The sequence below is a fragment of the Myxocyprinus asiaticus genome, chromosome 29 (genome assembly GCF_019703515.2).
Source record: "Myxocyprinus asiaticus isolate MX2 ecotype Aquarium Trade chromosome 29, UBuf_Myxa_2, whole genome shotgun sequence".
NCBI lineage: Eukaryota > Metazoa > Chordata > Actinopteri > Cypriniformes > Catostomidae > Myxocyprinus > Myxocyprinus asiaticus.
In genome coordinates, this window is record NC_059372.1 from 35,932,282 (window position 1) to 35,996,561 (window position 64,280).

Genomic DNA, 64,280 nt, shown 5'->3' on the forward strand with positions numbered 1-64,280 from the left:
AAGTTTAAATCAATTCCACAGATATCCCCTCAAACACAGATTCCGTCTGAGCCTGGTAAGAAGGCATTCTTTTTGAACACAAGTAAATAGAGATTATCAGTTTTTAGATTTTGCCTTGAAGTCTGTTAGAGCTGTGACTGTGCATATCTATTAGCAATAATGCAAGTTTATCACCTCTTCGAAGTAACTGTCCATGTGATGAATCTATTACTGGAGTCCTCATAAATAAGCCTGAGAAAATAAAGCTGGTTTATGGGAAAATGTGCCTTGATTAAATAAACGCTGCTAAAGATTAACAATTACAGACCTGTGGTGATTGATATGCAGTTTATTGTTTCATCTCTGTAGCCACAGGGTTTCTTTGAAATTGTCCACATATTTAATGACCATAAGTCCCTTGTTCCAGGCTTCTGTTTCCTTCTAACCTCCCTGAGGACTGAGTGTGTCTACAAATGCAAGAGTCCTCAGGTCAACAAGGTCTCAGTGCTCTCCTCAGCCAATTACTTCCTGTAAATGTCAGTGCAAAGTAGAAGACCACTAAATAGTGATAAGGTCACATGCCCCTGTTATAAAATTCCCTCACTGCAAATGGGTGTATGTCAGGCTATCTCACTTCTCACTACAGTTTGTGTGTTTGGACATGCTACTTTTTATTTACTTATTTATACTTATCTTTTAATTAGTTAATTAATTGTATTTATTTATCACACATTATACATTTGCACATAAAGAGTGAAATTATTTTTTTTTTCCACATATTCCAGCTAAGAGTGCAGGGTCAGCTATGTTACAGCACCCCTGGAGCAGATAGGGTCAAGGGCCTTGCTCAAGGGCCCAACAGTGGCATCTTGGCAACCTTCTGATCAGTAACCCAGAGCCTTAACTGCTGAGCCACCACTGCCCCACCATCTACTTATTTATATGCATCATTTATTTCATGACATGCTACTTTTTAGTACTTGGCTCGAAGTCTGGATGTATATTGTTTTTCCATGCTTTCCCACACATTACACTATGGGTATCTTTGTAAAGGCATACAAACATACCAGTCCTACTATAAATGCTGCATGTTTACTGTACACAGTATGCACATTTTCTGCAGGCAAGGAATACTCAAATGACCTCCTACATTTACCAAAATGTGCAATATACAACCAGAGCACACTGTGTGAGAAACTGTTTCCCTCAATATAAAGCACTTAACTTGACCATCCATTACATGATTGAACAAGAAACAATATAAACTGCAATCTTAACATGTACGTCATTTGCAAATGCTTTAAGTTTGGCAAAACTAAATGTATATACAAAAGTAAAGGAATAATTTGCCTCTAATGCATCATAGTGAGGTTATGTGTCAATAATGTAGCATTTTACTGTTTAATACCTTTAATGTTACATTGTATTTATTTTATTTTATTTTATTTTTTTTAAATAGTATGCAGTATTTGTGTCATTCTCAGGAAATTGTATTTTTGCCTAAAAGTTTCAGTATTTAAACATGATCACACAGGAAATCGACATGTTGCTTCCCAAAGTTTATGTACCCTGAAATCAACCCTTTTCAGCAGAATTACTAGTGCTACTGATGAGACATGGGTTGAGACATGGGTCTGGTCCCGTGGGAACCAGGAAGTAATCGTGTTCACATAAACAATGGTGAGGGCAATTTGGAGGTTGCATTTTCGAGGTTGCATTTTCGCTCTAAAATTAAATTTTTACTCCACTGATGGTAAGGTTTAGGGTTGGGGTTAGGGAGTGGAGTTAGTAAAATATGCATTCTTTTTCACTGTATTACATCATTTACAACTAAAAATACAACTAGGTTTTGGCGCCACTGTGTGGACATTGTGCCCATACGTTCAGCAACACTTCCAGCTTCAGCCACTGGGGGCAGTGATTTAAATTTCGGCAAAGCACAGACCGTTTACAGCTGCAAAACTTTCACAGCATAACAAGGTTGAACAGAATGTTAAGGACAAATTTTGAAAAAAAAAAAAAAAAAAAAAAAAAGCTACATAGATGACAAAAGTGCAATATTTTACATTCAACAGCACACATAGCAAACAAATGTAACCATTTTCCATGAATGTCCCTCATACAATGTAGTACGCATGCTGTACGTTCCAAAGATTCCCTGTGACTGGGTACATTTCCTGAATGTTTCATGTTCCACAGATGAAGGGTTGAACAAAAGGCCTGATGACTTAATTTATTGCACCAAACACAACACCCTGACAATGGTCCTCTGTAAGCATTTCAACTCACTCACCGTAATTATGTCACTTTTGATATTAAAAGACTGCTGCTGGCCTCCACTGCCACTCACCACAACAGGGAAAGAGCCAACTGCCATTTACTGCTGTGCTTTAGCCTCAGATTCATTTAAAACTCCATTTAAAAAGCAGTGAGTGGAATTCTAAAGAATGGATAGTGACAAGAAAAAGCGGAGAAAGCATTTCACTGCACAAAACCCTGTCACCAAAACCATTATGCGGCACTGTGTGGAGACCCTTCCCACAATGCATTTCTCCAACTATCATGACACTTTAAAAGAGTCATTTTTGATTAAGACAATTCTGTTAAGTGCTCAGGATTGCTAAACAGAAGCGAAATAGCATGTGGGTTCAATGGCTTGTGAACTGTGCATGAAGTTAATCTTGAATTTTTAAAAGACATTCCTCTGAAAGGACTAACATTGTAAACTAATCTCTTCTCTCAGTGTGGACTGTAGCTGATATTCAACCACTGAAATATCAAAAACCAACAGTCACCTTTTTTTTAAAAGAACGAAAGCGTGAGAAAGACCAGACCAGTGGCTTGGTATTACCTTTAAGCCAATACACTAGTGACCCCTTGTGGCTGTATTGTGTCTAACTCCACCACAGGTTCTCCACAAATACCAGTACTAGGCCCCTGACGACCCAGACCAATAGCCAAACCTAATACTCACACATCTTGACCAAGACCTGTTGGTTCATGAACCAGACTGTTCATAGAGCACATTCATTTCAAACACTCAATAATTAAATTTTCACCTTATTTTCAATTTAAAAAAAGAAAATTCCACATAAATGATAAAGAAATATTTTTGAGTAGTGCTTGCCCGTGTAAAATGATGTTGCCTCTGTAAATGCCCCAAGTCAAAAGAGCTCACCCCCCCTATTACTATTTTACTATTTTGTTGTTAAAATGGTAACATAGTAATAGTGATGCCTTAGCAAGCACCGATAATTGGTATTTACATGATAATTTAATGCATAAAAGAGATATGGAAGTAGTAGACAGGTCTGCAATGAATGGCTTTGAGCTAAGATTTTACTTTGAGCTTTACTGTGCCTCATGGGCATAACTAGTGAAAAAGGTTTTGGTTGTAGAGGGGATACTGATAATACAGGTAGGACAGAGATAAGTGGCAGTATGTATAGCTGTAGTGTTGTTATGAGTTTGGGTGTCTAGTAATGGAGTATGTTTAAAAAAAAAGAAAAGAAAAAGAAAAAAAGACTAGTCTACCAAATAAATTGGAACTATGGTAAAATAATTTTGTCTAACAAGAGATGACAGAATATTTTATATTAAGAGAGGAATATTTACATTATAGCCTATGTACCACTTCACCAGGGTCCTGGCGTGTTTGTATTTATGATGAGAAATATGGTTTACCATCACATATTGGTTTCTACAAGGATATCATAAACAGATTGATCTAATTATTATTATTATTATTATTATTATTATGTCCCAGAAATTTGAATCATGGGCCTTTCTCTCGAAATCTCAGTTATATATCCTGTGTACTGTGTGTACTGTTGCTGTGTCATGACTGTTTAATTAGCCTGTTAGTTTTAGCTTGGTGTGTTTACCTCCATCAGTTGTATTACAATAAATATTGTTTGGGGCATTAAAATAAATTAATATTTTTTGGAATGTTTATAAATTGGCCTCAGAATCACTACATATTTTACATGCCCTTTACAGAGACAAGTCTAGTTTATTAAACTATATATAAAGTAGAATGATGCATATATTCTGTGTACAGAAACCTGTAAAGTTTTTTAAGGATGGTCATTTGAATTTACCAAGAAGCATTTCACATCTGACGTTGAGTAATGAGATGCATCTGAATTCCTGTGATGCATGTACTGAATGTGATGAAAAAAGTATTCTCAGGCCTTAAAGGAATAGTTCACCCAAAAGTAAACAAATTCTCATAACAAATTCGCATTATTCGTGCATATCATCACGTACTGGGCAGGGATGAGAAAAAAAGGGAGGGATAAAGGAAAGGAAAAGAATAAATAAATCATATTTGCGCAACAGCCCAGTAAGTGCCGATTTGAACGAAGAATGCAAATCACCAAAAAACAAAAGAAGACCTTTCGTAAACGCACATAGGAGGGATGGTGAAAGTGTAGATTGATAGTAAAAAAGGTCTTAATTATCTTTTTCTCACCCACAACTATCATATCGCTTCTGAAGAAATGTATTAAACAACTGGAATCATATGGATTAATTTTATACTGCTTTTATGTGCTTTTTGGAGCTTCAAAGTTTCCTTTGACCAAACAGAGCAGAGATGTTTTTATTACGATCTTTGTGTTTAGAAGAAGAAAGTAAGTCATACACATTTGGGATGGCATGAGGGTGAGTAAATGATGATAGAATTTTCATTTTGTGGTGAACGTTTCCTTTACTAAAGTACTGTATGTTTTTTAAGTATACAGGTGAGGACTCGTCTGGTGCTCATTTCTTGGTGTCTTGGTATAGGTCCCAAAATGTAAAATTCTAGTTTGAGAGTAGACTATGTGGACCACAAAAGAAATGAATGGCAATGCCAGTTGTAGAAGACATAAGAAATGTTTTCTCTTCTCTCTCAGACACAATAAACACACAATTAAAGCATATTTAACTTACAAACTCAGAGCTTTGTTGATATTTTATTTATTTATCAGTTGTTACAGCTATTAGGGTCAGAATTCAGGCCTTATGATAAAAACCTGACAGGCAGAGGAGACAAGTGGTACTTTGGATTGATTAGCCCCTAATCAAAGCTCATTTATAAACAATACAAAACTTCTAGCAGCTGTTTATTTACTTTGTATATCTCAATCATTATCATTATCTTGGTCAAAGTGTGGCATTCATTCACACAAACACACTTTAATTTCTTCCCTTTTCAAATGTACACCACATCCACACACACACACACACACTAATGAACAATACCAGTTACATTCTTTTAATAGATGCCGTGCATATTTCAAGACACAACATGTGTATCAGTCTGATATCATGAAGGAATATACAGTGCAACCAATCAAAATATGATAATTAATATCAGTACTTCATTATTACCTTGAGTCCATCAAAGTCCAGCAGTTGCATCCAGTGAGTAATATATTTCAAGCACATGGGGGAGCAGACTGAGCATGCCCAGATGAAAGTGGGGGCATTTGATTGGCTAAGTGAGCTGGACGGGCCTGAGGTGAAAAGGTAACTTCATTTGCCAGCTTTTTGAGCTTTCTGGGCCGATTTGGTGACTTTCCCGCTGCCACCGATCTTCTTGTCCACGTTTTTGATGACACCGACTGCAACTGTTTGTCTCATATCTCTGACAGCAAAACGTCCTAAGAAAACACAAAAACACACATATTTGAATATGAGCAGAATAAAGTCATTTCTGATTACTGCTAGCTTGGTTGGACTAGTCTTCATATATGGGATGTTCTCTATTGTCCAGTAGAGGGCACTAGATTTATAGTGTTTCTTTTATTTTGAAGTCCTCCCCTTGTTTCCTGTTTTCCTTGTTGATTTGTGCTAGGTGTGTCTTGTTACTAGTCTCATTAACCTTGTTAGACTTTCGCTGCATCTGAATAGTCATGCTTCTCTACTATATACTTCTCACCGACCTCTCCCCCGATGAAAATCTGCATGGAACGCTCTGTGCACAGCAGGGGAACAGAGTTTCAAAGAAATGCCCATGATTTCCGCTGGGTCCAGTTGTGGCAAGTTTTTTTTTTTTCACAGAAATGGAGGTAGGACCCAAATGGAGGTAGGATGGGCTTTTATTTAAAAATAAAAGTAGATCGTGCCTGGGTAGCTCAGCGAGTAAAGACGATGACTACCACCCCTGGAGTCGCAAGTTCAAATCCAGGTTCTCGCTCTCGGTGGGGTGCATGGTGAGTTGTGCGTGGATGCCACGGAGAATAGTGTGAAGCCTTCACACAAGCTATGTCTCCATGGTAATGCGCTCAACAAGCCACATGATAAGATGAGCAGACTGACGGCCTCAGATGCGGAGGCAACTGAGATGCGTCCTCCGCCACCCGGATTGAGGCAAGTCACTACGCCACCACGAGGACTTGGAGCGCATTGAGAATTAGGCATTCCAAATTGGGGAGAAAAGGGGAGAGAAAAATAAATAAATAAAAGTAGATCTGCAGCAGGTGCTGCAGCAAAAACAGGTGCAGATTCGGGTGCCTTCTGGCAGTCAGCAACAGACACAGGTGTTGGGATCTATTTCCTACTCATCCTCCTCTTGAGAGTGGTGGGAAGAACTGCAGTGGACTTGGGCACCACCTGGCAGTTAATAGCAGACTCAAGCACCTCCTAGTGGTCAGCAACAGACTCAGGCACCAGGACCTGTTTCTTCTGTGGTGATCACTTCTTGTGTGGGAATATCATTGTCCTCAGACCGGGGCGAAGAGGGAGAGTCATCCAAGGCACATACTGAGATGAACTCACACAAGTTGATGGCCAGGTCTATTTCTGAAAGACACCTCCAAGCCCATCTAGAAAAACATGACCTGAAAGGCTCTTGATAGGAATTCCATGGCATACTCCCTTACCGAAAAGTTTACATTCCATGGCATACTGCCCTTACCGGACAGCAGGGGAACAGGATTTCAAAAAATGCCCATGATTTCTGCTGGGTCCAGTTGTGGCCAGATTGTTCTGTCATAGAACTGGAGGTAGGACCCAAACACAGAAATGAATCAATGGACTTTTATTTGAAAATAAAAGAAGATCTGCAGGAGACTCAGGCCCCTTCTGGGAAGCTGCAGCAAGCACAGGCACAGGATCCATTTCTTCCACCTCCTCTCAAGAGTGGTGAGAAAAACTGCAGTGGACTCGGGCACCTTCTGGTTGTCAGAAACAGACTCGGGTGCCTTCTGGAGCAAGCACAGGCATCTCCTGGGGAGCTTCAACAGACTCTGGTGCCTTCTGGCAGTCAGCAAAAGACACATCTCACAAAAAACAATTTAACAGTGTGGACTGATATGGATTGTGACAGTTTCAACAACTGGCCCAAAACTCTCTTACTGAAACTTCCTTTTTTTGAGCCCTGCTACTATAATCACCTGGGTCCTTGCACAAAACAATACATGATTTGGTTGATGACTGAGAGACAAAGGCTGCGTCTGAAAGCTAAAAAATGCTGCCTTCGCAGGCTGTATATGGAGGAAGGCATCAAGGCATGTTCCAATATTAGCATCACATCCTGTTTGCTGAGATGTCTTCATCTGTTTAGTTTTTAAAGGCATTAAAGATTCAGCCTTCGCTGCCTTTGATATCCCAAAATCCTATACATGTGATTTGCTAGATGGTTGAAAGAATAAAAATGGAATCTCAAGGAGCAGAAGAAAGCAATAAATTGTTTTTAAATGCCCTGTTTTTTTTTTTTGTTTGTTTGTTTTGTTTTTTTTACTTATGTTTGAAAAGTGTAACTTGTATTTACTAAATAGTTGGTTATTTGATAGCTCACTTGAATTAGTTTCAGTTGATTATACATGATGTTATAGTGGCTTGGCTGTTTGAAACCAGTGTCCTTAGAAGGTCTATTTTATACACAAAATGCTGCCTGTGAAATCATTGACTGACTGGCAGTGAGGCACCAAGGCAGCTGCCTTAGCTTTCAGACAAACATCCTGGTTACTTTCATAACCTCCGTTCCCTGATGGAGGGAACGAGACGTTGTGTCGATGTAGTGACACTAGGGGTCACTCTTGGGAGCCCCAAACACCTCTGCTTTTTTGAAAAAAGGCCAATGGGAATTGGCGAGTGGAATTTGCATTCCACTCCCCCGGATATACGGGTATAAAAGGAGCTGGTATGCAACCACTCATTCAGGTTTTGTGCTGAGGAGCCGAGACAAGGTCCCGGCCATTTCAGCAGGTAGTTCAGTGTTGTGGCAAGAGGGACACAACATCTTGTTCACTCCATCAGGGAATGGAGGTTACGAAAGTAACCAGGACGTTCCCTATCTGTCACCCACTCGACGTTGTGTCAATGTAGTGACACTAGGGGTCCCTATACAAAATGCCGCAACTAGCTGAAATGTGTTATGTGGACTGGCAGTGTGAGACAGGCAGACCGCTGTGTGCCTCGTAGCCAGCGCACCAGGCCGTCACGTAACCTCCCCCAACACTCTTATGAGCGACGAATGGTCCTTTGGGAACAAGTCGACTGCCCAAAAAATAGGGACAGGCTAGCCCAGCCGTGGCCTCTTTTCCTCTTTTTTCTCCCCAAAAAGAGTGGAATTTGTTAACCGACTGGGGGCCATAAATGTCTAGGAACCTCTGCCCAAGGAAGATGCAGTTTACCGACATGGAAACGATTTAGCGGAAGATATCACATGGGGTCACCTACGGGGAACCAGCACATGTGGAGCACCTACCCCAGTACAGGGCCTAATTAATACAAGTACTGGGCCGGCAGCGAGTTTCCCGCAAACTCATCTGCCACAGGGCTAAGGAGGAAAGTCATCCAGTGATCACAACTTGTGAACACAACTGGGAGTCAAAAGTGCACGTCTTCACCTCATGGGAGGGGAAAGGCACTATGCGCAAGCGGTACACCCGGCCAGCTGTCCCAGAACTTACCTGACAACACACGGGATGAAAGCGGAGATTGTAGAACCTCGCAAAGGTGTTGGGTGTTGCCCAGCCCGCTGCTCTGCAGATGTCTGCCAAAGAGGCGCCACTGGTCAGTGCCCAGGAGGCCGCTACACTCCTACTAGAGTGGGCTCATAACCCCACAGGGGGCGGCACGACCCAGTGGGCGATCCTCTGTTTGGAGACAGCGCTTCCTTTCTGCTGTCCACCAAAGCAGACAAAGAGCTGCTCGGAGCTTCTAAAGCTCTGCGTGCGATTCAAAGCATGCACCGGACACAGCAATGCTAAAGCTGGGTCTGCCTCCTCCTGGGGCAGCGCTTGCAGGTTCACCACCTGATCCATAAAAGGGGTCGTGGGAACCTTGGGCACATAGCCCGGTCGGGGTCTCAGGATTACGTGAGAGTAACCCAGACCGAACTAAGGCACGATTCGCTGACAGAGAACGCCTGCAGGTCCCCTACACTCTTGATGGAAGTGAGCGCAGTCAGGAGGGCAGTCTTCAAAGAGAGTGCCTTAAGCTCAAAGGGAGCACCCCGTAGACCCCGAAGGACTACAGAGAGGTCCCACGAGGGGATGAGGCATGGTCTGGAGGGATTCAACCTCCTAGTGCCTCTCAGGAACCTGATGATCAAGTTGTGCTTCCCCAAATACTTACCATCCACTGCATCGTGATGTGTCAAAATGGAGGCTACATACACCTTCAAGGTGGAGGGTCTCTGAGGGTCTTCACGTTGGGAAGAACACCACTTAGCGAACAGACGCCACTTCAAAGCATACAGGTGCCTCGTAGAGGGAGCCTTAGCCTGAGTGACCGTGTCTACCACCACAGGTGGTAGGCCATTTAGGTCTTCCACGTCCCGTCCAAGGGCCAGATGTGGAGATTCCAGAGGTCTGGTCGTGGGTGCCAGATGGTGCCCTGTCCCTGAGAAAGAAGGTCCTGCCTCAGGGGAATTCGCCGGGGGGGGGCTTTCGCGAGGAGCGTGAGGTCCAAGAACCATGTCTGGGTGGGCCAGTAAGGTGCTACTAGTACGACCTGCTCCTCGTCCTCCCTGGCCTTGCACAGGGTCTGTGCAAGTAGGCTCACTGGGGGAAACGCGTATTTGTGTAGTCCAGGGGGCCAGCTGTGTGCCAGCGTGTCTATACCGAGAGGTGCCTCAGTCAGGGCTTACCAAAGCGGGCAGTGGGAGGATTCCCGGGAAGCAAACAGATCTACCTGTACTTGACCTAATCGAATCCAAATCAGCTGGACCACCTGGGGGTGGAGTCTCCACTCTCCCCTGAGCATAACCTGTCATGACAGTGCGTCCGCTGCGGTGTTGAGGTCACCCGGGATGTGAGTGGCTCTTAGCGACTTGAGGCGCTGCTGACTCCAGAGGAGGAGACGGCAAGCGAGTTGTGACATGCAACGGTAGCGTATACCGCCTTGACGGTTGATGTAAGCTACCATCGCCATGTTGTCTGTCTAGACCAACATGTGCTTGCCCTGGATCAACAGTCGGAACCTCCGCAGGGCGAGCAGTACAGCCAACAACTTGAGGCAGTTGATGTGCCAACGCAGCTGCGGGCCAGTCCAGGAGCCGACGGCTGTGTGCCTGTTGCATACTGCGCCCCAGCCCGTCTTGGAGGCATCCGTCATAACCATGACACGCCTGGAGACCTGCTCTAGGGGAACCCCTGCCTGTAGAAATGCAAGGTCGGTCCAAGGGCTGAAGAGGCGGCGACAGATCGGTGTGATGACCACGCGATGTGTCCCTTGGCGCCATGCCCATCTCAGGACTTGAGTCTGAAGCCGGTGCTGAAGTGGTCTTATATGCATCAACCCGAGCGGTGTGGCAACCGCTGAGGATGCCATATGTCCCAGGAGCCTCTGAAAAATTTCAGTGGAACCACTGTCTTCTGTCCGAATGCCTTCAGACAGTTCAGCACTGACTGTGCACGCTCGTTCGTGAGGCGTGCCGTCATCGAGACAAAGAGATGCTCTGAACTGGGGAGATCTTGCTCTTTTCCCAGTTGACCCGAAGCCCAAGTTGGCTGAGGTGCATGAGCACCAGGTCCCTGTGCGCACACAACACATCCCGAGAGTGAGCTAGGATTAGCCAGTCGTCAAGATAATTGAGGATACGGACGCCCACTTCCCTTAGCGGGGCAAGGGCTGCCTCTGCGACCTTTGTGAAGACGTGAGGGGACAAGGACAGGCCAAAAGGGGGGACCTTGTACTGGTACGCCCGGCCCTCGAAAGAAAACCTCAGGAAGGGTCTGTGTTGAGGTAAGACCGAGATGTGGGGGTCCGCCGCTGGAGCGCCAAATCTGCCAAAATGGGACGGTGGACGGCGGTCATGACAACGGCCATGCGCACCTGACATGTGACCCAGAGAACAAGGAAACCACTCTTTTGTTGAAGTTTTGGGTACTGCAGCCTCTTGGGCATACGGCAAAAAAATTAAACAAAAGATTCTCCTCCCGGCCCTCCACTGGGGGATGGAGTGGTCTGTCTACCAGCTCAATAGAAGCGGATCTCCTCATCCCAGGAGGTGCTTCGAAGCTTTCCTAATGTTCTTGGCGGCCGGCCGTGAGACGGGTGGTGTCTGCTTCCTGTGGTGGGCTCCACGCCGTGCTGTTGCTGCAGGAGGACGCCCTTGGCGATGAGCAGACGGGATGCGGGGTCTTGAGCCGCAACGGGGCAGGATGTGTTGAATGGCCTCCATCTGCTGCTTCACCACCAAGAACTGCTGGGCAAAGTCCTCGACAGTGTCGCCGAAAAGGCCAACCTGGGAGAGTGGGACATCAAGGAACTGTGCCTTGTCAGCCTCTCTCATGTCGACCAGGTTGAGTCAAAGGTGGCGTTCCTGGACCACCAGGGTGGACATCGCCTGCCCAAGAGACCGCGCCATGACCTTCGTTGCCTGGAGAGTGAGGTCGGTCACCGAGCGCAGTTCCTGCATCAATCCCGGGTCAGAACTACCCTCATGCAGCACTTTTAGCACCTTGGCTTGGTGTACCTGCAGGAGAGCCAGGTGGCTTGTCAAGCGGCACCATTGGCCTTAGCCGTCAGAGATAACGTAAACCTACAGGCTCTGGATGGGAGCTTAGGATGCCCGCGCCAGGTGGTGGCGCTCTGCGGGCACAAGTGCACCGCGAGCGCCTTATCCACCTGGGGGATCGCCGATTACCCCTTGGCCACCCCACCATCGAGGGTGGTGAGAGCGGGGGAGCTGACAGATCAGGACTGGGTAGTAAAAGGTGCCCCCAACGATCTTGTGCATGTCTGTCATCTCCGCGTCGGCCTGAGACTGGGCGACCACACCCGAAGGGGGAAGCCCAGCCGAAGCCTCCGCATCAGAGTGGACGAGCCCGCTCTCTAATGCTGCACTCGATAGCTCATCATCTTCCCGGGCCCCGAATAAGAGGTCGAACTCGCCCTGAGATGAGCCGGCGGTCTCATCAGAGAGCCCGACCGGGGCAAGTGAGCGTGCTGAGGAATGGGAGGTCCGTGTGGGGTTACCCGGCAGAGGTGGTCCCATTGGAGTCCCCAAATTGCCCCCAGTGATAACCGACACAACCTCGTACCCGTAGGTAAAAGGACCGAGGTGGGGAGCCGCTGGGGTGGCTTGCTTTCTTACGAAGGCAAGCCGCGACCGCAGCGTTGCCATGGTCATGTTCTCGCAATGAGGACAAGACCCATCCACGAAAGAAGTCTCCGCATGGGCAGCGCCCAGACACGTAAGACTGCGATCGTGGCCATCAGAAGCAGAGAGATAACAACCGCAACAAGGAATAACACACAAACGGAAAGGCATCTGTAAAAAGACGCTCTGTGTGTGCTCTTTTAGAATTGAAAATATACTTTTTTAGAATATACTCTTTTTGTTGTTCTGCCGAAGCGCCCAGGGGCGTTCTCTGCACTCCACGGGTGCAGAGGGGGAGAAGCCGCTGAAATGTGCCGTAAATACAGCAGATGAGGTGAATGAACTCGGCGGATGAATTCAGCTCAATGAATAGAACCGCTCGGTTCTGAAGAAAAAAATCTGAATGAGTGGTTGCATACCAGCTCCTTTTATACCCGTATATCCGGGGGAGTGGCATGCAAATTCCACTCGGCAATTCCCATTGGCCTTTTTTCAAAAAAGCAGAGGTGTTTGGGGCTCCCAAGAGTGACCCCTAGTGTCACTACATTGACACAACGTCGAGTGAGTGACAGATAGGGAACCCCTAGTATCTTTATCTGTGGCGTGTAAGTGTATGAAGCGGTCTATGGACTTCAACCTAATCACAGTCATCTTTTTAGCCAGATTCAGCTCAGTGAATATGACTTATAAATGAGATATTTTGGAAAATATATAGAACAAGATGGAATAAAAATGATATGTTGCAGGAAAATAGCAGTTAAAAATTATGAGAGGTAATCAAACACGCCTTATAACCAATTTAATCTGAATTGCATGTTAGAAGAGATGTAATCAGGAGAGAAAGGGGAGACCACAGCACTGCCAGTAAAATTTTAGAATGAACTTGTGTTGAAGGGGAAGATTTGGAAATGTACAGTATGAGTCAGACCAAAAACTTGAGAAGGATTTTAACAAGATTTTCTGTTATCTCATCTTGATTATGTGTAGACTGAGAATTCATTACATGTTGCTTTGCTATAACACTATAAATTGTTTTTATGACTAATGCAATTGCAACTCTGGCATCAACCATTTGGTCTTTTTTATAGCTTTGTTAGCTTCCTCTGTTGTGGCCTTTACTCTGTTAGGACACTTACCCAGTGGAGGGTACTGAGAGAAGCTCTCCACACACATTGGTTTCCCTGGGATCATGTCCACAATGGCGGCATCTCCAGATTTCAGGCTTTTGGGGTTGTCCTCCAGCTTCTTGCCTGAGCGACGGTCAATCTTCTCCTTTAGCTCAGCAAACTTGCAGGCAATATGAGCTGTATGACAGTCTATCACAGGAGAGTAACCTGCACTGATCTGCCCAGGGTGATTCAAAATAATCACCTGATGGAAAAAAGAGAGAAAGAACAGAAATTCAGATAGAGAGAACAAAAAATAATGATAATAAACAAGCTGAAAAAGAGTATTAATCCACCTGTGCAGTAAAACCTGATGCTTCTTGGGGCGGGTCTGACTTGCTGTCCCCACACACGTTACCTCTTCTTATGTCCTTCACTGACACATTCTTTACATTAAAGCCCACATTGTCACCTGGCATTGCTTCACTCAAAGACTCGTGGTGCATCTCCACAGACTTCACCTCTGTAGTGATGTTGACTGGGGCAAAGGTCACCACCATGCTGGGCCGCAGGATACCAGTCTCCACCCTGCCCACCGGTACTGTGCCTATACCTGAAGACAAAGACGTGACATCACGTGACATTTATCAGTATTCCATATGCATGTACGTACACATATTATACATGCTATTTCTTCCTCAATGTGGTGCTGTTTTTTAGTTATTGACTTGATTTACATTTGACATTGCTATTTGACGAAGAAACAACATAGAAGTAAGCTTTAGCAAGTACAACACATGAACAATATGATATAACTTGTCATTTGGGTTTACTACTGAATCTATGTAAGTTGTGCATCTATTTAGACTCAATGAGTGCCTGAGAAAACTTATGTGTAGCTTATGTGTGATTTATGTGTAGCTCAATATGTGTTTGACTGCCAGTTGTGTCTCATGAAATTGCAGTGTGAAAGTAATGAATCCTGTCCTAGATTTGTGCTGATTTGTTGCATTATCTCAGAATCAGAATGAGCTTTATTGCCAAGTATGCTTCCACATAAAATGATTTTTCTTGGTGACAGAAGCTTCCAGTGCACAAACAATACAACAAAAAGATAGAGATAATAAAAGAAAAATAGAATAAAAATAAAAAGTGAATAGAAATATTAAAAATAGAAGTATATATAGAAATACACAATAAGACAAAAAATATACATATAGTATGTACAAATACAAATCTGTTACATACAGTGCAAGGGAATGTAATGCAGAAGAGGTATGATATGTTAAATAATATAATTTACTAGGCTGTGTATTGCACGTAATTATAGTATAGTTTTAACTGTTCATGAGATGGATAGCTTTGGGAAAAAACTGTTCTTATGCCTGACGGTTCTGGTGCTCAGTGCTCTGTAGCGTCGGCCAGAAGGCAACAGTTCAAGAAGGTAGTGGGCTGGGTGAGTGGGGTCCAGAGTGATTTTACCAGCCCTTTTCCTTACTCTGGAAGTGTACAGTTTTTGAAGGGAGGGCAAGGGGCAACCAGTAATCCTCTCAGCAGTCCGAACTGTCCTTTGTAGTCTTCTGATGTCCGATTTTGTAGCTGAACCAAACCAGACAGTTACTGAAGTTCAGAGGACTGGCGAAGAAAGTACAACCTCTGCTGGGCCTTTTTTTTTCATTGATATATGAAAAATAAAACACCAAAATATATTTTATTCTATTATTTTCTAACTCTCTTGAAAATATTTTGAAAATGTTACACTATCTGGGCATTTTGTAGATCCATTTGTGATGGGTAGATATACATGCTCTAAAGACCAGAATATGTAAGAATGTTTGGTAAAATGCCCATGCATTTAAGGGTTAAGAGGGTTCCTTGGGAATAACATGTGATCAAGACATAAGAAATAATCTGACTCCAAGGCTTATATTGAAGTATAAATTTTTTTTGCGATTTATAATCTAATTAGAATATACACATGACACCCAAACTAATAAACCAATTAGCCACAAGAGGCCATGCATTACATAGCTACGGGGTGTTCTTGGACACAATACAAATGTTTTTATAAAATTGTGGCAACAGCAATATGATAAAAGACACAAATGTTCAATAAATAGCTACATTTTGTAATTATAATGACTATCAAAATAAATGATCCTTCCACAATACCCTAGGCTGTTTATGGTTGCCAAGCAATGTAGCACATTGGTGCATTAAAGAGGCCATATTATGCTAATTTACAGGTTCATAATTTAATTTTAGGGATCTACTAGAATAGGTTTACATGCTTTAATGTTCAAAAAGCACATTATTTTTCTCATACTGTACATTGCTGCAGCACCACTTTTCACCATCTGGCTGAAATGCTCTTTTGTAGCTCCTGTCTCTTTAAAGACCCCCTTTCCGATAAGCCCAGTCTGCTCTGATTGGTCAGCTGGCCCAGTCTGTTGTAATTGGTCAACCGCTTAGAGCGTGAGTCAGAAATGTAACACCCCTTACCATAACCGAGTTTCAGGCTTCCTGAGTAGCTGTAAACACTATTGTAACTACGGTAATAGTGGCATCAGTTCTTGCCATACCAGTTCGAGCCCGAGTGCGATAATGAAAGTTTGGAAGAACAAGCTGATCGACCCGAACCACCTTTGCTAGCACAACTTGAGCAGGATGTTTCACAATGGTAAGTTTTAATTTTGTAGCTTTCTTACAAGTACACTGTTGATTATTGTGAACCTAACAAAGCTTCAAGTAAAAGACACGTAGTGTATCTAAGTTAGTCATCTTTTGCTGGAATAGGTGTAGCCAAACTTTTTTCGCCAGAGCTATGAACGGAGAACAGAGGCTTACTCCCGGTTGGACATTACCATGGGTATTAGAGAGTTATTGAGCAAGTTAGCCATGGACTACCATGGATAGCTGCCGTAACATTACAGCTTGTAATTATAAGTAAACCTCCTCACTTTACCACTGATATAGACTCATGAGATCGACCATTTTGTTACACAGTTTTAGGTAAAAGCCGGCCCACAGCTGAATAGTTAACCCTTACCTAAACAATAACGTTACATAGCAAGTTAGCCGAGCACTACCGTGGATTACAGATATAAAATTACCATTTGTAAAAACAAATCCATCTCCACACTTTATCACTATTCATGATAGTAAGAACGACAAACAATCTGCATAATTCTACACAATTGTAGGTAAAAGTGGGCCCGCAGCTGATTAACAAATCTATTTCAACACAATAACATTAGCTAGCAGGTTAGCAGAGGCATACAGATGTGCACCAGTTGTACACCATAGCTACAACACAAAACTCCGCATTTGAACTCTCTGTAGCAGATAAATCCACAAATATTCAAGCCTACTTACAGGTTGTGATCCTGAAGCGCCAGTTTGTTCCAACAAAGTGGGAACTGCACCATCATTCAGGAGTAACTGTCTTGAAAATCCAGCATTGGTTGTGGTTGTACTGCTGAGGAATAGTGGTAAAAAATAAATTTTAACCACTGATTCTTCAATTCGTCTGCCTTTGGAAGTCCAAACAAAGATGTTTTTCTTTAGCAGTGAAGAAAACAGCGTCTTCTCAACATGGCGACAACACTAACCCAACTTTTCCTGGCCTCGGCTAAAACTGCCTTTGTTTGAGGGCGGGCCAAAGTTCATGTATGAATTCTACAGTATGCTGCTTTTATCCATAGAAAATAGCAGCCCCCGAGCATTCCCAAATTGGCTGCCAAGTGGACTGACAACTTTGAAAGGAACTTTGGGATTCTGGACTCCAAGTCTTACCATAGGTTAACAATTATTAATGAATAATCACCCCATAAAATCAGAATTCTATGTCCATATCGATCTACCACAAATCATGGTACTATCTATTTAGTTATGGTTAATCTCACCTCCAATCTTGTACACGTCTTGAAGAGGTAGACGTAAGGGTTTGTCAGTGGGACGTGTTGGAGGCATTATGGTATCTAGAGCTTCTAGTAGAGTAACTCCACTGGCGTGCTGCTCCTTCCTGTCCAGCTTCCAGCCTTTAAACCACGGCATCTGTATAGCACAAAGAGGATAATTTTATTCATCTGGTTTTTGCTTAAAAGGTAATTGCCAGTATTTTGACAGGTCTCATGTATTCAGTCCCTCCATGAAATACTGTCCCACTAGGACAGTAAACCGATTTCATTGAATGAAAGTTGATGTTTTAGGTATTCTATTCGCTACCTAATAGTAAATCATACAATCTCGCCTGAATTTATGACGAGTAAGCTATATACTGCATGACATATCACATGAAGTAACCAAAGCAACAAATTATCAAATTATACGTTTCTATTTGTATTTGCAGTTAGCACGCTAAGCAATTAGCCTATGACACCAAACATTTAGAGCAAGTACTTAACATAATTATATCAAAACGTTGAATATAGTGCTATATGGTATATGGATATGGTACTACTGTATGTACTGACTGTATATACATGATTAGGTGCAATTTATACACTATAATTGGTAGGGTATTGGTAGGGTCAAAGCACATACAAAAAAAAAAAAAAAACACATGCAAATGAGACTCACATTAGAGGATGGTTCCAGCATGTTGTCACCATGCCAGCCTGAAATAGGGACGAAAGGAACGGAGGCAGGGCTATAGCCAATCTTCTTAATGTAGGCGCTCACTTCTTTAACAATCTCATCATAGCGTTTATCACTGTATGGAGGCTCTGTGGAGTCCATCTTGTTGACGGCTACAATCAGCTGCTTGACACCCAGTGTGTAGGCCAACAGGGCGTGTTCCCTCGTTTGCCCATTTTTGGAGATGCCCGCCTCAAACTCACCCACCCCAGCCGCCACAATTAGAACGGCACAATCAGCCTGGGAAAGAACGGGAGCAGCATTGTTAAAAATACAGATAATAAAGTTTGGCATGGGGTAAGTAAGGTAAGGCAGGGAAGGGGATGACCTGAACTATGCCACCAATTCCTCCACAACTGAACTTTTTATAGATAACAGGAAGAGTGCTTGAGCACTGTTTTACCTGAGACGTTCCAGTGATCATGTTCTTTATGAAGTCTCTGTGTCCTGGAGCATCGATTATGGTTATGTAGTATTTGCTGGTCTCAAACTTCCAGAGGGATATGTCAATGGTGATTCCTCTCTCCCTTTCGGCCTTCAGCTTGTCCAGAACCCAGGCGTACTTAAAGGAACCCTTTCCCATCTGCCAAAACAAATGGAAATGAGGGTGCTGTGATCGTATAGTGGTTAGTACTCTGCTTTGGCCTTTTGAATATCAGCGAGAAGTCTGGTCCATATAGTACATTATTCTGGCTAACAAATGCCTTACTTAATGACTGACAAGTGTGAGACTAGTGAAACAGGTAAATTCAATTTATTAATTTGCAGTGTAGAGGAACATTAAGTTTAAATGCAATGTGTTATTATTGTGTTACTGATAATGAAAGTGACTAATTACATCAGTGATCCAGTTTAGATGCACAGCAATACACTGATAACTCTTGACAATCAGCTTATTTAACCCTATAAGCTCTGAAAGTATTTAAAAGATTTCCTGATTTAATGGCACATCCGAAAGTAAAGGCTTCTAACAAAAAAAAACAAAAGAAAAAAAAGAAAAAAAAGGGTCAAGTGTGTGGTATAATTTTAAAGAAAACTTTTCAATATTTTTAATGATATAGATTATGATAAATTCTGAGGCTCTCTTTCTGGTTTGGGTTGAGGAAATGGTAGGACTCAAATTCAGAGTAGCGATATGGGCTGTTATTGATCGAAAATTGTATAACAAAAACAAACAAAAACTACCCAGAAGCAGAAAAAAACACAGTCCAGGATGACAAACAAGACTAATAATCAGACAGATAACAAGGCAAATGAGAGGGCGGGGTTATCACTGAAGACAGATACGAATGCACAAGGGAATGAGAAAACACAAACCCAAGTGCATTCACACAGCACGAGACAAAAAGTGCCTGGATTCAGCCACAGAGTAAATAAATCAAACCAACCGAAGTGGCTGAATCCAGACACAAGACATAAAACAGACATAGAACACATACATGTCAGGGCTCTGCCGCAAACGGGAAAAAAAACAAAATGAAGGGCAGAACCCTGACACTCTCAGCCTAAGAAACTGCTGAAAAATCACAAATAAAAATTTGAGACAAAAATTTACTTTTTTCTTATTGTTCAAATTTGACATTATACAGGTGCATCTCAATAAATTAGAATGTCGTGGAAAAGTTCATTTATTTCAGTAATTCAACTCAAATTGTGAAACTCGTGTATTAAATAAATTCAATGCACACAGACTGAAGTAGTTTAAGTCTTTGGTTCTTTTAATTGTGATGATTTTGGCTCACATTTAACAAAAACCCACCAATTCACTATCTCAAAAAATTAGAATACATCATAAGACCAATAAAAAAAATTTTTTTAGTGAATTGTTGGCCTTCTAGAAAGTATGTTCATTTACTGTATATGTACTCAATACTTGGTAGGGGCTCCTTTTGCTTTAATTACTGCCTCAATTCGGCGTGGCATGGAGGTGATCAGTTTGTGGCACTGCTGAGGTGGTATGGAAGCCCAGGTTTCTTTGACAGTGGCCTTCAGCTCATCTGCATTTTTTGGTCTCTTGTTTCTCATTTTCCTCTTGACAATACCCCATAGATTCTCTATGGGGTTCAGGTCTGGTGAGTTTGCTGGCCAGTCAAGCACACCAACACCATGGTCATTTAACCAACTTTTGGTGCTTTTGGCAGTGTGGGCAGGTGCCAAATCCTGCTGGAAAATGAAATCAGCATCTTTAAAAAGCTGGTCAGCAGAAGGAAGCATGAAGTGCTCCAAACTTTCTTGGTAAACGGGTGCAGTGACTTTGGTTTTCAAAAAACACAATGGACCAACACCAGCAGATGACATTGCACCCCAAATCATCACAGACTGTGGAAACTTAACACTGGACTTCAAGCAACTTGGGCTATGAGCTTCTCCGCCCTTCCTTCAGACTCTAGGACCTTGGTTTCCAAATGAAATACAAAACTTGCTCTCATCTGAAAAGAGGACTTTGGAACACTGGGCAATAGTCCAGTTCTTCTTCTCCATAGCCCAGGTAAGACGCCTCTGACGTTGTCTGTGGTTCAGGAGTGGCTTAACAAGAGGAATACGACACTGTAACCAAATTCCTTGACATGTCTGTGTGTGGTGGCTCTTGATGCCTTGACCCCAGCCTCAGTCCATTCCTTGTGAAGTTCACCCAAATTCTTGAATCGATTTTGCTGGACAATCATAAGGCTGCGGTTCTCTCGGTTGGTTGTGCATCTTTTTCTTCCACACTTTTTCCTTCCACTCAACTTTCTGTTAACATGCTTGGATACAGCACTGTGTGAACAGCCAGCTTCTTTGGCAATGAATGTTTGTGGCTTACCCTCCTTGTGAAGGGTGTCAATGATTGTCTTCTGGACAACTGTCAGATCAGCAGTCTTCCCCATGATTGTGTAGCCTAGTGAACCAAACTGAGAGACCATTTTGAAGGCTCAGGAAACCTTTGCAGGTGTTTTGAGTTGATTAGCTGATTGGCATGTCAAACTATTCTAATTTTTTTAGATAGTGAATTGGTGGGTTTTTGTTAAATGTGAGCCAAAATCATCACAATTAAAAGAACCAAAGACTTAAACTACTTCAGTCTGTGTGCATTGAATTTATTTAATACACGAGTTTCACAATTTGAGCTGAGTTACTGAAATAAATGAACTTTTCCACGACATTCTAATTTATTGAGATGCACCTGTATATCTCAGGGTGTGAATAGCTCCAAAAAAATGGCTTTTGTTTCTTTCACAATCATGTCACCAGTAACTGATTAAAATTGTGTGTTGATACGACAAAGCAATCAAAAGTTATAGCATTAGAAAATAATTTATCCTAGTGTCCAAAAAAGTCTCCAAACAAATAAAACAATATATCTGCAAGCAGCAATTACGGAGCCAAGCACCAGCATAGCAACCACTGCACAACACTAAGCACAACCTAAAGGTCTCACAAATGAAAAACAAAACAAAAGAAAAATTAATGGGAAAGACCAGAGCACTTTTTTTTGTCTTTCAAATACAATCAATAAATCTGCCACAATGCAGAAAAAAACAGACAGAAATTAAAAGGGTGAGACTCTAAAACATCCTCAGTGCAAAATATACACACCCACTCACACACACACACACACACACACACACACACACACACATACTTACACAAAAACAAGAATGAACTGGTGAGACTTTAACACAATGCTTTTTTTCTTACATTTGTCAAAACCAATAAATCAGCCACAATGCTAAACATACACACTCAGAAATGAAGGGCTGAGACGATAACACACTCACAATGCAGAACACACACACACACACACACACAAACAAAGAGAACCAGAGCATCAATAAGTGGAGCTCTACAGTCATCTTTTGGTCATTATTAGCATTACAAGTCACCTGTTGTTTTCCTGCTGATGACAGCAATCTGACACACTCACACACATACACACACATTTGCTAAATACATTTTTACTATAGAAAGTTTGAAATTTCAAAATGTTTACTCTGATTCTTCTGTTTTATAATCTACTTGAATTTTCAGAATTTTGCAGTTCATTTTTGTTTCTTGATGTTCATTTTCTTGACATTATTATGCATTTACTTTGAGTTATTACATTTTTACGTTTGAAATAAATTACTGGTAGAAAAAATGATTATTCTGTGTCTTCTCTTTGTAACACCATGGTCAGGTTTGATGACAAGCATAATGAAATAAACTGCAATAACTGACACTTCAAAACAATTTTTAAATGCTAAACTTTGACAAATAATAGTTCGATAATGTCTAAATATATATCTAAATACATATCTTGTGATAAAATATAAACTTATGTTACAACAAGCCATCAGACTACACAGTAAGTGGCTCACAACAGTGAGATGGAAAGTGTCCACTGGGATGATTTCTGGTATATCTTATTGAGATTTTGTAAAAGTAAAATTATCAAATGAAATCCAGAATTACAGTGGAAGTATAATTTAGTGACCATGGGTGTACCAAATGTTGGACGCCAGGCACAGAACAATTTTAGGACCCCCTTAATAATATAGGTTTGTGATGAGGGTTATATACAAATGGTTTTATGTGGATATTTAACCATGCAATATTATTTATAAGTAATTAAATTAAATTAAAACACAAACATTATTTGAATCAACCAATAAATTAGTAAAAAAAATAAAATAAAATTAATCCCAAAAAATATTTATACATTTATAATTTATAAGTTCTTGCAGTGGCAATGTCATCATGAAATCTCTGTAATGGTAGGGGTGCCAGGTTGTTTAGTCTATCCTGAGGCTTTTCTGCTCTCAGGTGGTTTTATCAAATAATAACTTGCTAACTGAAAAATAATAGGGTCCAAAATACATTTTAAATATTATTAAACTAATTATAATATTTATAGTTGATTATCTTATTATTCTTAGAAGCCATGCAACTGAATTCAAATGTATTTTTTTTTTTTTTTTTTTTTTGTCACTGTGACATTGGAATTATTTAGTTAATTGTTTCCTTGCAAATCAGTGACAAACAACACAGGTTATAAATTCTGTCAAGAAAATGAAACTATACCACATAGAAATAATATTTAACGTCTGTTGTGGTTTTTGCTTGGGGACTTGCTATTGGTTGTTGTGTTTGCATAATTAATTAGGTAGGTCTGCGGAGGTTTTGGGGACTATTTGGGGGTGTTATTAATTAACATTTAAAAGTATTTGCGGGTTATAGTTATGTTTCAAGTTCCGTTTAATCTTAATAATGTTGTTTTATTTTATGACAAAGGGTTATTTTATTTTATTTAGTTACCATGGGTGAGAATTGTGTTCCCATGAGCTAGTTTTGATTCTGGTTAAAGTCTTTTAATGTTGGTTATTATGAATAATATATATCAATTGGCAACAACACGCAAATATATCAAGACTGTAGTTCTGATAATGCTGTCTGTAATTTAGTGGGAGTATTTTCAGAGTAATATCGTCTCAAAAGTAACTGCAGTCACACATGTGCACACAAGTATGAACGCAACAATGGGAATAGTTAATGCAGCGGTCATGGAGGAAAAACAGTTTTCTTTGCCATTCCATGGGCTCCCTTCAGGGGGGTGAGTCTGTGTGTATGTAAAAGTATTTCTTATAAAATGTTGATGCATCCTTTTGTGGCAGTATCTGCTCAACTTGTCAAAAAATTATTGCAATAGCTAAGCTTCCATATGAACTGCATATATTGCCATGATCAATGATTCTATGCACAATCACTTCTCACAATGTGTATAACCTGCTTTCTGCTAACTGTTTTCTCTGTTATCACTGTGCAGCTGAAAATGTTTTGTTGAATCATTATTGCACCATCTAAAAGAAACCATAATCATTAAAGAAGATTCAAGTACCTAACCAAAGAGAACACTAAATAAACAAAACATGTAATACAAAATCAGCAACATTAAATGGAGCTAAAGCTCTATTAACTTCCAATCTTTTGCACATGTATAAAAAAACAAAGTAACATAATAATAGTCAGGGTTGGGAGGGTTATCCACTACAGATTACAGAATACATGCTGTAAAATGTAATTTGTAACGTATTCTGTTAGATTACTCAAGGTCAGTAACATATTCTAAATACTTTGGATTACTTCTTCAGCACTGGTAGATTTTTTCACTTGTTTTGACTATAAAAACTCTGCCAGTACAGTAAGGGGCCGTTTACACGACAACGTTTTTGACTAAAAACGGAAAACTTTTTATGCGTTTTGGCTGTTCGTTTACACGACAACGGCGTTTGAAAACGATGCCGTTATCGTCTCCGTGTAAACATACAAAAATGAATTTGTGAAAACGATGACGTCATGGCAGGAGACGAAGTGATGGTAAAAATAAGCAGAGTTTATTGAATAATCTTGAGAGTTCAGACTATAGGCATGCACGTGAGTACTTCAAAACAACGTGCGAGATATTCAAAACTACAATGGCGGACTACAGGACTGTGTTTGTGCTGCTCAAGGTTTTGAGTTTATTGACGCTTCTTCAGCAAAGTGTAGGTTTACTGCATCACTTCTACGACCAGAGATCGCCATCTTCATTGTTTGTATTCTGTAGAAGAATGCTTATGTGCGCAGGCATGTAGTGTTTCTTTACAAAGTGACATCGCCAACTACTGGCCTGGCATGCATAATACAGCGTTTTTAGTCGTTTTCGCGGATCCATGTGAACGGGGATCGTTTTGACAACGTTGTCGTCTGTACGCGAAACTTTTCAAAAACGTAAAGGAAAATCTTTTCCGTTTTTTGTACATCGTTGTTGTGTAAACGTACCCTAAGACAAAATACACGTTAAAAACAAATTCTCTGAAAAACCTAAATATCTTATGCAGTGTTGTTTCTAAAACAAGATAAATCAAAATGATCTTGTTTTAAGGATTTTTAGATATTTTTACAGGAAAACAATGCAAAAATAATTATCAAGAATATGATTTTTTGCCCTAATATTATAGGTCTTAATAGAAAAAAGAAATTATGATTCAAAATGAATTTTCTTGATAAAAAATATGATCGTTCTGTAACAATTAAGACAATGTGCATTCTATTAGTATGCAGGGTACCTTTAAGACGCTGACCATTTCATTTGCATATGCGTGTGCTGTGTGATTAGTTACTACTCAGTCTGTGTGCAGGTGCAGGAGGATGATGATCGATCAGCTCTCCCTGACCTTTATTATACTTTTATGTTTTGTGACACTAATGGTTTGTTAATTTTCTCATGTATAAGAAGAGCGTGCAGCCTGTGTATCTGCCATTAAATGTGTGGAATACAGACGTTCGCTGTTTGGCTACGTGATTTGTCGGACTAAACCATTTATCTCCGGGGAAAAGCGTTATGGTGCCTGGTAACTTGTGCATGTAAAATGGCTAGAAATAGCATTTTAGCTTAGCATAAAGCTGACAATTTACACAAGGTTTATTTTTATTTCTCCTGCTCCAAACTTACTTCTCTGTCTGCTCATATGAATGTAACACATCATAAGAAAGTGTTTCACCGCTGTTCAAATGCACTTTGGATCACACAATTTATATGTATACATTTTTCCATTTGAAAGGACTAAATATTGAATGAAACAAATGACAATAAAATGCAAAGTAATCTCTTCAGTAATCAAAATACTTTTTGAAAGTAACTGTATTCTAATTACCAATGATTTAAATTGTAACTGTAGTGGAATACAGTTACTTATATTTTGTATTTTATATAAGTATTCCTGTTACATGTATTTCGTTATTCCCCAACACTGATAATAGAACATGCCAATGTTGTATTTTGTGTATTTTCAAGCATTCTCCTGTGAGATATTGAGACATATAATTTGTTTTTCAAGAGCATATTTTATTTGCAGTGGATGTACATCTAAGACTGTGTGACAGTAAGACAGTAAGAGTCAATTGTTGCAGTGTTTGCTGGTTTGATCTCTTTTTTTTTTTTATCTTGTTGTACCTCACCTCTTTCCTTCAGTAGACTCTGTGTGTTTGCACCAGGTGTCTTCACTGAAGGCCCAAACATAATCTACGCAAGTACGTGAACGCAGACGCACCTTGCTATGTAAGCTCGATACCATTCGTCGTTGCATTGTGAAATGTGTCAGCGCTCAATTCATAACCCAAAGCAAGTACGAGCTGCATTCTCAGCGTTGCCGCAAGGGGCACTACAGCGGATTTTCGTCTTTCAATCAACAACTGTCATGGCGGACTCGGGCAGCAATTTGAGATCTTTTCTAAAACTGATACGAATTTTGTCCCCAGTCCATTCAAATGAACTTGTTTTTCTCTGTGTCTCTCCCCACTCCTCAACTATGGACTCATCTACAAATCTGGTTTCGTGGTCACACCTAAAAAATCTATTGCCCCCTTGTGGTCTGAGGTTTGTATCCACCAGAGCAATGCAAGAGTGCACATAATGTAAGTACAACGGGACCACGAGTTGGCCATGCATTGGCCAAGCGCTCTCGTCTGTGTTTGCGTACTTGCGTGAAGTATGATTCACCTTGATGATTAGTCATCACCCAGAGAGTGTAACTTCTTTATTTGAATTATTTTTTTGGCAAATTCTATGTATTGTTACAGGTTATTACACAAAAAAGTACAGTCTGAATTGTAGTAAGCACAATGTGAAGACTTGGAGATCAACAGAAGTACTAATTTGAAAAATTGCTCTTTCCTGGACTCAAACTCACAACTTTTTGACTTGTGTTCCACTATATTAACCACTGGGCCATTTAGTTGACACAGCTTGAAGATATATTCCAAGCTGAAAGCAGCAGGTTTTAAAAATAAAATATAATAAATACATTTAAAAATGTATCTCTGCCAATTTCAGAAGACTTAGAATAAGGAAGCAATAATGCATTAAATGTTTGGTTTAAATTGACTAAGAATTTGACCACTATGTGGCACTGTCTGCAAACTACTTAGGTACCCTCAAGACATGATGTTGAAGACCCTTTCCAATTTTCCTTTAAATTGGACAAAGCATTTTAAGTATACTTTATTTTTTCATAAAATTCAAAATGGCGGAGAGGTTATATGGCTGAAGTTGGAAATTTTGACAGAATACTTGTTTTTTAATTGAAGCAGGAATTACGCAATAAAGTACAGTATGCACTGTAGTAAGCATAATATGAAGACTCAGAGATCAACAGAATTACAGATTTTAAAACTGCTCTTTCCTAGACTCAAACTCACAACATTTTGACCTGAATTCCAATGCATTAATCACTGAGCCATTCAGTTGTCACAGTTCAAAAGTGCCAAAGAGACACTCTAAGCTGGGAGCAGCAGGTTTTAAATAATACAAAATAATAAATACATTAAGACATTTTCTCTGCAAATTTCAGAAGACTTAGAAAGCAATAATACATTAAAAGTTTTGTTTAAATCGACTAAGCATTTTGACCACTATGTGGCGCTGTCTCCAAACTGCTCTTTTACCCTCAGGATATGATGTCAACCCTTTTCAATTTTCATTCAAATCAGACAAAGTGTTTAAATATACATTACTTTTTCATAAAATTAAAATGGCGAAGAGTTTATATGGCTGATGTTAGAAAATTATATAGTTGAAATCATCATGACCTAAGGGATCCAAAGACACCAAACTCATAATTTTAGGACAAACTGTTCAAAAGTTACAGGCAAAAATAGCCAATTTTGACATTTCTTGACCCATAGGATGTGCTGTCACCAAACTTTGCATGTTACCCTGGATCATGGCCGAGATACAGCCTCCAATCAGTTTTTACATTGACCTTGTTAACTTCACATTGGAATAATTTCTGAATGGTAACACAAATTAAAATGATTTCTGGTCAGTTCTATGTGGCTCTGTCTGGAGATTATTTTGAGCCACTGTTTGGACAAATTGGACAAAGTTTGAAGGATGTGAACAGTTTAAACTCTAAATGTCATAATGCAAGATGGCGGCCACTGTAATGGGCAGAGTTTTAATGTAAGTGTTCAGTTTGAATCATCAGGAGGAAAGTAATCAGACAAAAAAGAGTGGTGTTTCTAGGATAAATGGTTCAAAAGATACGTGCAAAAGAAAAGTGAATTTTTACTGAAACTATAAATCAGTGCTTTAACACACTGAGCCACTCAGTTGACATGTCAGGCTGATGGCAAAGAGACGTTGCAAGGTTAGAGTCAGCAAACAAGTGTGGATTATCTTTTGAACTATAGGTGTTGCCCTTGTATGTATATATATGCCATTCTGTTCCATAAGTCAATGCTCTATCCACTGCACCACAGAGCTACAACATTAACAGCAACCAAAGGGACATATCAATGAATAATTAAATAATTTGCCAAACACAACAGTCACCATGATCAACTTCATATTCATATAACTTTTCAACAGAGATCAAAATCAGAATTTGATTGTGGAAAACACCAGCAACCAGGTAAGCACAATACAAAATCACCAGAACTACATACTGCATGACTTGCAGAGGAAAGAATGGAACCCATAACCTTTGGAACTATTGTCAAGTGTTTAACACACTGAGCCACTTGGTTGCCATGGCTAAACAATAGCAAAGAGTCATCCAGAGTTTAGTCAGCACACAAGTGTAGGTTATCTTTTGAACTATAGGTGGGGCTGTCTCCAAACTGCTCAGTTACCTTCAGGACATAATGTCAATGATGCATACCAAATTTATTCTAAATCTGCCAGTGCTTTTAAAAGATATGTCACTTTTTAATAAAAGTCACTTTGGCTGAGGAACAGTATGGTTGATATGATCAAATTTGGTATCACTGAAATCCTCATGACCCACAAAATCCATAGACATGATTTTAGGACATTCATTTCAAAAGTTATGGGCAATATAGCACTTTTTACACATCGTTTGACCCATAGGTGGCATTGTCTCCAAACTTTGCATGTACCCTCAGGTAATGGTCCTGATGAAGCATACCAAGATTTGTTTTGATATGACAAACTGTTGCCGATATATAGCAGCATCAATACATCAATTTTTACTTTGACCTTGTTAACATTGTGTTAATGTAACTTTTCAACTGAGGTAAAAATCTAAATTCGGTATTATTTAATCTGTGCAGCTTTTTGAGCCATTGTTTGGGCAAATCAGATGGAATTTCAAGGAAGAGTAACGAACAAAATGATAAATGACAGAATTCAAGATGGTGGCCACTGTAATGGGTGGAGTTTTAATGTATGGGGTTCATTGGAATCATGAGGAGGAGTGTAATCAGATGCAAAATTTTATTTCTAGGACTAATGGTTCACAAGATGTGCACTAAAGAAAAGTTAATTTTTTACATGGTGGTGGCGCTATGGAGTATGTCCTAGAGACCCAAAATTTGGTATGGGGGCTATTCATGACCACCTCTATCATTGTGCCACATTTCATAATTTTCCTATGTACAGTTCATAGGGCTGCGATTGACTCCCAGCCTGAATAATAATAATACTAATGGATACAATGGGTGCCATAGCACCTTCGGTGCTTGGCCCCTAATAATACTAACGGATACAATAGGGGCTACGCACCTTCGGTGCTTGGCACCTAATAATAATAGTACTTAAGAACTAATTACACATGCAAACAAAACAATGACTAAAGGTATGCTATTTTTTCATAGCATGCTGGCATGAGTAGCGAGATCTTATTCAGTTCCATTCTGTGTCAAATTAAGTCATATTACTTGAAAGATATAACTTTATTAAAAGAAAAATAACATTTTGTCTCTGCTAAGTAAACAGCAGTATCACTCTGTCAAGTTTTTATAAATAGAAACAAAGATTTCACAAATATTTGCCACATCCCAAGCGCAGCACACTGAAGGTTATGGTCACAAATATGGTGGCGCGGTCACAGTGAAGTCACATGAAACAGGTCAAATCACATAATGCATATTTTCGCAATTGAAACGTATTTTTCAAACAGAATTTTGGCCCACCCACACCTTTTTCTGACCCACGAAAAATGTCAATCCTGGCACCACTACTGCTTTGAAATGACAAACCAAAGTTTTTTTTTTTTTTTAAATGATGCTTTAGGTCAAGTAAAAAAAAATGATTACTGGATACCACAATAATGGACAGGCATGCAACAAAGCAGCACCTCATTCAAATAATGGTGCATTAGTCTTTGTGAAAGGACGTACAGCCAACACCAAATAAATTACTTTAAAAATATGATGTGCTTGAGGATGTCTCATTTACTTGCTACTAACTGCCTCAAATCTTTTAAAAATGTTATGACATGGACCTGGCATACTTTGGCAAAACCTGTGACTGGCTCTTCCTCTGAAGTGTTATTGTACCAACGTGGTAACTTGTAAACAAATCTTTGTTTGACAGTAGACTTATAAAAACCTGTGCACCAAGAAGTTGCACAAAAAACACTCAATCAAATCAGAATCAGAATTAGCATTATTGCCAAGTGTTCTTACGTATACAAGGTTTTTGTTGTTGTTGTTGTTTTGTTTTTTTGAGGCAGTTTAATTGTTCATGAGGAAAATGGCCTGAGGGTAAAAACTGTTCTTGTGCTGGATGTCCTGGCGCTCAGTGCTCTGAAGCGCTGGCCAGAGGGCAACAGTTCAAAGAGGGAGTGGGCAGGGTGTGTGGGGTCCAGAGTGATTCTACCTGCACGTTTCCTCACTCTGGAGACATACAGGCCTTGGAGGGTGAGCATGGGGGCATCAATAATCCTCTAAGCAGTCCTGACTTTCCTTCTGTCTGATTTGGTGGCTGAACCAAACCAGACAGTTATAGATGTACAAAGGACAGACTCAGTGATGGCTGAGTAAAACTGTGTTAGCAGCTCCTGTGGCAGGTTGAACTTCCTCAGCTGGTGAAGGAAGCACAATCTCTGCTGAGCCTTCTTCACAATGGAGTCTATGTGGGTGTCCCACTTCAGGTCCTGAGAGATGGTAGATCCCAGGAACCTGAAATACTCCACTGCTGCCACAGTGCTGTTCAGGATGGTGAGGGGGAGGGGAGAGTGCGGGGTGATTTCTCCTGAAGTCCACTATCATCTCCACTCTTTTGAGCATGTTCAGTTCAAGGTTGTTGTGACTGTATCAGACAGCCAGTTGATCAACCTCCCATCTGTATGCAGACTTGTCACTGTCGCGGATGAGGGCACTGGCCGTGGTGTCATCTGCAAACATCAGGAGCTTGACAGTGGGGTCTTTTGTAGTGCAGTCATTCGTGTACAGGGAGAAGAGCAGTGGAGAGAGAACACATCCCTGAGGAGCACCAGTGCTAATAGTGAGGGTCCCGGATGTGAGTTTCCCCAGTCTCACTAGCTGCTGCCTATCAGTCAGAAAACGGATAATCCATCGACAGATTGGGGTGGGCATGGAGAGCTGGGTAAGTTTGGAGAGAAGATCGGACATGGTGGTATTAAAAGGATGAACTGAAGTCCACAAATAGAATCCTTGCATAAGTCCCAGGTCTGTCGAGGTGTTGCAGAATATAATGCAGTCCCATATTAACAGCATCATCCACAGACCTGTTTGCTCGGTAAGCAAACTGAAGGGGGTCCAGCAGGGGTCCAGTGATGTCCTTCAGGTAGGCCAAAGCCAGTCTCTCAAATGACTTCATGACCACAGACATGAAAGAGACAGGTCTGTAGTCATTAAGTCCTGTGATTTTTTGTTTTGTTTTTTGGGGGGACCGGAATGATGGTGGAGCATTTCAAGCAGCAGGGAATTTCACACTGCTCCAGTAATCTATTGAAGACCTGTGTGAAGATGGGGGCCAGTTGGTCAGTGCAGACTTTCAGATAGGCAGGTGAAACACCATCTGGGCCTGAAGCTTTCCTAGTCTTTTGTTTCCGAAAGACCCAGCACACATCCTTCTCACAGATCATAAGTGCAGATTGAGTAGCAGGAGGGGGAGGAGGGGGGTTCCAGGAGGTGTTGGGTGTGTGTGTGTGTGTGTGTGTGTGTGAAGTGAAGATCAAAGCGGGGGAGGGGTGTGAGACTGGGCTTTTCAAACCTGCAGTAAAACACATTCAGTTCATCAGCCATTAGTTGACTCTCTACAGAGTGAGGGGAGGTGTCTTGTACTTGGTGATGCTTTTTAGGCCTTTCCACACAGATGCAGGATCGTTGGCTGAAAACTTTTTTTTTTTTTTCTCAGCTTTTCAGAGTAGCTTCTTTTAGCCATTCTGATTTCTTTAGTAAATGTGTTCCTGGCCAGGCTGTACAATGTTTTAACCCGACTTCTGTAAGCATCCTCTTTGGCATGATGAAGCTGTCTGAGTTTTCCTGTAAACCATGGTTTATCATTATTGAATGATAAAAATGTCCTAGTAGGAATGCACATATCCTCACAGAAACTGATATATGATGTCAACAGTATCTGTGAGTTCATCCAGGTCTGTGGCTGCAGCCTCAAAAACACTCCAATCAGTGCAGTCAAAGCAGGCTTGTAGTTCCAGCTCTGCTTCATTGGTCCATCTTTTTACTGTCTCTTTACTTTACTACAGGCTTAGCTGATTTTATTTTCTGCTTGTAGGTTGGGAGAAGATGAACCAGACAGTGATCAGAGAGTCCTAAAGCTGCATGTGGGACAGAGTGATATGCATCCTTTACAGTGGTGAAGCAGTGGTCCAATATATTTCTTTCTCTGGTGGGGCATGTAATGAGTTGTTTGTATTTTGGCAGTTCACGGGTGAGGTTAGCTTTAATAAAATTTCCCAGAATAATAATAAGAGAATCCGGGTGTTGTTTCTCAGTGTCTGTGATGTGATCAGCCAACTGTTGCAACGCTGCATTCACACATGCTTGTGGCGGGATATAAACACTCACCAGATTAAATTAGGAAAACTCCCGCAGTAGAAAGGTTTACATTTGATGAAGAGTGCCTCTAAATTAGGACAGCACATCTTCTTCAATATCTTCTTCAGATCTGCCTATTTTAGCCAATCCTTACCATTTTTGTGTTTACAATGCATCATTCTGTCTATTAGTGAAAACAAACTGTGGACAGTCAGTGGGTGGGCCATCTAAGGCTGAGACTGTTCAAAAGAGCAACCTTGAGAAATCCATTTATCTTTTCTTTCATCTCAAATGGCGCCTCCCAAAGAGCAAATGTCTCAATATAATTACATAGCAATTCTCACTCCGCTCTCCAGTGCAAAACCGCAGAGAAAGGCACAGAGTGATGTACAATCAGACTCTTACATAATTAACTTACACAGTAAGTGGGCTGGAGTTGCCCATTATTCAACTCAGTCTACAACTCTCACAACGCATTAGGGAACTGGCTATGCCGATGAGGTAGTGTAAATCTACTCTCAGATTTTCTTTGGTCAATTTTTTATCAATCACTTTTTCAATTGCCATGCATCCAAAGAAAAGTTCATGCTACAAACTCCAAATATTAAGTCATCATACAGTCAAAATGCAAGAGTATTTTGACTCCAGCCCTCTTAAAGTAGAAAATTAAGCAAAAACAGTTTTGAGTAAACATGAAGTTCTTGAGATCCACTTCACTTACCTCTGCAGCTTCTTTTTCAAATTTCTCAATGGTTCTTTTGTCAATTCCTCCACACTTATAAATGAGATGGCCAGTGGTGGTGGACTTCCCAGAATCAACATGGCCGATGACCACAATGTTGATGTGAACCTTCGCTTTCCCCATGATCAAACAGGGCTGGAAGGGAAGATGGGAATGCCTGGAGTGTTCTCGTGCTCTAGATCAAGTATTATTAGGCAGAACAAAACATTCACTGTAAGGTTTGACTGTCATAAAAATATGTAGATATCAGGGCAAGCTATTCTTTAAAACAGAAAGCACAAGATGAGATTCACTGAACAAGCTTTGCAGAATGATACAACATAACTTAAGCTATTTGATCTCTTGAAACATCATCAGCAAGATTAAAGCAAAATTGCATAAGATATTAAAATGATAGTTCACCCAAAAATGAAATTTCTCCAATCATTTACTCACCTTCATGCCATCCCAGATAAGTATGACTTTCTCTCTTCTGCAGAACGCAAATGAAGATTTTTAGAAAAATATCTCAGCTCTGTACGTTCATTTAATGCAAGTGAACGCTGACCAGACTGTTCCAAAAACGGACCAAGTTCCAAAAATCACATAAAGGCAAAAAGTAATCCATACAACTCCAGTGGTTTAATATATGTTTTCTGAAGCAATATGATAGGTGTGGGTGAGAAACAGATCAATATTTAAGTCTTTTTTTTTACTTTTTTACTTAGGTCAGAAAGTGAAAATTGAGATTTATAGTAAAAAAAAGGATTGAAATATTGATTCGTTTCTCACCCAAAGTGATTGCATCACTTCTGAAGACATACCTGTAAATTAAACACTGGAGTCATATGGATTATTTTATGCTGCCTTTATGTGATTTTTAGAGCTTCAAAGTTCTGGCCACCATTCACTTGCATTGAGGACCTACAAAGCAAGCTGAAATATTTTTCTTAAAATATTTGTTTGTGTTCTGCAGAAGAAAGAAAGTCATACACATCTGGGATTGCATGAAAGTGAGTAACTAATGAGAGGATTTTCATTTTTGGGTGAACTATCCCTTTAAGACTCGCTTTCAGAGAATACAGTATATCTTGAATTAAGTTTATTTTTCTTACCCCATTGGCAAATAGTTTTTTCTAGTTCTTTGAGCATAAAGCTCTCAGATTTTTTGTTAGAATTCTCAGAAAACAAGATTTAATATTCCATATCCCAATTGCTTCTCAAGTACACTGCAAAACATAATTTGTCTTATTTTTTGGTAAAAAACGAAAACAAAACAAAACAAACAAAAAGCAAACCTAAACATAGTTAAAACAAGAAAAAATGTATTGAAAACAGAATTACATTACACATTAATTTTGTTTTTAGAGAAATCTAACACAATTTAGTGGGGTTTATGCTGAAAATAAGAAAAAATGCCAAAGGGGTCTTTTTTCTTAACCCATTGGCAAATAGTTTTTTTTTAAGCATAAACTCCACTAAATTTTGTTAGATTTCTCTGAAAACTAGACCAAAAAAAATAAATAAATAAATAAAAGTAATTTTGTTTTTCAACTAAATTTATATTTTTTAAAGAATGTGTATATTTTTACTAGAAAACAACACAAAAATAAAAATATTCTGTAAAAAAAACTTAGCCAACTGTGTATGTACCGTATCTTGTTTTAAGGATGTTTAGATATTTGTACTCCAAAAAAAAGTAAAAAAAGAAAAAAAAAAAAAGAAAAGAAAATTAAACAGTTAATTTGTTTAATCAGTCAAGCCACCCATTTAATGTAATTTATAGCTTTTGAAAAACTAGAGATATGTGGTATATTATATTCTCAATAATAATTGCATGTTGACAGTTATGCCTAGCAATCTAAACAATAAAGTATGCCTTCTTGTAAGATGCCTTTAATTATGAGTATGGTTAAAATCTATAATTAAATAGGAGGATGTTTGTGGCCTCTTACCTGCAGTTGACAGGCACACTCTGCTCTCCCCTCAGCAAACAGACACTCTGTGCTCCTGCAAAGGTGGTGGCACAGTCCAAGACTGTGTGTGTAATGAACTCACTCTACTTTGATACAGCAGTGCGGCACTCAAAGGGGGAGGCTGGTGGTGAGGGACTGCAGTGAGACATTTACAACAGAACAGCAGAAATGAGCTGAGAGGAAAAGTAGGAGAGATGAAGGATAGACATGGAGCAATCAAGCAGTGTGCAGTGACTCATTCATATCTTGAATCATCTCTCCCTGCATAAAAATCTGATTGCGTCATCTGAAAGAATGAATGTGCTGGTGTCTCCAGGGTTTGAAATTTGACACGCCAAGACATAATATTTTATTATTATTATCAATTAATAATGTTTAGTTATATGTTGTTTTTCTACAACTAAACAATTTAAAATAATTTTATGTGATGAGTTAAGATGTAATTAGAAAATCTGTTTATTTACAGCCATCAAATGGGCCTGATTGGTTTCAGACTGGATTTCTCAATAGAAACCTCATTTACAGAAGCATCATCTTTGAGTGTAAATCTATCCCTCACAGCCAATTCCTGTCAAAAATCAAAGATGGCGCTACTGTAAATAAGGCCAATAACAGACCTTTCTGGATTTTTACAGTAAATTTTATTCATCAGTAAATTATATTTTGCCCATTCATCTTTTTTTCATACACTGGCAGCTAAAAGTTTGGAATAATGTAAACATTTTGCTCTTATGGAAAGAAATTGGTAGTGGCATTCAACTGATCACAATGTATAGTCAGGACATTAATAACATGAAAAATTACTATTACAATTTTAAAAAAAAATTCAGAACTTAAACTACTTCAGAGAATTCTCATCAAAAAATCCTCCACATGCAGCAATGACAGCTTTGCAGATTGTCCAGATACTCCGGTGACATTTCACCCCTCACTTCCTGTAGCACTTGCCAAAGATGTGGCAGTCTTGTCGGGCACTTCTCACGCAACTTACAGCCGGTCTAGCCGATCAAACAAAAGCTCAATGGGGTTAAGATCCATAACACTCAAATTACCTGTTGTCCAATGTCTGTGTTTCTTTGCCCACTCTAACCTTTTCTTTTTGTCTTTCTGTTTCAAAAGTGGCTTTTTCTTTGCAGTTCTTCCCATAAGGCCTGCACCCCTGAGTCTTCTCTTTACTGTTGTACATGAAACTGGTGTTGAGCGGGTAGGATTCAATGAAGCTGTCAGCTGAGGACATGTGAGGTGTCTATTTCTCAAACTAGAGACTCTGATGTACTTATCCTCTTTAGTTGTACATCTGGTCTTCCACATCTCTTTCTGTCCTTGTTAGAGTCAGTTGTTCTTTTGTCTTTAAAGACTGTAGTGTACACCTTTGTATGAAATCTTCAGTTTTTTTGGCAATTTCAAGCATCGTATCGCCTTCATTCCTCAAAACAATGATTGACTGACAAGTTTCTAGAGAAAGTTTTTGCCATTTTTGACCTAATATTGATCTTAAGGCATACCAGCCTATTGCATACTGTGGCAACTCAAAAACAAACACAAAGACAATGTTAAGCTTCATTTAACAAACCAGATAGCTTTCAACTGTGTTTGATATAATGGCAAGTGATTTTCTAGTACCAAATTAGCAATTTAGCATGATTATTTAAGTATAAGGTGTTAGAGTGATGGCTGCTGGAAATGGGGTCTGTCTAGATTTAATCAAAAATGACTTTTTTCAAATAGTGATGATGCTGTTTTTTACATCAGTAATGTCCTGACTATACTTTGTGATCAGTTGAATGCCACTTTGGTGAATTAAAGTACCAATTTCCTTCCGTAACAGCAAAATCTGTACATTATTCCAAACTTTTGGCCACCAGTGTATATTAAACTTTTAGTAAGGATTTTGTCAAATTAAGCAGAACACATCAAACTTGACAGTCTCAATAAATGTAGCAAACCTCTGGAAGTTGATGTATGCTGTTGATGTAGGCCTTCGTATGGCGCCCATATGCATTGCATACATTCATATATAGTTTTTGCACCTCTGTGTTCAGCATTAATAATAAACTCTATAACTCTATAAGGTGCACTTTTTTTTGCTAATTGCTTAACTTCTAAACAGAAAATAGTATGGTGCCTTGATCCGCCACAAAATAAATTAAAAAAATCTGACTTTTTATTACACAGTTGCATCATTATATCTCACAATTGTGACTTAAGAGGCAATTTCAACTTTGTCATGCAATTGCGACTTTATTTCTTGCACTTAAGACTTTATATCTCGCAACAGTGAATTTATATCTTGCAGTTGTGAATATAAATCTTGCAATTGGCTTTTTTTAAATAATTGTGAAATTATATCTCACAATTGTCAATTTATTTCTCACAACTGCGACTGTGTTGTTACGAAATATAAACTCGCAATTTTGAATTTATATTCTGTTTTGTTTATATTTTGAGTTTCATGGCTGACCCACCGGGAAAAGTCCCGGTTCTCCATATGGCCAGTCCACCCCTGTCCAGCAGGATCAGAAATCCAGCGAACCACAGACAAGCCGTGGTTCAGCAGATGCGCCGATCACTCACAGCTTCACCCACAGCCTCCACAAGCCATGCCCAAGGTGAGCAGTCTGAAGCTTGTTCCTCCAGTGATCCCTCAGGGAATCCCTCCATTATTCCAATATCACCATCCTCACCCGACGATCATTCATATGGTCCCATTGCAACTCCCACTAATTATTCCAGATCGGCTGAGAAATGTTGCGGCTTTTTGCTACACTGCTCGCTGGCCATCGAAATGCAACCGCACCGGTTCCTCACCGAACACTCGAAGGTAGCCTTCATCATTTCCCTTTTGACTGGGCGAGCATTACAGTGGGCCACAACCATCTAGGAACTGAAAGGCCGGTAACCCAATCCATTGATTCCTTTATGGCACACTTATGGGAAATCTTTGCTTGTCCTGTCGGTGATTCCCACACGGCCGAACAGTTACATCAACTCCGACAGGGTAAACGAACCATTACGGATTACGTTCTCATCTTCTGCACCCTCGCTGCTGCCAGCGGATGGAAAGAAGCTGCGCTTTATATATTGTATCAACAGGGTCTCAACCCCGCTCTGAGAATGCAGCTTGCTGGGTACGACAATACGATGGGGCTCAAACGCTTAATTCAGCTCTCCATCTGGGTTTCCAACCACATGCAGATGTGCTTTAGTGAACCCATGTCACCTCGCAAAGAGTCTCATACTCCCCGTTCACTAATCTCCACTCCTCTGAACCCTCAGAGGAACCTATGCAGCTCGGCTCCTCCCATCTTTCTCCGGCAGAGTGTCAGAGTCGTATGGAGCCACATATCTGCCTATATTGTGGAGCCTCTGATCATCTGGTGTCCAAGTGCCCGATCCACCCCCCTCATATGATGGTGAGTTCTATTCAGTGCACCCCTGTGATTCACTCACCATTAAGTACTAACGTACCGATTTCCTCTGCAGACACTTCTGTCATGGTAGAGGCCCTTGTTGACTCCAGTTCAGCTGGAAATTTCATTTCCCGAACACTCTGCAGAGAACTGCGTCTCACGAAATTCTGTGTCCCACACCCCTACCCATCCTGTCCATAGTGGGGAAACCTTTGGGTAAAGGACACATCACCCATCGTACTGAACCCCTCACACTACAAACTGGTGCCCTTCATACTGAATGCCTTCCACTTCTCATCCTCGATGGCTCCATCTCCCATATTGTCCTTGGCAGACCCTGGCTGGTTCAGCACTCCCTTGTCCTGTGTTGGACTTCCGGTGAGATCCAAGCATAGGGAAATCGATGTTTTCATGGCTGTCTTTCTCTCCCTCTGGATCGTCAAGCTACTCCACGCCCTTCTCCCTCATCAGTCGCTCTGTCTGTCCACACCACCTCCATCGAGAGTCCTACCACGAACCACCCCAGTTCCATACCTCCTGAGTATGGCCACTTCAGCAATGATTTCAGTCCCCAATGAGCCTCTCAGCTACCTCCTCACCGTGCCTGGGACTGTGCCATCGACTTGCTGCCGGTGCACCACTACCCCGTGGAAGGGTATATCCACTGTCCTTACCTGAACAAAAGGCCATGGAGGAGTATATCGACGAAGCACTCCAACAGGGTAACATTCGTCCATCCACTTCCCCCGCAGCTTCCAGTTTCTTCTTTGTGGCTAAGAAAGATGGTGGATTGAGGCCCTATATTGACTACCGCTCACTCAATGATGCCACAATAAAATACGATATCCTCTCCCCTTGGTGTCTGCTGCTCTAGAGACCCTGAGAGGTGCGACCATTTTCACGAAGCTTGATCTAAGGAATGCATATAATCTCATTCACATCCGAGAGGGGGACGAGTGGAAGACTGCCTTCATCACCCCTACAGGCCACTATGAATATCAGGTGATGATGTATGGGCTGGCCAATGCCCCTTTGGTCTTCCAAGGTTTCATGAATGAGATCTTTCGTGAGTACCTCCACCGATTTGTCATTATCTACATCGAAGATATTCATATATATCTTCCAATCTAGCAGACCACTCCTACCATGTGAAATTGGTCCTTCAACATCTCTGCTAGCACCAACTATTCCTCAAGGCGGAGAAATACTCATTCCATCAAGTTCCAGTTCAATTCTTGGGATATATCATCGGTCCCAAAGGGTGTGCAGATGGATCCTGGGAAGATTCAACCTGTCTAATCCTGGCCACAACCCACCACCTTGAAAGAGCTGTAGCGCTTCCTAGGATTCTCAAACTTCTACTGCCGTTGCATCCGGAATTTCTGCTCCATCGTCGCTCCCTTAACTTCCCTCTTCAAAAACCAGCCCAAAACCCTTCTTTGGTCACAAGATGCCGCCAAAGCCTTCCAACAGCTAAAAGAGGCATTTACGACTGCACCCATTCTCCAGCATCCAAATCCCAAACTTCCCTTCATCGTTGAAGTCGATGCCTCCACCACCGGTGCCAGCGTCATGTTGTCTCAACGGCAGGGTACTCCCACCAAACTACACCCTTGTGCCTTCTTCTCAAGGTAGTTGTCAGCCACCGAACAAAAGTACGATGTCGGCATCCGAGAGTTATTGACAATTAAGCTGGCGCTAGATGAGTGGCATTACTGGCTCAAGGGTGCCTGACATACGTTCCAAGTCATCACTGACCACTGAAACTTAGAATATCTCCATGATGCCAAGCAGTTGAACCCTCGCCAGGCCCAGTGGGTTTTATTCTTTACCAGATTCTCCTTCACTGTCACATACCGGCCTGGATCCAAAAATACAAAGGCGGATGCACTCTCCTGGCTCTTTGCTTCAGAATCTTCCATTGTCAACCCTGAACCAATCCTCTCTCCTTCCGTGATCATCAGTCCCATCCAGTGCAACTTGGATAAACAAATAGCCCAAGCCACAACCACCGATCGTGTTTCCACCGAATGCCCACCAAGGTGTACTTTCGTGCCAGCGATCCTGCGTAACCAGCTCCTGGACTCTCTTCACTCCTCTCTGGGATCGGCCATCCGGGAACTGCTCAAACCCTCTCACTCCTTTGGAACCGGTACTGGTGGCTTCACATGCCTCAAGACATACAATGCTTTGTTCACATCTGTCCCGACTGCACTATGGTGAATGTTCCTCGTCGCCTCCCAGCCGGCAAACTCCTTCCGCTTCCGGTTCCCCAGCACCCATGGTCCCACCTAGGTGTGGACTTCGTCACTGATTTGCCTCCAGGTTTAACTCTATTCCAGTGTGTCCTGGGATTCCAACCTCCCTTATTCCCCTGGTGAGCCCTCTGATGTCCCCGCTGTGGACCATTGGTTCCATGAGAGTGAAAGGGTTTGGAACAGCACTCACGTCTATCTTCAAAGAGCCATCCAATGCTCTGACACTCCACAATACCAAGCCGGACAAAAAGTATGGCTCTCCACCAGAGACATCCGACTCCGCCTTCCATGCAAAAAGCTAAGTCCCCATTATAATGGTCCCTTCCCCATTGCACAACAGATAAATCCAGTCACATACCGGCTCCAACTTCCTCCTCAATATCTTAATTAGCAATTAATTTTTCACACAAACGTATTGATTCACTTCAGAAGACATTACTTGATCGGCAGAAGTCATGTGGATTACTTTGATGCTGAATAAGTGTGCTTTTTGGACTGTCAAAAACTGGTGTCCATTCATTTGCATTGGATGAAGCTAAAAACCTGGAATTCTTTCCTAAAAATCTTATATCCTGTTCTGATAAAGAAAGAAGGTCATACACATCTTGGATGGCCTGAGGGTGGCATTTTTGGGTGAACTTTTCCTTTAAGATCTCCAGTTGACTGGAACTTGTTCATTATTGCCCTGATGGTGGAAATGGGCATTTTCAAAGCTTTGGCTATTTTCTTATAGCCACTTCCCATTTTGTGAAGCTCAACAACTTTTTGCCACACATCAGAACTATATTCTTTAGTCTAGCCCACTGTGATCGATGATTAAAGGGAATTTCTGAAACATATGGGAACGATATTGTTGGTGAGTCTAGTCAGTTATGGTTAAAATCACTTCTATGGTAATTACTTTATTTTCCCAGTCCCAGTTAACAAAAATTTGCTTAAACAGAGTTCAAAAGTTGAACAAACACCCATATGGGTATGCGTTGTTTAGTGTTTATTATATAATATCTGATATCTGCAGTTCTCCTCAAATGCCTTATTGGTGAGGGTGCTCTACTCACTCCTGATTTGGTAAAGCTTTGTGTGTCAGCGCCGACGTCACATCCGCTGGGCTCAGCTCCCATTTGATGAGAGGGTGGCACGTTCTTTTCAACCTGCCAGAGCCACAACAGGCTACAGCGTGAGATCGTTATTTAACCTTTATGACAAAACAAAAAAAGGGGGAAGCTAATAAGACATTGAAAATTGTTATTCTTTTTGTTTATTTAATTCTTATCAAGATTTCAGGAGGCAGTTAATTATACAATTAATACGTACGTGATACAAATGATTTACACATGTAACAAAGAGTACTTGTAAACACAAAATAAAAATAGCATTGTATTAAACCTCTTTTGTCATTTTAGATTTCAGCATTGCTTTTATAGATACCTCTGCTGATAAGTAAATTCATTAAGTCATATACCAGATAGAAGGCCATATTTCATAGATATGCTCATATGCAATTAAACTAACACTGGTTATCTGTGTAACAAATGCTGCTGGTGCTGACAATGATGAAGATGATGATGATGAAATGAAAACCCAAGTGCAAATTTATAAATAAACATGAAAACCAAAAACTGTAACTATAAATGTGAAACATAAACATAAACATGAACTTGACTATAATCTTGACTTGACATAAACTTGACATAGCATGACACATTACCAAACACACATAATACTTGACAAAGGACAATGGAAAACATGAGGGCTTAAATACATGGACATAGGAGAACATAACCAATAAACAAATAAAACTCTAAACAAGATAATCAAACAATGAACACTGAGGGAAAACAGGACATCACATGACTAGGGACACATGACATGAAACAGGAACTAAACTTTTCAAAATAAAAGACATGAAATACATGAACACACACATTAAATATTACATATCCCCCCCACTAGGTGCGGCTCCAAACAAACACATAACATGACATAGTTCCAAAGTTTTGTAGTGAGCTGGGGGGAGGGTCTTGATGCGTGGGGCGTGGCCTGACAAGACAGGGCATGGGGCATGGGACCAGAACAGAGTCAGTGGAAGATGGGGCCCTGAGAGGCTCAAGGGGTGGAGCTGTGGAAGGTGGGGTTGTGAGAGACTTGAGGGGTGGAGTCATGGAAAGCGGAGCCATGAGAGACTTGAAGGGTGACACCATGGAACTTGGTGCCCAGAGAGTAGCCAAAGAGTCGAAGGGCCAGGGTGGAGCCGATGGCAGGGAGGACCAAGGCGGCACTGGAGGCTCAGAGGAGCAAGGCGGAGCTGGGGGATTGGAAGACTGAGGCAGAGCAGGTGGGACTGAGGACCAAAGCGGAGCTGTAGGGAAGGAGGTCCACGGTGGAGCTGAAGGATCGGAAGGACAAGGCGCAGCCAGAGGATTGGAGAGCCAAGGTGGAGCCAGGTGACCAACAGACCAAGAAGGAGCCAGAGGGATGCGGGTCCCCAGCAAAGCCGACAGGCTGAAGGACCGCAGTGGAGCCGGGGGAACGCAGAGCTGAGGCAATGTCGAGGGACTGACAGGCCAAGGTGGATTCCAGGGCTCGGAGGGTCCAGGCGGGGTCGGAGGATTGAAAGTTCCCCTTGCCTGCTCAGGAGAACTAAGTGTGGGTACAAGGGCGGGAACCATCTCCAGGTCCAATTGCTCAGATGTGGCTGTGACATGGCATGGAGCAGGCTCAGGCGTGGCTGTGACGTGGCATGGAGCAGGCTCAGGAGTTGCTGTGACGTGGCATGGAGCAGGCTCAGGAGTTGCTGTGACATGGCATGGAGCAGGCTGAGGCGTTGCTGTGACATGGCACGGAGCAGGCTGAGGCGTTGCTGTGACATGGCATGGAGCAGGCTGAGGCGTTGCTGTGACATGGCATGGAGCAGGCTGAGGATCTGGGGCAAAAGATGGCACTAGCTCAGTGACAATGACGTGGAACTCAGGCTCGGCAGCCATGTCGTGGTCCTTTGCGTCGGCAGCCATGTCGTGGACCTCCAACTCGGCGGCCATGTCGTGGACCTCTGGCTTGGCATCCGCCTCCCCTACAGTGAACATAGAATCAGTGATATGCAGGGCAAGGTCGATATATTGAGCGAGGCTGAGGGAACTGTGACCACCAGGCATCAAAGTGGAGATTGGCTCACTCAATCCAAAACGGAAACAGTCTTTGAGGGCAACATCATTAAAGTCAACCCGGCAGGCCAGATGGCAGAAGTCCTCTGCATAATGCTCCAGGGGATGATTGCCCTGACGTAGGCAGAGGAGCTGGATTGCTGGGTTCATTTGTGGTCAAGTATTTCTGGAACGATGCTGCTGGTGCTGTCAGTGATGAAGACAATGACGATGTAATGAAGAACCCAAGTGCAAATTTATTAATAAACGTGAAACATAAACATAAAAATGAACTTGACTATAATCTTGACTTGACATGAACTTGACATAACATGACATGACATGACATGACATGACATGACACGTTACCAAACACACATAATACTTGACAAAGGACAATGGAAAATATGAGGGCTTAAATACATGGACATGGGAGAACATAACCAATGAACACACAGAACTCTAAACAAGATAATCAAACAATGAACCAATGAAAACAAGACACATGAACATGGAAGGAAAACAGGACATCACATGACTAGGGACACATGACATGAAAATTGTTTTTCAAAATAAAAGACATGAAATACATGAACACACAAATTAAACATTACAATCTGATTCTGCACAGTTCTATGTTAAGTTTGCACTTGAACTTGTAAGGCAAAGTGTGTTAAGTTTGGTGGCTTTATGTCACACACCCTTTTCAGATATAAAACAAATAAGATAAAAAAAGAAAAAAAAAAGAAAAGAAAAAAAGTAAAAATTCCACAATTTGGTATATGGATATACAGTCTGCAACTTAAATCTCGATCATACTTTTTTAAACTTTTCTTAACACACGTGAATATGCCCTAATATGACAATTTGCAGCTTTCATGCAAAGGTCCCAATACTGCTTCATTCACAAAAATAATTATTGTTATTGGACAACCGGTCATTGGATAAAGTTTTTCCTTAATATAATCTATATAAATACATAACAAATATGAAGTCAACAATAAATCAGTATTTTAACATCTGTAATACAGGAAACAGCTGGTTTCATTTTTTTTTTTTTTTTTTTTTTTGATGGTTGTGTGTTTATATATAGCTGTATATTTATATATTTATTTATATTTCTGTGTGTAATGTGTTGTGGCTTACCCTGACTATTGTCAAGAGTTCACAGAAGAGTAAATCATTGTCAGTGTGCTACACGCATTGAAATGATTAATACATTTTGCATCAAAAGATTATTGTATTGCTCTTTTATAAAAACTATGTATGCGATTTAAGATGCTTCATTTATTTATTTAGTGCACCTAGTTGAAATGCTTTGAACAGGCAATGAAGGTTAATCCATTGTTATTATGCATGTTATTGGCTATTACACCTACTTTGTAATGCACAGTAAAAGAAGTTCTTGTGATTTGAATAGTCCATCGCGTTTTTTTTTTTTTTTTTCAAACTCTCTAATTGAAATTATGCAGGCAAAGACTTTAAACTTATTTACAATAAAAATGAATAGTTTTAAAAAAATTATATTTTGAGATTTTGTATCAGAATAATATCAAATCAAATAAAACGACAAAGGTGGAAATAAAACGACTCTTGTGAAATTGATACTATTCACAGTTGCATTGATGCAGCAGAAAGACTCTTTGGACTTAAGTAAGATTTTCGAATTTTTTTCACGTTGACCTAAACGTATGTTTCTAGTGTGTTTTGCTAAACAGCAGAAAGCATAAATAAAACAAACTGGAAATATGTTTATTTTTTGATTGCATTACAGCAATCAAATATGATAATGGCCGCAACAGTTCTTGAGTCAACTAGTACACTGAACCTCTTTCGGACATGTTTGAAATACTGACAACTGTAGATTGAGCTGCTGATGAGCATGCGTGAACCGAGGACTTGAATGATGGGGTAGGCTATAGAGCCAGAATTGTGCCAAAAGTAAACACAAATAAATAGAACGTTTTACAAACAAACACAATCTGCTTCGCAAAGGAAAACTCAGCACACAAAAAAACAAAGCGATTTGCAAACACAAAGGATGTTTGAAGGTAATTTTGGCACAAACCTGGCTACATAATGGTTACGTTCCAGTCAAAAGATGTAAATGAATTTTACAATTGAGTATTGTGCATCCAGAATATATTTGAAGTCTGTATGAGCTGGATCACGGTTTCTGTAAAGAGGGTGAGTTGATTAAAACTAGTTTATTCACTTTATATGCTTTAGACACGTATAACATCTGCGTTTGAATATCACTGTCAGTATTGGGTGCTTTAGGTGTAGGAAACTTATCCAAGATATAAGATCACTGTATGAAACACTGATGACAATAAACACCCTTATTATTATCAAATGTAATAATCAGCAATATGTGCTTACATATGGCTTTATTGAATGTCTTTGAGTCTTTATGCCATGATGCTGGATATTAGCATTATGTACAGTGACGTCATTACGTGTTGGCATAAAGAACTACTAAATCGTTGTTTTTTTTTTTACCGATTCATTTAAACGAACTGTCCGAAAGAACCTGTTCACCGAAAAGTATCAGACTTCCCATCACTAAAGTGAAGCCTTCCTTAAGTATTTGAAGCACTTAAGTTATTTGAAAAATCAAATGTTAAAGTTTTCTAAAGAACACAGTGTTCTTCTATGGCCTCAGGCTGTAAAACCCTTTTTGAAACCTTGATTTTTAAGTGTAGGACATTATTACATAAACTCTCCATTCTTGGACTGAAAATTAAGATGAAATACAGCAGAACATTGATCTTCATAACTGTTTTTAAATAGGGAAATACACCAGATGTTTTTAACACACATTTAGTCAAATACTTCACACAACAAATTACACAGAAATAGTGCAAATATCAATCACTATGTTGTAAGCATTTGATCAATTTGATAAAAAAAAACACTACCTCATCTTGTTTGAAGTATAAGTCACAAAAAACACTAGTTAATTATCTGGTCCATCCCAAAAACGTTGGCTCTATGACAAAAATAAAATGAAGCTACCACTTTAAAACAATCTTTAAAAAAAAAAAAAAGACAACACAGCTCTGTTGCCAAACTCAGCTGAGGAAAGCTTATTAGTTGTCTTTCCCCATCAGTCTGAACCTACATGACCACCAAAGGCTTTCCTTTCTCTAAATTTCTGTTGTTTCTTTCAAGGTACAGCTCAGAACACCTCACAGTGAACGCCCGGACTGTAGAAAATGATCCAGAACATCAGACATTCTCTGCACGTCATGTCACTTTCACATTGGTTCTACCATGACCAATATTAGCTACACCTTTCTCAACACTTTTGATCAGTCAGTCTTTGCAAATGTCTGGTGGCCCAAGACTTTTGGGTCTACGTCCTGCGGCGCTTGGCTCCTCCAGGGCTGGCGGGATTGCTGGAGATCATCACTTTCTCCACGGCTCGGTTCCTCTTCCTCTTTTCTCCGGCCGATTCTTTGGACCCGCTGCCCGTCTCACCTGATACCCCCCTCTCGGTCCGCTCTCTCTCTTTCTCGTGCCTGCTGCTTTTCATGGAGGAATTGCTGCCTGGTGAAGGGAGAGGAGTGGGGAGGAAGAAAACAAAAAAGGAGGATGTGATAAGGGAACACAAAGAACAGAACAGTTATATACCACTACTGAGGAAAAATCATTTTCACCATAATTTGCCGACTTATTTTTTGACAACGGCATGTCTAGGATGTTTGCAAACTCATCATATCTGATCATACATCCTTTCAATAACAATTTCTCCGAGATAAGTTTACGTAACTGACTTTACAGGAGTTTCCAAATGACAGCGCCATTTGTGTACATTTGTATTGTGGACACCCTGTACAAAAAATTTACTGATTTCATTTGACAGATTACTGGCAAATCTTTTACTATATTAAACTTCAATGCTCATATTTAACCTGCAATATCATCTTTTGACTCCCAGGTTATTTCACAATGGATTTCACACAAGCCATATACCAGGGTTGTGCTCCATTCAAAACTTAATACCAATTCAATTCCTGAACTGAGATAGCAAACAGGATGAAGAACAGCAATTCAAAATTGAATAAGGAAGTAGAATTAAAATGGAATTAAAATCTAAGAAATTCGTAACCACTGTTAAGTAAAGTTAAATCTTTATAATGCATTCAGTTTGATGCGATTTGATTTTGGAAGAATGCAATTGTCACTGGACTCTAAAGTTTTTCAGGGTTCTCACTCTTTTCAAGGCACAATTTTCCAGGACATTTCATGTTCCCAAAGGGTGTAGTATTTAAGCAAAAAAAAAAACACACAAGAGGTCATGATGTATATTGTGGTTATTGAATGGTTAATTTGTCTAAATTCATTACACACATTAATTTGGAAGCGTGCAGCACATGCAGATCATATATCTATTTAATTAAATTGCAGCTTTTTGCAGTTTAATAATCACACTAGAACATATCACAATTTTAATTTTATTATTTGTGTATTCAAACATTATTTTTCATCCCAAATATGTCAAATTCCAATACATTCCACGTTTTATAGCTACTGGCATTTTTATGACTGGATTCAGATATTCCGTCCCTTTTTTTCCCCTTCACATCATGGAAAACAAAGGACCCTACATGTGGTAACCATGGTATAAGCGGACTCGGATCGTTCATTTATTACTAAAAATTAATTCACATCCCAAGGTGTAAAGGCCACGCTACCATCTAAGTTTGTGAACTCACTTTCATAAAAATCAGCAGTCTGTCCATCAACCGTTGTCTAATGTTAATAACTCAAATGTTTTTGTAGTTAACACAACAGCAATGTTAGAATGGAAAAAAATAATAGTTTTCACACTATTAATATTTAAACTATTTCATCGGAGCAAAGCTGAGATGACAGCAGGTGAGCAGAGAATGTACATGATGGGACTTATTTCATGACATTCCAGCAGCCATATCACCTGTAGCTCTAGACTGGTTAGAGCTAAGCAGGACTGAAGCTAAGTCTGAAGCTAAGCAGGGTTGAGTCTGGACAGTACCTGGATGCGAGACCTCCTGGGGAAAACTAAGGTTACTGCTGGAAGAGGTGTTAGTGAGGCCAGCAGAGGGTGCACACCCTGTGGTCTGTGTGGGTCCTAACACCCCAGAGTCAGGGTTCCCACTCTTTTCAAGCCACAATTTTCTAGGACATTTCCAGGACATTTTATGCCCCCAACGAGTGTACTATTTTAGCAAAAACACATGCGTCCATTTAAATCAAGCTTTTATTTTGGCATTTCTGTGTTTTTGATGGTAGTTTCTCACCTCCAGATAGGCAGTTTGCTACATGGCCCAGTGTGATTATGAATCCCCATAAAGCAGTGATTCAATTTAATAAATACATAGTCTTTATGTGCTGTGCACTTCAGAGTGCTCTCTGTCTCCGTCATCTCACACACGAGCGCACGTGATGATCATGATGAGGTGTTTTCAGTGTATGAGCGGCCGGCTCTACACATTCATTTTGAAGCACGCATCACTTGCAGATTATTTATTTATTCAATTAAATAAGACACTTTTTTTAATTTAATTAGCACACAAGGACATATCAGAATTTTAATTTGATTAATTGTACATTCAAACATTCATTTTCATCCAAATGTCATATTCCACAACATTCTGCATTTTATTGCTAATGCTATTTTTACAACCGTGTTTTCTGCATACTACATGTTGTAACCGCGGTATAAGCTGACTCCGATTGTTGAATTACTGAAAATTAATTCACATCCCGAGGTATTAAAGCCGAATCACCTCGCTACGAACACAGTGTGAATTAATAAATTATTTTTTTTAAATCAGTGGTCTGACTGTCATCGTTGTCTAAAGTTTATAACTCACAGGGATGCAAACTCATGAGAGGCGAAAAAGTTGACAATCACTGATCCACGGACATGTTTAACGGGGTTATTTATTTTTATTTTTTTAAGAATAAGCTAAAAGCACCAACTTAAGCTATTTTAATGATTAAAGTATTGAAAATTATCTGCACAATTATGCAGCATTAGCTGCATAAATAAAGGGTACTTTGGAGTGGCTTGCTTCTGTTTCACAAATTTGTTCAGTTTCATTAATTGATTAGTTTAGTGACCACTTCTGGAGATGCCACTAGGTGGCGACAAATGAGCATCTTATGTGCTATGAGTGAGTCATTGAATCATTTTGAGAAGTTCACAATCGAAATCTGTCATGAGACTTTATAGTAGCCTATTTAAGCATAATAAGAACAAAGCAGATCTATAATTTCCATTCAGTTTGTGAACTGCCGAGCATGACTTTTCATCCAAAAAGACAACAATAACAGTCTAATAATATTGAGAATCAATTACATCTTTGCCCTCTCCTTTATTAAAATTTGCATGTCAAATCTACTGACTTCAGTAGAATGTTTAAGCATTAGAAGAACAAAACAGACGTACTGTATCATTTTCCTACAGTATTTAAACTGCTGAGCATGACTTCAGAAAAGACAACAGTAATAGCCTAATAAAAATATAAATTTTGAGTTTCAATAATGTCCTTTCATCATTGCAAAGCGCATTTCACATGAGTTGAGTCAAGGCGAACATGTATTTGGAAGAGAAAAAATGGCAATTGCTTTGCAGACTTGTTTATGTTTAGGTCTTAGCATTGTTTTTTTTTTTTGTTTTTTTTTGGTGTAAGTAATTACAGTAGTTTAATAACTGGGGTCACTGGATACTCAGAAATGATAATGTAATAATTAAAATAAATTATGAGACATTCAATATCTCTTCATAAATTTGGACAGTTTTAAAAAATGTCTTGTAGCTTTGCACCATCAAAGACATCATTTGTGAGGAAAAAACTTGTGTGAAAAACACTTTGGTGTGAAGCTGGAGCCGAGGTTGTGCTGACGCGTCACTTCATAGACTTCAATGTACTTGGCAGAGCTGACGCGAGTCATGTGAAAAGCCCCTCAACATGTATAAACATCAGTCACTTTTACACATTAATAACTCTTCCTCCCTTTTCTCTCCATGATGAACAAGTTAGACTCATATGCCTATGCTGAAGTGAACGAACAACATACCCCTCTCATTCAGTCGGTCGTACATTCACCAGGTCATTCAGTTTATGAATGAGAAGTTTCACAAGTGCCGCTTTTCACTGTGCACATGCCAAGCATGCGTTTGCCTGTAGCTGTAACCAATCAAGTGATCTGCCTCGGTTGGTCCACGATTGCCAAGCACACGATTGGACGCTGCTGTAATCAATCATGAGGATATAAGCATCCTTAACTGTTGATGTTGTTACACAATGCACAGCCACCGACAGTGATAAAACAATAAAAATTTGTGTATTCCGAGTCCCGATCATTACCATGTTTTTGTGCATGTAACGAAAACCTTGCTAGCATCACAGTCAAACAATATTATTATACTAAAATATTTTCCAGGACAAATAATTATTTTCCAGGACATTTAGGTATTTTTCTAATTTTCCATGACTGGAAAAATGTATTGCAAAATTCCAGGTTTTCCAGGATGCGTGAGAACCCTGCCCAGTATAGTGACGGGGACAATATACTGGAAAAATGTACCCTCCTTCAGATGAGACATTAAACCGAGGTCCTGACTCTCTGTGGTCACTAAAAATCCCAGGGCACTTCTCATCAAGAGTAGGGGTGTAACCCCGGTGTCCTGGCCAAATTCCCCCCATTGGCCACTATCTATCATGGCTTCCTTATAATCCCCATCCCTGAATTGGCTACATTACTCTACTCTCCTCTCCACCAACAGCTGGCACACTATGGCTGCCATCTCATCATCCAGGTGGATGCTCCACATTGGCTGTGGGTGAGGAGAGTCCCCTGTTCAGTATGAAAAGCACTTTGAGTGTTGTGTCAGAAAAGCAATATATAAATATAACATTCATTAATTCATTAATTCACAGTCAGCCGCTGGCATTGTTTCACAATGTGAAGCCGCCGGCAGTGACAAAACTATACAAATTTGTATATTTGACACCTATCCCGAGTCCCCATCGTACAATGTTTCTGTACATGTAATAAAAATGTTAGCCACACAGTCAAACAGTTTTATTATACCTAAATATTTTCCAGGACAAATAATTATTTTCCAGGACATTTAGGTATTTTTCCTTATTTTCCATGACTGGAAAACTGCATTGCAAAATTCCAGGTTTTCCAGGATGGGTGGGAACCCTGTTTTTAGAAATCTTTAGATTACAGTACTTAATCTGAATAGATAATTGTTACAATGATGGCAGATTTTAAAACTTTACATTCAGTACATTTACTTAAAATTAATAATACAATAAACATTATAAATGATAATGTCTGAAATGCCACCTACTGAAATTTTATTACACTTATTTCACTATATCTAATACATTTTTATTTTATGGACCCTTGTGGAAGAACACACCATTTCCTGGAAAGCTCTAATATACTCAATATATTACAAAAACAATTCAAATTTTGATCTATTATTTGTTTAAAATTGTTTTAAACAATGTGGTAGACCATTCCTGTTGCAGTATGGCAAAATTAAAATCTGTTTTGATGTCAGTGTTAATTTTAATAGGTTAGATATTAGAGAAATACTAGATTATTAATATAAAATAAGATAAATATATAATGTTAAAAAACGTAATTCTACCAATCAGGGAATAGATAGTCTATATAAATAAATGTCATTGGGGGGGGGGGGGGGGGGGGCTAATTCAATTCAAATTCCAACTCATGAATTGAAAATTAGCCAATTCTGAAATCCAGAATTTTTCCCAACCCTGCCATGTACACTAAATAGCAAACATGCCATGATCTTATATATCAAATACCTGTAGATTTGCTGCTTATAAGCACTTTATATTATCCTTGAGGTCAATATCAAGTAATACTCACCAATACTGACAAAAATGTAATAATAATAATAATAATAATTAATAATTTTCAACGTAATAACGTAAAATGTCCTCATAATATTGCATAAAAAAGCTATACCGTTTCTTCTAGAGTAAGCATCCCAATTGAAAAGTATCAAAAAGCGACTAAAACAAAATGTTTTTGATTTTGGTTCATTCAGAGCAGTTTGCAGACAAACAAGCTCAAAATAAAGGACTTCCCTCACCCCAAAAATGTTTTTTTTTTTTTTTTTTTTTTTAATGTGTTTGGAATTATCAGCATAGAAATCATAACAAGCATACTACACAGAAGCCTACATAAAGTAACATCTTTTCAATAAGTGTATTCTAAAAATGTATTTCAAATATACATCCATCAATTAATATAGCCTAAATATCTCTCTCTTACTCTCTCTCCTGCATGCACACACTAGATGGGCATGTTGGATTAAATGTCACCTAATGTGGCTGAATTATTTGTATTTTTTTGTGTGTACCCAAAGACAACACATGCACAGATCATGTTTTTCCTGAAGCTAATAAAATCCTCAATCAGCTTTATACCAACATCGGGGTAAACAGAAGGGAACACATGCATTACTCTTGGCTCTTAAGCTGTAATAAGCCATATTAAACTGAACATTATCACAAAGTAAGGCCTAAAAAGAAAAAAAGGTGTTTAGCATGCTACAGAAGGCTACGCACACAAAGTAAAATTAACCAAAGAAATGTGCTGCAGAGGTTTCATTCAGGATCAAAACACATGCTTATGATTTACTAAAAAGAGAGAAGCCCATTTTCCTTGCAGGAAACAGTTGTAATTCTGAAAATGTACTGTTAACTTTTTGATTTTTAGTTTCATGAAAAAACCAAATAATAAACATTTTAACCCATTACCAGCATTTAAACACTGTTTTCACTCCACAACAACTGAAAGGTACACTTTGTTCCCATTTTCATTTACGTCTTGCAAAAAAAAAAATATATATATATATTTTTCGGTTTTCGTTCCTTGAACGGTTTTTAGTCCCTGGTGTCAGCACAAAGAACAAAGTCTCAGACACAATCGGTACTTGATATGTAAACGTTTAAGTCTTTGCACATAATAAGTTCACAAAATCTAACCATGCTGTTATGTCAGAGCAGTTACTAGCTAGGTACTACTAGACTGCATTCCTAGGTGTTTTTACAGTCTGGAATCGTGTTTTATAAAAAATGCAAGGCCCAACTGTTTGGCCTTTGATTGTCTATTTCAATAGCTAACAATTTTCAAATTGAAGGTCAAACCATGTGTTGTCTGTCTTCAACCTTGCTCATGGTACATTTTGAAAAATTGGTGTACTTGTCTGTAATGGATCTCATTAGTTGATGTTGTTGAACAAACCTGTTGAAACAAATCCTACACATGCCATGCTTCAGATACCCCCCACATGCTCTGAACACATAAAAAAAAGAGACGAGAATGAAGGATAGCAAAAGAAAGACACACATGGTCAGAGGCCTCTGAAGGCTGTCAACAGAGGCCTCTGGTAACGAGCTGGTCTGCATGGAGTTTTGGAACAGAGCGAAACATTTTCTTCTGTCCGTACCTTGCAAAATCCTGGCCAGCTGTACTGGGACCCAGACCTTTGAAAATGAGACAGATGACCAGTGTGAGCCACGCCTAGCTTCACACCAACGGAAAAACGATCCACAAAAAAAAAAAAAAAAAAAAAGAAAAAAGTGATGCAATGACGTAGGCTTTAAAAGACGGCTTACGTCAGAGAGAGAAAAAGAGAAAGAGAGGGAAAGGAAAAAGAAAATGGTGAGTACATGAGAGAAATAAAGAGAGTGAAGGAGAAGAGAACCTTCTTCATGGGTAGCAGGAGGGTCACTCTCTAATTTGAATTCCTCTTTCATGTCATCCTCAGATTCCACTTTACCTGTGCAAAGACATTCAAGAGCATTTAATGATCAGTAAAGACAAACAGAATGAGTAATAAATCACACAACACAGAGACAAAGAGCCATTCACCTTCTTTGACGTCTTGTATGATCTCTTCAAGCAGCGCAAAGTTCTTTTCTGAGTTTGGAAAGGGGAGTATTTCTGATTCGTGCTGCAGAAACAGAAGACAACTCATTAATTAGCTTTAAACTCCTGCCTTAACATGATCTTTTAGAGCAAAGCAGAGTAGCATAAACATTATTTATCCCTGTAGGTTAATTGCACCGGGTAAAAACTCTGTGTGTACATACACACAGAGACACAAAAAATCCCATACAATATTTCCACAAAATTCAATCAAGATCATATTTGAAAACAGATAATGTGCATGTACTCTGACTTTCAGATGGACAGATGGAAAGACAGACACAGCTGAAGTCAGAAGTTTACATTCACTTAGGTTCAAGTCATTAAAAAAAATTTTAACCACTCTACAGATTTCATATTAGCAAACTATAGTTTTGGCAAGTCATTTAGGACATCTACTTTGTGCATGACATGAGTAATTGTTCCAACAATTGTTTACAGACAGATTGTTTAACTTTTAATTGACAATATCACAATTCCAGTGGGTCAGAAGTTTACATACACTAAGTTAACTATGCCTTTAAGCAGCTTGGAAAATTCAGAAAATGTTGTCAAGCCTTTAGACAATTAGCTTCTGATAGGGGGTGTACTGAATTGGAGGTGTACCAGTGGATGTATTTTAAGGCCTACCTTCAAACTCAGCGCCTCTTTGTTTGACATCATGGGAAAATTAAAAGAAATCAGCCAAGACCTCAGAAAAAAAATTGTGAACCTCCACAATTCTGGTTCATCCTTGGGAGCAATTTCCAAACGCCTGAAGGTACACTGTCATCTGTACATACAATAATCCGCAAGTATAAACACCATGGGACCACGCAGCCATCATACCGCTCAGGAAGGAGGCATATTCTGTCTCCTAGAGATGAACGTAGTTTGGTATGAAAAGTGCAAATCAATCCCAGAACAACAGCAAAGGACCTTGTGAAGATGCTGGAGGAAACAGGTAGAAAAGTATCTATATCCACAGTACAACGAGTCCTATATCGACATAACCTGAAAGGCTGCTCAGCAAGGAAGAAGCCACTGCTCCAAAACTGCCATAAGAAAGACAGACTACAGTTTGAAATTGCACATGGGGACAAACATCGTACTTTTTGGAGAAATGTCCTCTGGTCTGATGAAACAAAAATTTAACTGTTTTGCCATAATGACCATCGTTATGTTTGGAGGAAAAAGGGTGAGGCTTACAAGCCGAAGAACACCATCCCAACCGTGAAGCATGGGGGTGGCAGCATCATGTTGTGGGGGTGCTTTGCTGCAGGAGGGACTGGTGCACTTCACAAAATAGATGGCATCATGAGGAAGGAAAATTATGTTGATAGATTGAAACAACATCTCAAGACATCAGCCAGGAAGTTAAAGCTTGGTCACAAATGGGTCTTCCAAATGGAAAATGACCCCAAGCATACCTCCAAAGTTATGGCAAAATGGCTTAAGGACAACAAAGTCAAATTATTGGAGTGGCCATCACAAAGTCCTGACCTCAATCTGATAGAAAATTTGTGGGCAGAACTGAAAAGCATGTGCAAGGAAGGAGGCCTAAAAACCTGACTCAGTTACACCAGTTCTGTCTGGAGGAATGAGCCAAAATTCGAGCAACTTAGTGTGAAGGCTACCCAAAATGTTTGACCCAAGTTAAACAATTTAAAGGCAATGCTACCAAATACTAGCAAAGTGTATGTAAACTTCTGACCCACTGGGAATGTGATGAAAGAAATAAAAGCTGAAATAAATAATTCTCTCTGCTATTATTCTGACATTTCACATTCTTAAAATAAAGTAGTGATCCTAACTGACCTAAGACAGGGAAAGTTTTCTATGATTAAATGTCAGGAATTGTGAAAAACTGAGTTTAAATGTATTTGGCAAAGGTGTATGTAAACTTCTGACTTCAAATGTAGTACATTCTGCATGTTGTAAGGAAAATACAGCACACCTGCAAAGTAAATAAACATGATGTGTGCAATAAAGTGTAAAATATTGTTAAAATATAAGTGTAAATGTTAAAGATAATTTAAATAAATCAGTTTATTCGTGTCTTACCAGCGCTTGCATGTCATACATGGTGCTGAGATGATCCCAGATGACTTTAGATGGCACCTGTCTACCGATGTTCTGACTGAACTTATCACGAATACAGATCATGTGGAAATGACGATTCACTCCTGGAAATATTAGACAAGCTTTATTTTGCAGCTATTTTACACTGTGACTGACAAAAAACGTTGAAAACATTTTCTGTTGTTGTTAATTAGCCTAGCATGCTAGTTAGTAGCCTAGCTAATGTTTACCAGCCAAAACAAAAACTGAGCGACTACCTCCAAAACGCATAACAATAATGTAACCATAATACTATATTTTGATGGAATAATGAGCTAAACATTTCTCAAGCCTTAAAGCCATGGCACATTACATTCGCATTATCACTTGGCGGTTGGACACGATAATGTTAAAGATCACTAAAATACTTAAATGAATGCCAAATTATGTATTTATAGCTTATAATCATGATATTCATAATCATTTATCACGATTTAAATCGTGATTTTAAGACAGGACCCTTATACAGCGCACATGGTCTTATTTATGGTGATGTTTGCTGTTTTATTTGCAGTCATTCATTGAGAGATCAGGGTTATTTACATCAAAGATTCAAGCTCGTCTTACCTACAGGTTTGTGACCCAGCATGGCGTGGAAAAGACACACTTCTACTTCTTGACTCCATACTACTGATTCATCGGGTGTACAGATGCCGGTTTCTGCTTGTTTCTGTTCCGATGGCACCGTCTCTTCTTCCCCCATGTTTCTCCAGTGATACACGTCACACTCTGACACTCACGTTCAACAATACAGTGATATTCATTTCATTACACTTGAATCAGAACGATATAGATGTTTATTGTCTGATTTCACTGTGTGTATTTACAAAGTAAAATACACTACCGTTCAAAAGTTTGGAATGTTTTTGAAAGAAAATGGTAATTTTGCTCACCAAGAGTGCTTTAAAATAACCTACATTGACTGCTAAAAATAAGGCTTTGCCATCACGAGTAAAATTTTAATTTTAAATCATTAAATACATAAACAGTTATTTCAAACAGTAATATTTTGTAATATTACTCATGGTTTTGGTAGGGTTTTTGATCAATTTAAGGCATCTTTGGTAAACAGAACCATGAATTAAATCACAATATCTAATTTTTGATTAAAGGTTTGTGTGTGTGTGTGTGTGTTTTCTAAATATACTCACACACACACACACACACACTCATAGGCAGGGCACATAGTCATACAGATGCAATGAGGCACTGAGTCTTCGGCTTTCTGCTCAACAGCCTGGTCCTTGTTCGGTCCACCCTCCTCCTTATGCTTGTGTCCTTTGACCCTCCTTGAGTGAGGCCCTCTGAACATTAGACAAGATAGAAAACTTACAAATAAATGTCTTTTGTTGAGGGTAACCCTTGGTCAAGATGTTTTGAAGTTGCTGAAGCAGATACAGCAGTATTTTTATCTCACACTCAGTAGTTAGACATATATCTCTAGCACACCATTCTTTATTATTAGGGTGATGTCAGTTTAAGTGGGCCATCAGGTCAAATGGGCCAGACAGTTCTTTAAGATTCAATATTCAGTCACTGCAAACTATTTTAAACAGTTGTCACAATAGTACTTAGCATGTTTCAAATTATTTCACTGGTCTGAGTTTGGTAAGGTATATGCAGGGCAAATCCTTTTACAGAGGCTGGATGAAAAAAAGAAGAAAAAAAAACCTGCTAACTGCACCTTTAAATGTATACGGTTTATATATTCATCAGCAACTATTGACAGTCATGTCAATAGAAAAATGTGTGATTTGCAAAACAACCTAATTATTTGATGAAAAGTACTATTTAGCTACTGGAAAATTTGAGTGACACACCATCAGCTAAAATGGGCCACTATATTTTAGCTTGTAACTTTTAAAACTTACACGATATTTTGATGGCCCCCTTCATTAAAAAAGGATTTTAGATGGGCTTAGCACTACTAACTGTCATAACATAAGCCAACCCATGTAAAAACGAGGACTATTATTTATTTACTGTATCTTGTGAACATTCATAGTATTTTTTTATTTTATTATTAAACTATTAAGAGCTAAAAAAAAAAAAAAAAACATGGTAAACAATATCACATTAATCGAAATAAAAACAAGCAACTGGAAGACTCGCGCGCTTTTCATGGCAGTTCTGGTCATACATATGACATGACGTCACTAGCCACAAGGACATTTCCGATTGGTCGCCTGCTTTCTTGAAATAGTTCGTCATATCCGGCAAAAGCTTCGCAATCCTTGTACAAAAAGAAAGAAAAGTCTTTTAAAATAAAATATGTGCCCGATGCTAACGTTTACGTCGGGTTATTATAGATCATTTTCTTAACACATTAGCAAAATCCAGTAACTTTTTATTTTTAAGTGTTTTAGCATTAGTAAATTAGTTAGATATTAGCAAATATGCATTGTGATTAAAAAAACAATTATGTATACAGTATATATATTATATATTTATATTATATATATATATATACTATATATATATATATATATATATATATATATATATATACAGGGTTGGGGAGTAAGGGAATACATGTAAGGGGATTACATATTTAAAATACAAAATATAAGTAACTGTATTCCACAACAGTTACAATTTAAATCATTGGTAATTAAAATACAGTTACATTCAAAAATTATTTTGATTACTGAAGAGATTAATTTGCATTTTATTGTCATTTGTTTCATTTAATATTTAGTCCTTTCAGAAGGAAAACATTTATACATATAAATGATGCGATCCAAAGTGCATTTGAACAGCAGTGAAACACATTGTCTGTGTCTCGTTTGGAAGGATGCGTCCTCCGGAGGTCGCATTTGTCGGCCGCATACGTCATCGAGGCTGTCTCGTTTCATTTTTTTTAAATATTATTATTATTTTTATTTTTTATTGGGAATACAAAAAAGGTTAACAATTGTATAAATGTAAGTGCATATACATAAAAGGCATTGACAATAGATAAAAAAATAAGAAAAAGAAAGATTCATATATATATATATATATATATATATATATATATATATATATATATATATATATATATATATATATACGAGACAGCCTCGATGACGTATGCAGCTGACAAATGCGACCTCCTGAGGACGCAGCCTTCCAAACAAGACACAGCCTTTCTTATGATGTGATACGAGCAGACAGAGAAGTAAGTTTGAAGTAAGTTTGGAGCAGAAGAAATAGAAATAAACCTTGTGTAAATTGTCAGCTTTACGCTAAGCTAAAATGCTATTTCTAGCCATTTTACATGCACGTTACCAGGTACGATCATATTTTTTTAATCAAGAAAATTCACGTTGGATCATAATTTCTTTTTTCAAGTAAGACCTTTGATATTAGGGCAAAAATCGTATTCTTGATAATAATTTGTGTATTGTTTTCCTGTAAATATCCTTAAAGGTGCAATATGTAACAATTTCATTTACCAATGTGTGAACGGCTTGTAATGCAACTTAAAAAATGAGCCCTTCCCGGACTTCCTAGGTTGCCTATTAAAGCCTGTAGACTGATTTTCATGCAAAGGGAGCGAGTCGCTTTTACCGGGAAAATCCAAAGGATGTGACGTTTATGCGCGCTACCGAGAGCCTTGCCTCGGTAATAGCTTCTCTTCCGCTATTCAACAGTGTCAACAGACAGTCTGCAACACTAGGTAACGTTATCTTAGAGATGGAATCCAGCAAACGTCTGGCTCCCAGAACAACACCGACTCCTACACAAACGTGGTCGAGCGAAAACTAGAGAGAACATCGGCAGGGCATTTCTTTCAAATAATTTCAACGATCTTCTCTTTATACTAAAAGTCAGGTATACAGGATAAATTTAAGCAAATATGCTGGTTTCTTATTCGTAGTACAACATATGACATACAAAACATACAATAGTGCAACATAACAGCACAGTGCAACAGTAAAATGTCTGGTATAGTTCGGTAGTGTGTATCAGTATGCTATGTTAGCTGATAAGTAGTTTTAGTTTAGTCTCAAAGTTTGTAGTAAAACAATCATAACTGTGTAATTTTAATTATGCTACCTCATCTGTCAGCATGATGTCGGTGAATCACGTTCAGCCTCTTTGTACATTGCGTCATTGTTTTGGTCGATGCTTGCGTTCCTATGGAGTGTGTGCACGAGCACGAACATGAGCAACAGGTAGCTGGCTGCGGTTCACATAATGGCTACAGGTGTCATTAATAACAAGGGTTTCTGAATCATACTGCACCTTTAAAACAAGATCAATTTGATTTATCTTGTTTTAGAAACAACACTGCATAAGATATTTAGGTTTTTCAGAGAATGTATTTTTAACATGTGTATTTTGTCTTACTGTACTGGCAGAGTTTTTATAGTCAAAACAAGTGAAAAAATCTACCAGTGCTGAAGAAGTAATCCAAAGTATTTAGAATATGTTACTGACCTCGAGTAATTTAACGGAATATGTTATAAGTTACATTTTACAGCATGTATTCTGTAATCTGCAGTGGAATACATTTCAAAAGTAACCCTCTATACATATATGTGTATATACACTATATTGCCAAAAGTATTCGCTCATCTGCCTTTAGACGCATATGAACTTAAGTGACATCCCATTCTTAATCCATAGGGTTTAATATGACGTCGGCCCACCCTTTGCAGCTATAACAGCTTCAACTCTTCTGGGAAGGCTTTCCACAAGGTTTAGGAGTGTGTTTATGGGAATTTTTGACCATTCTTCCAGAAGCGCATTTGTGAGGTCAGACACTGATGTTGGACGAGAAGGCCTGGCTCGCAGTCTTCACTCTAATTCATCCCAAAGGTGCTCTGTCGGGTTGAGGTCAGGACTCTGTGCAGGCCAGTCAAGTTCTTCCACACCAAACTCGCTCATCCATGTCTTTATGGACCTTGCTTTGTGCACTGGTGCGCAGTCATGTTGGAACAGGAAGGGGCCTTCCCCAAACTGTTCCCACAAAGTTGGGAGCATGGAATTGTCCAAAATCTCTTGGTATGCTGAAGCATTCAGAGTTCCTTTCACTGGAACTAAGGGGCCAAGCCCAGCTCCTGAAAAACAACCCCACACCATAATCCCCCCTCCACCAAACTTCACAGTTGGCACAATGCAGTCAGACAAGTACCGTTCTCCTGGCAACCGGCAAACCCAGACTCGTCCATCAGATTGCCAGATGGAGAAGCGTGATTCGTCACTCCAGAGAACGCGTCTCCACTGCTCGAGAGTCCAGTGGCGGCGTGCTTTACACCACTGCATCCGACGCTTTGCATTGCACTTGGTGATGTATGGCTTGGATGCAGCTGCTCGGCCATGGAAACCCATTCCATGAAGCTCTCTACGCACTGTTCTTGAGCTAATCTGAAGGCCACATGAACTTTGGAGGTCTGTAGCGATTGACTCTGCAGAAAGTTGGCGACCTCTGCGCACTATGCGCCTCAGCATCCGCTGACCCCGCTCTGTCATTTTACGTGGCCTACCACTTCGTGGCTGAGTTGCTGTCATTCCCAATCGCTTTCACTTTGTTATAATACCACTGACAGTTGACTGTGGAATATTTAGTAGCGAGGAAATTTCACGACTGGACTTGTTGCACAGGTGGCATCCTATCACAGTACCACGCTGGAATTCACTGAGCTCCTGAGAGTGGCCCATTCTTTCACAAATGTTTGTAGAAGCAGTGTGCATGCCTAGGTGCTTCATTTTATACACCTGTGGCCATGGAAGTGATTGGAACACCTGAATTCAATTATTTGGATGGGTGAGCGAATACTTTTGGCAATATAGTGTATATATATATATATATATATATATATATATATATATATATATACATACACAGTGCTGGGCGGATTACTTGTGAATTTTAATCAGGTACTGATTACAAATGACATGACAAAAAATGCAATCAGTAATGTAATATCATAGATTATATTTTGGGGTAATCTAATCCGATTACTTTTGGATTACTTTCAACCTAATTCTATTTTATTTTGTCACATGCATTTGAGTAGGATACAAAAATGTAACATAAAAGAACAAAGAGGAAGAATATGTATTCCATTCTTTATTATTAACAAAAACAGCCTCACAAAACGAGCTACTTATGACATTTATAAAAAGTGCATTAAACATTACAGGACCCTTAGAGATGGCATCCACAAGATCCTTCGAAGCAGTTAAGTTCAATGTATGAGCTGCACTCTGTTGGTGAGGTAGTAAGAAATAATATATATATATATTTAAAAACATATTTAGTTCATTTTATTTTAAGTGCATAAAACATTACATGAACAAACAGTAATGAACCTGAAAGTAACATCAATGACATTTCTAGGTCAAAGCTAACAGCTCAAAACTCGGACACACTTACTATTATCCCTTACTACTTAGTAATAGTCCATCACCTATTCATTATCTGTGGCATATATTACTGTTGTAACGAGAAAGGAGCAAATACTTAAAATGTACATCTGTGAGACTATTGCGCTTCGTGAATATGATGATATTGATATGAAAATGATCAATACATTTTTAACAGTTTACTGCCGTTGCCTTGTTAATATGTAATCATGTAATCTATAAAAAAGTAACTGTAGTCCAATTACGAGTATTTTAAAATGTAATTTAACCCAATTACAAGTACTTTATTTTGTAATCTGATTACGTAATCCAGA

General features: G+C 39.7%; 2 protein-coding genes across 3 annotated transcripts; both read right to left on the reverse strand.

Moving 5' to 3' along the window:
* Window positions 1-4,935: 4,935 nt before the first annotated feature.
* Window positions 4,936-42,538, reverse strand: eef1a2 (eukaryotic translation elongation factor 1 alpha 2). Its single transcript, XM_051661818.1, has 9 exons — window positions 42,451-42,538; window positions 35,704-35,859; window positions 33,749-33,944; window positions 18,668-18,847; window positions 18,208-18,504; window positions 17,532-17,682; window positions 13,983-14,239; window positions 13,657-13,891; window positions 4,936-5,627 (listed from the first exon to the last, which is right to left on the reverse strand). Exons 3-9 carry the CDS (start codon window positions 33,890-33,892, stop codon window positions 5,500-5,502), a joined length of 1,392 nt encoding a protein of 463 aa, XP_051517778.1. The 5' UTR covers window positions 33,893-33,944; window positions 35,704-35,859; window positions 42,451-42,538; the 3' UTR covers window positions 4,936-5,499.
* Window positions 42,539-47,295: 4,757 nt separating this feature from the next.
* Window positions 47,296-58,326, reverse strand: LOC127419970 (MRG/MORF4L-binding protein-like). 2 transcript variants are annotated; one of them, XM_051661837.1, is made up of 6 exons: window positions 58,177-58,326; window positions 57,553-57,674; window positions 55,453-55,534; window positions 55,286-55,360; window positions 55,028-55,064; window positions 53,369-54,873 (listed from the first exon to the last, which is right to left on the reverse strand). In XM_051661837.1, the coding sequence occupies exons 1-6, from the start codon at window positions 58,310-58,312 to the stop codon at window positions 54,720-54,722; spliced, it is 606 nt and encodes a 201-aa protein (XP_051517797.1). In that variant the 5' UTR covers window positions 58,313-58,326; the 3' UTR covers window positions 53,369-54,719. The 2 variants fall into 2 exon arrangements, with proteins under 2 accessions (XP_051517795.1, XP_051517797.1); XM_051661835.1 differs by lacking the exons at window positions 53,369-54,873; window positions 55,028-55,064 and adding an exon at window positions 47,296-48,084.
* Between the last annotated feature and the right edge of the window lie 5,954 nt (window positions 58,327-64,280).

Coding starts and splice junctions, on each gene's coding strand:
- LOC127419970 (XM_051661835.1), bottom strand. CDS start 58,312: ATGGGGGAAGAAGAGACGGTGCCATCGGAACAGAAACAAGCAGAAACC. Junction 55,535..57,552: donor TGTATGACATGCAAGCGCTG/GTAAGACACGAA, acceptor CTGTTTCTGCAG/CACGAATCAGAAATACTCCC. Junction 55,361..55,452: donor CATACAAGACGTCAAAGAAG/GTGAATGGCTCT, acceptor GTCTTTGCACAG/GTAAAGTGGAATCTGAGGAT.
- eef1a2 (XM_051661818.1), bottom strand. CDS start 33,892: ATGGGGAAAGCGAAGGTTCACATCAACATTGTGGTCATCGGCCATGTT. Junction 17,683..18,207: donor TGCTGGAACCATCCTCTAAT/GTGAGTCTCATT, acceptor TGTGCTATACAG/ATGCCGTGGTTTAAAGGCTG. Junction 13,892..13,982: donor CATCAGGTTTTACTGCACAG/GTGGATTAATAC, acceptor TTTTTCCATCAG/GTGATTATTTTGAATCACCC.